Genomic DNA, 60,948 nt, shown 5'->3' on the forward strand with positions numbered 1-60,948 from the left:
CTCACGACATAATCATAGACGATCTCGAGAGCGATCTGTAGCTATCGAGGGACTCACAGTTGCAGGTATAGAGCGGAGAAGACGAATGAAATGGTCAAATGGTTATAGTAATCATAATGTGATATTATTATGAAAGATATTTAAGAATTAAATTGTGATAATGTACTTGATATTCAAGTATATATATTTGATCATGATGCGGACCCATAACACGCATAATTTTATTTTCAATCACATGTCATATGATAATTAGATAACAATTAGGATTTTTTTTCGTATTTTTTGATAACAATTAAGACTCTTGATTTAAGTAACAATTATAACTTTAAACATTAACACTCAAACCTAATATATAAAAAATGAGCAAACTATGTACCTTTTTGATTGAGAAATAAAATGAATTTTGAATGTAGTTCATATTGATTTGAATTTAGTATTCAAGTAACTCTATGTTGTAAATTGTGCTTGTTATGTGATTGTCCCATGTTTTGTGATTCATATTGTGTTTATGATAAGGATATTGTGTATCTTCATCTGTTATTATGTTTGGAATATATATTTAGAGTTCAAATTGTGTTTATATTAAATATTAAACTAAATATTACGACTAATACTTATAATTTATAAAAATCTAATCTAATATTTGTTAATAAGTTATTATGTTTTGAAATAAATTTTTTGTAGACAATATTTCATATGTTGAAATTTTTTTGGTTAACTAAATGACTGTAAATTAAAAAAAATTTATCTCAAGTTGATGACTAAAAATAAATATAAGTTAAGTATTCAAGGTTAAATAGTGTAAATCTTTGATGGAATAAAAAAAAATGTAAATTGTTGAGACTTTTTCTACAAATTAATATAAATACTAATATAATAATATTTTGGATAATGACTATTAGGATTTTTAATTTATAGTTAATCTAAATGATGACATAAGTGAGAGTCAATTTGATGCAATTGAGCGATTTGATTAGTTAATAAGATATTAGTTTAACTGTCTTATAATATATACTATGATATGATTATGATTAAGATCGGTTTAATATCCCATTTGCATGCTCAAATACATTTATCTTATTTTTGTTCTTATAAATATCTTTCAATTTAAAGTTATGTATATTGATTGGTATTCTAAATTTCGTTGACTCCTAACGTCAATTAAAAAATTAATGTATTTCGAAAAAATTAAGACTGCATCGGTTGAGCGGGCCTGTAGCCCCGACTACTCTTACCCTTAAGGTAGTTCCCCCCCATGTCGAAAACCTGTTTAACCGGTATGTGTAGGTTGGCTTGTTTTTTCTTGCAGAAAGTTGAATTGGTGGATTTTTTTTTATTTCTAATGGGAAAAAATTAGATTAAGTTTAGTTGTTTTTTTTTTTTTGAAAGGTAGATTAAGTTTAGTTTATAAAACAAAAATCCTATCCTTGAATGGATGATGAAGGATTGTGATATGTCAAAAACTCCGGTGGATAAGACACGGGCGGCTAGTCTAGTGGGAGAGATGCCATTTGGGAGACTTCACTTTTGTTGTGAGGGTGAATTTAAGCAAGGCACATCAATCATATATAGATATGAAAATACACACTAACTGAGGGTACAAAATTTTGAATAAAAACAAACAACAATTTGTAGGAATATAAATCATCGGTTGCGTTAAAACACCTATGATAACAAATGTGTCGTTTTCACTCCATGACGACTACCCAAGTTTGTATCAAAACAAAACATGATGATTAGAGGGTAACACCACCAGACAAAACTCAACCCGACCAAGGTATTAGCAGTGACGTCGCTGCTAATACTCTGACACTGACAGGGGGAGCGCTAATTTTTCGTTCAGATTTACCATTACAGACATGGGGGCCTGCAGTATAAACGGCGACTTCGCTGCTAATACCCTCTGTGGTGGGGTTACACATTTCCCCTGGTGGGGTTACACATCCCATTATGTTTTTGTAGCAAAATATTTAGGCTTGGCTCAATTGCAGGGCAAAAGGATCCAAAGTCTAAGATTAGGGGTTGTTTGATATATGTGAATGATAAATAATAGAATTAAAACAAAGAATGGAAAGAGAATTGAACAAAGAAAAGTGGAATGATTCCTTTATTTGGTATAACAAAAGAATCAATATTTTTATTTATTTATTTTTCTATAATTAGCTTATTTTCAAAAGGTTTGTAGACCCGTCGACGTATAGGAATGAAAACATATATGCGTTATTATAATCATGATTGTTGGCAACATATATGCGTTATTAATAGTTAACTAGATTTTAGACCCATGTTCAACACTGGACACGGGATTTACGATATTAACAATATTAGATCTCCATACATTTAAGTCATAAAAGCTTACAATTTTAAAAAAACACGGTTTTAAGTGTTATATTATTTGCAAGTTGTAGTACGATAATCATAGGTTCCTCACTGTCATTATTAGCCTAGACATATTGATGGAATTGTTTGCCGTAGTCATTCCACAAGGCACATGCTTTATATAATAATTTCTTCATTATAGAATATTTTGAAACAGATGTACTCATAATGTGATATTATTAGGAAAAATAATTAAGAACTAAAATATAAACATATTTGTGATACTGTACTTGACACTCAAGTATATGTATTTAATCATGATGCGCGTTCATAACACGCATATGTTTATTTTCAATCACTTGTTCTATGATAATGTGATAACAATTAGGATTGTTTTTATATTATTTGATAACAATTAGAACTCTTCTAAATTTTTTTTGTTTAATTAAATGATTGTAAATTCTACAAAATTCTCTCAAGTTTAATGGCTAAAAATAAATATAAATGAAGTATTCAGGGCTAAAAAGTGTAAATTATTGATGGAAAACAAAAATGTGTAAATTAATGAGACTTTTTCAACAAATTAATATAAATATTAATATAATAATATATTTGGATAATGATTATTATGATTTTTAATTTGTAGTTTATCTAAATGATGACATCATCAAAAGTCAATTTGATGAAATCGAACGATGTGATTGGTTAATTAGTCATTAGTTCAACTGTCTTATAGTATATATTAAGATTAAGATATAAAAAGACGAAACCAACTAGCAAATTACATGTTTCATTGAAATCAATAAGAAATGAATATATGGATTACATCAAACAACAACATTGTCGTTACATTAAACAAGTGGAGATGACTGATTAGAAAACACCAGACGAAGAGGAAGATAAATCATAGGAGCAGATTGATGATGAGAGCAGAATAAAAAGAAATCTTTAAAATCGCCAGAGAAGAATTAGGGATTAGGGTTCAAACTTTTTCATATTTAAATAACATATGCAGTGCACATTACCCCTTTCTATCTAGCCGCAATCTGATCTTACAAATATACGGGCCCTCTTTTGCCTTTCCTTTCTCTTCATTCTTTTGTATACGGGCCCTCTTTTGCCTATCCTTTCTCTTCATTCTTTGTGTTTTTGAGTGGAATCGAAAAGGTGGAAAGAAAATGACTTTTTAATTCCCCCATCTCATTCAATAGTTAAACCAAACTAGGGATGGGGAATGGATTCCCTTTCTTACCATTCCATCCACATGCATCAAACACCCCAGCCCAAAACTTTCTAATGACTTCTTAATTATACATTTATACGAGTAATGATAAATCTTACTAATAGATCAACCTAATTATCCTCTTAATCATGAGATGAAGCCACATGGGAAAATCAAGGGGGTAATGAATGAAAGATAATGAGTGTATTACACATGTCAACATGTTGTGCTATTAAAAGGGTTATTAGGCTAAAGTTTTAGAAAAATCAATCATTTTCCTATACGGATTAACGCAATGCAAGACAGATGCTTTTCTCAAAACATCCATGATATATGGGGCCATAATTAATTATTTCCTAAAGGCTAAAACTACAAGACTTTGAATACTAGAAAGCGTATAATTTTCATTGACAAACTTATCGATTATTATTTGAGGGCTTATTTCTTTTTCTCTTGTCTTAGGCCTGATTTTTTTGGTCATTTTCAGAGACAGAATCACATGTACAAGTTTAAGTAGCTATAGCTTATTATTTTTTACGATATGTCTTTGGACATTACTATCTGTAATAGATCTACAAGTTTAAGTGAGAGGGGAAATTTTCTTTTTTGCCCAAGTGTAGTTCAATTTTGCAATTTGCAAAACGAAAGGAAAATAATAAAAAAAAAACAGCAAAACTAGCTATATCTAAAGTATCAACGATAAAAAAAAAAAAAAAATAGGCAACACAAAATCTGTTAAAACAACTACAGGAAACATTGATATTTGTATGATTAGAAATTTGGGTGTTGTGTACTTGTGTATTCAGACATCTCATCGCATATTCGCATGTGGGAAAAAAAGGGATTGTTGGGCTAATTTACTTGGGGGGCATGGTGTAACAGGCCGGGCTCATTTATGTTAGGTGGACTTACCTTATTAAAAAAAGGTTTGTTACATATTTTGGCCTGAGCATGGTTTGGTGATCAGTTAACAGTTGGTCTGGGCTGATTCCTCTTAGGTAGGCTTAACGTAATAAAAAAAATCTCTTCAATGTTGGGTTGAGGGTAGTCTAGTGGGTTGGGCTAGGCTCATTTTACCTTCATATATAATTTAAAATATAAAATTGTTGTTGTATGTGGAGACCGAAGAGCAATTTAATTATCTTAAAATTTGATGTAAACATGTAACGATATTCAAATCTTTAATTGTGTCTTTTTAAATTTGAAGATTATTTATGCAATAATTTAGCTAGTCGAGTGTCGTAACTTATCTGTACATCTCCCTTTTGTTCTAAAGGGTGGATTTGTGTTTGTTGCTCATTGTATCGTACTATATATATATATCGTCAAAGTTAAACACCTTACTATGATGGAGTTTATCACTAAATGGGATAGAATAAGAAGGTTGACAGCAAATCTAACTTTATTGATGTCTTACGTCATTGGGTATGTTTGGTGAAAGTAGTTGGAGCTAAAGGCTGGGACTGAAACTGAAGAACTGGAGCTAGAGGCTGGGGTTGTAAAACTAAAGCTTTTAACTATATACTATTTGGCAAATAAGTTGAGAGATGTAACTAAAAAATGTAAATTACATTAAGGGACATGAAATTCAATGTTATAGGAAAAACAGACACATTTGACAAAGAAAGCTTTTATTTAAAGGCCTTAAGCCTCCAGCCCCCCAAAAGCCGTTACCAAACAGACACATTGTGTTTTATTAGTCTTGTATAGGATTGCTTAACATAAGATCATTTTCTACACTAAAAAGATAGATATCTAGTAGCATTGAATAGGTTTAGGGACCGGGAAATATATAAATCGGTGATCGATCAGCCCACAATCTGAAAGAACATTTGACAAAGAACCCCGTGGCATCTGCTAGGTTTCTGCTTCATAGTCGATGATGAGCTCTGAGATGTAATTGTGTTTAACAATAAGAAATGATAATGAATATTCATGCACTGATATACATTTTATTAAGAGAAAATTACCTAGATAGTCATATTTAATTTGGATGTATATGTCTAATTATGGACCCCTACAAAAGAAATTACTCATTTGGTCATAAGTTGATTACCAACTAATATTGATAGAAAAATTATTAACCAATCAAAACATGACAAGACTTTTTTCATGAGATTCACATGTAAAAATTAATATACCCCATTGGTGTTTATATAATTGTGTAACATTGTAACCTACCTCCATAAGGATAATATTGGCTTAACATTTTTGATAAAAATTTCTCGAGATGATGAGCTTTGTTGCAAGTATGGTTGGCTTGTATGCATGATGAGAACTTTAATCAAGCAAAGAAAGTTTATAAGTTAGGAGGTGCGAAGGGGTTAGGGACAAGGGTTCCGTGGTTTCTTGAGAGATGATAGTGTGAAGGAGCATTCTTCTTCTTCTTCTTCACTTTTCTATTACCTTTTGAATACTCATGGTCATTAATTGTTGTCCTTGTAATAGTCTATGAACTCTAGTTCGGCATACGGGTTAAGCAGGTAAATGGGTCAAATAGCTTGAACATCGTCAAAAATGTATTCAAATGCCTAGATATTAAAACCTTCTAAAGATGGATACACGTGCATATCTCAAAATTCCTTTTCAAGATGTAAACATAAATGTTTTATGAGACATAGTTTGCAATGGTATTGCATACCAACGTTAGAAAACCTTGTTGTGTCACTACCTAAACATTCATGTTTCAATTGGTTAATATTATTTCTTACTATTATTGTTGGGTGGTAAAAAAGTTTATGACCAAATATGTAATTTTTTGTTTAGGTGTCTAAAATTAAACATATATACTCAAATATGACATATACCCAGCATCATCACAAAATGTCTCAATCCCCCTCATGAGAGCATCTTCAATGTATGATAGTTTTATAAAATGTTTTACAAATTAAAATATAAATACTAATAAATACTAATATATTAGTAAATAACTTTTAAGTAACTTTATTTTATTTATAGGAAAAATATTATGTTTAGGGTTCATGGTTGAAATATTTAAATTTTTTGTATTGAGGTAAAATCTCAGTGGTATCTTAGTCCTCCCATGAGGGTCTAAGGCCTGGGAGATATAAGTTCGAATTATGAGGGGACATGGTTTACTCTCTGGAAATTCGAATGACCATTCGAACGTTAAAAGAAAATCAATTGTGAACTTCAATTAGTAAATGTAGCTGAGGTGATAAAAGCTAGCGATAGACAACTTTGGATTATATATACAATTAATAATAGGAATTTGTTAAGGCACTGGTTATCAAGCATTTAATTAAGTTTATTTTTTATAATAAAATAAATACAGTTAATATTATTATTAATCTAATAATAAAAATTATTGTTATTATACGAATCATAAATGCATATTTTCATAGTATTTTGTATAGTCTAACTCTATTAAATGCACGATAACTAAATGCCTGAGCATTAGTTAGCAAATCCAATAATAAGTTAATCTTATTTTTTCAACATAAAAATTACCATAACTCACTTGGAAAACACTTATCGATAATGGAAAACTATCCATATATAAGAATGATGTTATCAAATTTTATTTTGTTTTTTTAAAAGTAAAACACATGTTTCATCAATTATAAAGTAGTTTAGATTAACTTTTAAATAAAAATTTATTATTGGTGTTGATTATTTACTTTGGTTAAATATACATATATAAAAATATTTAAATAAAACCAAACCAATAGAATGAAAGATTTGCAAAAGATCTTAATAGAAAGAACCATGATTAATTAACAAATATAATATTAGCTAGTGGATCAACTTAATTATAATATTCACCTTCACTATCTCAACAATATAATATTACAAATCTTTTTCTTAAGTCAATAAATATAAATAGTGAAATCATCATGTAATTTATTAAAGATGATATAAATATCATCATTTTCCTATAAATATACTATAATATATAAATTTTTTTAAAGTATAAGTCAGTAACACATAATTATGATATTTCCTTTAAAGTTAATATTTACTAAGATTAGATCTCATTATTTATATATTCAAATCATTAATTCAACCTTGAAAAGGAAAATGATAATTATCTTTATTAATATACTTTTTTTTAAACGACATAATTATATTAAAAACTTATACATTACAAAGTAATATACTAAATATAATTGGTCACAAAACATCTGATATTGTCACTATGTACCACATGAGTTCATAGATAAATACTACAAATCATAAGTTCAAATCTTGTCAATAATCAAGTGGAAAAGTTATATCTTGTTATTTATATAAGATAACGATGAGTTACTGAGTATTAATTTTATGTCAGGCTCCCAAAACGACATAGTGGTAGAAAGGGCCCAATGATCATATCCATATACTCTTTATAATGAGGTTGATCTTAGTGTTTAAATTTTCCTTTAAAACCAAAGATTTTATCTATATCTATGAAGTTCATTTTAAAAATTTAAGATCAAATTTACTAGCATAGTCGATAAAGTTGTTTGCTGATCCGGCTAATTAACCTTTGCCCTATATTATAATTTATTTTTATAAATATTCTTTTTAATTAACTTCAACCGACACCACGTTTAAAAACAGGAAAACGATCCCTACACAACAATTTTTAGTCATATACAACACTGTGTGTATTATACAGTTGTACAGTATAACCATGTAATGCATATATTTGTTGTGTATGGCAAAAATAAGTTGTGTAGAGATTAAGAACGAGCGGTTTCTTGCAAGGAGCTGTTGACCAAAATTTTAGCTGGTCCTTTTAATGACAAAAGAGGTTGGCAGTGTTTTTGTGGCCTAACGTGACTATTCATATATGCCTCTAGGATTAAAGTATTTGAATTTTAATATTTGATTTTAATCTATAGGTTAATATTCTCAGCTTTATTAGTAAAGTTTCGTTTTAATTTTAAAAGATTTCAATCATCCACATATCAATCATCCTATAGTTACAAATGATTTTTAGAGTAATTTTTAAAATAATAAATAATTCCGTTGCTACAAACGAGAGTAAAATAGAATATATCCACCATGTACATAGTACACAAGATAACAAGGTATAGGCTAGCTTTCATCACTATCCACTTCCTGATATTCCCACTTTTGCAACAAGTCTTTCGTATACTCTGTACCAAAAAGACAAAAACCATCACATTTTAACATTTGTTATATATAAAAGTTAACCACATTTTGTAAATAACAAAATTTTCTATTTGATAATAGATAAATGTGTTTTAAACATTTCCGGGGTTAATACACTGAACATGAACGTGAACATGAACGTGAACATGAAATGCTATTCATGATGGGACTCATCACCATCCATAGATTACTAGATTATTATAATTTTTAATTAATTTTGAGTATGACCTTTTCAATTAATATTTTCTTTAAAAGCTCTCTTTATAATATTTAAGAGATATATACTAAAACATGTTACACATGAGTTTTCTAATCTACTAAGGGAGAAAGAAAAAAAGATAAGCTTGTTGTTATCGATCACATACATTTATAAAATTTACTTCTAAATTGCTTGCCTATCGTAGCATCTTTCTTACAAAATTAAACTTGTACGTACCTTCAAACCTTGTATACATTGGAATTACTTGGATTCTATGTTTATAGCCGATAAATGGATCGATAATCTAAAGCAATTGTTAAATAATTGCATTTGCAATCTCTTCGCACACAATGATGTTATTAACTTATTATTATGATGATATATATATGAGGTTAAGTCTCATATTTATAAGAAGGTGTCTAAAAATACTCCCAATATACTATTTAGACACCTATATAATCATTAATAATGTCATTAAATACCTCTTTATTATTCTTAATCATTAAATATCTCTTTAAAAAACTCTCATTTATTAACTTTTTCTCTTTCTAATCATTACATAAAACATTTTTTATAATTTTTTTCATTAACACAATATATCTCATAATAAATTTATTTTTTTAATACTTTATAGATATGTTAATCTTTATATATAGTTGTGTTAGTGATATTATTAATAAAAAACTTATGTTTTTTTTATAAAAGTTCAAAAAGAAAATAAATAAAAATGAAAATTTTCAAAAACAACAACATATAATAACATAAATAAAAAAGAAATATTTCAAAAACAATAACAAATATAATGACATTAAAATATCTAATCACTCATATCGACAAAAACTCTTTCATGCTCACAAAGTTGATCATATAAATCTAAACATTGCTTAAATATGGATTTTCATTGAGCTGCTGACGAACTAATAAAGAGAAATATATTGTGTTAATATAATGTTTTATAATAAAATGTAATGTTTTCATGAGATATATTGTGTTAATGTAGTGTTTTACAATAAAATGTTTTATGTAATCATTAAAAAGAGAAAAAGTTAATAAATGAAGGGTTTTTAAAGAGATATTTAATGATAAAGAAGAATATAGAGGTATTTGATGACATTATTAATGATTATATAAGTGTTTAAATAGTATATTGGGGTACATATAGCACGTAAATAAATGTGTCATAACTAAAATAATCATATTTTTTTTCTAGAAAACCGCATAAATTTTACTAAAAAACAACTAACAAAGGCTAGTTACTAGAATGTACATATATAATAACAAATCTAGAATTAAAATAAAGTTAATACTCTAGACTCATCACGGGGCATTAATCGCGAAGATTACAAAGGAGGTGGAAAAAAATTCGTGTCAATCACAGTGACTCAATACACAAGAAAATTAAAAATTCCCAACAAATTAACAAAAGCCAAGCCACCGGTTTTTATTTCGTGGTGTTTTTAAAGAGTTTATTTTTTTAAATTTGTTTTGTTATTTTTCACCTGCTTTGTTATCTATTATTTTAATATTTACCATTGATATATATATATATATATATATATGAAAGTTAATTTGAGTACATTTGAAAAAAAAGTACAAAAGTACACTCTACAGTCGTTGGATCAAAGCTTTGGACGGATCAGATCAAGCCTTCTTCATCCTTCTCCAGACAGCAGCTTGTTTTTTCTCCGACGAGACTGCCTCCGCCAGCCACCACCTCCTTCTCCAGCGAGACAACCACCACCAGCCACCATCATCTCCGATTACCCCAACCACGGCGCCGACAGCAAGGGCTTCGCCCATACATTAGCAAACCGTCACTATCTCTTGGATCGTCGCCCATCAAATCCATACGATTCCCATATGCGTCCCTTGACAACCAGTTTAGAACGGATGAGGGCCACTAGCCCGTACCATTGCCCGAAAATGAATTTGACTCTCCACGAAAAGTCGCCGGAGGTGGTGGCGGTGGTTGTTCGCCAGAGAAGAAGGAAGAAGGAGGAGGTGTGGCGGTCGCTGGATAAGAAAAAAGAAGGTTGTACTTTTTGTATTTTTTTCCCCTTGTACTCAAAATAATACACCCCTATATATATATACATATATATATATAGTAAAAAGATAAAATGAGAACCAATAAAATGTCGAGAAATGCGAGAACTGATATTTAATTAAAAGGTGGAGGGATAATATGGTAATATAGCAATTACAATTAGATTAATTATATTATATAATAAATAATTAAAAAAACCATCAATCCTTATCATTTACGGGAAATATATCTCATTCTCTCACTTTGTTTCTATGAATTCGCTAATACATCATCAGGATTTCGTATTTTATGGACACAAGGACACCAGTGAAACGAATGACATACAATGTGTTCTAAAGTGACAAACATACATGGACATTAATGGAAACATGTGTTCTAACTATTATAACATATATCATTGATTGAAACAAACACACGTGTATAACCGATCATAATTTACTATCTGCTTTAAAAACACATATACAAGTGATCAAATCTTAGAGAAATCCCTAACATTCATAAAATAACAGATTATTGCAGTTTGATCGATCCACTTTCTTTCCCCTTAATTCCCCTGCCCCCAACGTGTTTGTCTTGTACTCCCTTCGCCTCTATTTGGATCACCTAACCGTCATTGTTTCTTTTTATATCCTCTCCGCGCATCTTGGCCCAATGATGATTCCCTTATACCTATTCACATTGTCACGACATCATTTTTCACACAGGTACATGATTTAACAAAGTTAACCCAAATGATAACAAAACACATATTCACATTAAGAAGAATACATGTTTCCATATCCCATTATCGCATACCCAAATTTTAATTCTATCGACTTAAGAATAAACATATGTTATCCGACTCACATATGTGTACAACATACAACAAATGTGTCCATATCCCATCATGACATATGAACTTGGAATCTTTGGTATGGATATCGATAGAACATGTATACAATGGCACGATCACAATACGTTGAAGCATGTATCCATCCTATTATCTCCAGTTTACTGTATCTAAACAAGTTATACAATAACTTTTTATAAAACAAAAAATAACTTGATGTACTATATCTAAACATATGTGTTCAGTCCATTATCACCAGTTTGATACATCAAACACATGTGTCCGTATCACAACCAAAGATTACAACAACCATTAAATATGCCATTATTACAAAAAAAAAACAATATACTTGCAACCAAATACATAGTTTTTCAGATGTACCTTCATCGGATTCACTCGATGAACCAGTTAAATGAATCGCTGTTTCTTTTTTATTGGTAAAGTTGCTAAACGATTACAACATTCTTGCCCTGTCACTCCTTCTAAATTCCTACTATTGAAAAAACAAGAAAAATACAAAACACAAGAATCGAAATTACTTATAAAAACACATGAATCGGAATTAGTTATAAAACCACATGAACCAACAGAATGAACAGATGAATCAAACAAAAGAAAAAAATTTAGGTTAAAAGAAACCTCTTTTACTCCTCATCATCTCACAATCTTGTATTTATATTTGAAATTTTCCCCTTTAATTGATCACGGATTCTTAATTGATAACACAAAACCATATATTTTTTTCTTCAGTTCCTAATTTTGTTTTGATTTTAGGATTAGATTGAATCTTCTAAAAAGGTTTTTGGAGTTTTACACGGAGTGTCTAGGGGGTTGAGGTTTGCGATTTTTTGTTTGTGTTTTTGTTTTAGTAATACTACTTTTTTATACCCATCCTGCCCTTTATGTACGTTTCAGTCTTTTATTTGAATGCTTATTTACACAAATGCCATCAAATATTATTAACCATTGATTTGGATAATCTAATGGATTAGATTAGTTCTCGCAGTTCTCGACCTTTTACTAGTTCTCACAATAACTATATTTTATATATATAGAGACTATTCGTCCATCGGATGAGCCTGAATACTATTAATACTTATGTACCTAAGACTCTTTTTAAAGGAGTAACAGAAATCGGGTATCTACTTCCAAAACCTTAATGTTTCTATGGAAAAAACATTTGATGATCGGTCAAACTTATTATCTTCTCAATTGGATATCAAGTAAATATTAATGTTGTAATTTTATAAGTTGGACAGACTAAATCTTAGTTTTTGGCTTTGTGCTGCCAAAAAAACACTATAATTCTTAGCACCTTGCTAAGTTTATTGTAGAATATATTCACTTGATGAAAAAGAGAATAAAGCTTGTTTAAAGGGTCACAAAATTTTCAAGATTGTGTGAAGTACATATTAATATATTACTCAACGAACTATCAACAATACGAACTTTAATTTGGATACATAAATAAACAACAATATATAATACACAATGAATCAGTCCTTTAAATCATGGTCGGGAAAAGTAATATATGAAGGAACAATTGACAAATATATAGATATGGTGCTAGATTTTCTGAGGTTCTTCCCATGGTGATTACATTTCCCCCCTTTCTTTGACTTTTGCTTATCGGATCGTATATTATACTAAGAAGAAAACCTGTCAACTTTAAGCATTATATATGTAGAACATGAATATCTGTTCAGTTTAATGGTAAAGGTGGTCCAATAATTACATGTTTTCAATATTTAAAGTATCCAGTGACTATTTAATTAATTGCTAGAGTCATGATGCTTAATTAATCGTTTTCGGTTGAAAGAAAAGTTCAGTTCATGCCTTCATGGTACCTCTCAACAGTAATGTGGAGGAGATCTACAACATATATTGCGCGCGTTACTACCTCTTTTTATTTGTTCTTCTTTTGAAAAACTTTTTAAACAAGAAACTCTCTCATTTTACTCCTAATATATACGAACATTTGGTTATTTCACAACTTTCAAAAAAATATTTTAATAATTAACCCCTACAAATGTAAAAAGTGAGGGACTATAGTTGGATGGAATAACACAAGATGGACCTTACCAACTAGTAACCAACTCATTTGCAAGATGGACATCCATCTAGTTTTTTAATATATATGCCTACGTGATATATGTGTACAAGAACAACTAAAACATATTAATTAAACTATATTAATTCAATCAATGAAGTACTGAATTAATTAATTATAATATTCTTGTTGTTTTTAAATATACACTTAGGAATCCAAGGTTTATGACTTTATGTAAAACATGCATACTACTGTATATATGATGCAAAATTTCATTAAGAATATGTGTATAGATTAATATACTTATTTTATTTTATGTCAAAAGCTAACTGCGTGCTATATAAGGGAGTGGCTGGTACTCCATTTGGCATATCATTTTTAAAAAACATATATTAATTAGTCAAATACAAATATGAGCAAAGTTGTCTCTAACTTTCTTTCATTAACATGGGAAGGGAATGATTTAGATTCTAATCAATACTCATCACCATGTAAAAAAATCAAACTATTCGGGATTGAGCTAGATCCTCTCAACGATGGTTTGACGACGTTCAACAAACAAGGGTTAGGCGATAGTGAAGAAAGTACACGTTCGCGTTCCACTACAGTATCCTCCTCCGATAAAGACAAGTCCCTAGATGCAGATTCTGAAGAGATGAAGAGCTTTAAATGCGATTACTGTGCCAAAGTGTTTGTTAACTCACAAGCCTTGGGTGGACACCAAAACGCGCATAAAAGAGAAAGAGTCAAGAAGAAAATGTTACTATTACAAGCTAGAAAAGCCACTATCGATTACTACCTTAAACCCTACGACCAGATTACCAACAATAATTATGGAGTTAACATAAGATTTCAAGGTTATAGTGATAGTGATTTGACTACATTTGGTTTGTACGACGAAGATCTGTTATCGTTTGAGGGCATGTACAACTCTGCTTATTATAAGCAAGCACCCAAGATGTCAAGAAAGACGCTAGACCATTCTAAGCAAACTTATCATAGTTTGGATCTTCAATTGTGTCTTTAATTAAGTTCGTTCTCCACATGTAACAATCCATCGTAATCACATTTCTTAAATTTTTTAATAAGTTCTTCAATTAAGGACCATATATAAGGAGAAGTTTTACTAATTGATATTTTCCTAAATTTAATCTATTGTCCGGTTTTATTTTAATTTATTTTTCGAACTAGTTTATTCATGCATATGCGAATAGCTATATAGCATGATCATATCATCAATTGAAAACATAAAGAACGTTGATATCGTTGATAACGTTGATATCATTGATTTTTAAAATTTTATTATAGATTTTTAACATTTTATTTATTTTATATTTATTTTTCACATATTTTTTAATTTTGTCCCTTGTTAAAAAAAATTTAGTATCGCCTTTGCGACTATCACACTTTTAGTGAAGTGTGAACAAATTAAAAATTTTGTCAATTTTTTGTGTGTAAAAATATATAGAAATAAAAGTGGGTGGAAATTTCTTCACACTAAAAAGTGTGTAGAATTAAAAGTTCACACTTTTTAGTGTGAACTTTCATAATTATTTTGTCACACCTCATTTGTCCACGCTATTTCTATATATTTTTACATAAAAAAAACGTGACAAATTTTTTAATTTGTTCATACTCCAATAAAAGCGTGAACAAATGAATTTTTTTTTTTTAATATGTATATTCATATGTTGAATTGAAGTTTTTGGAATCACATGGGATCATATCCAAAGATTTAACCAAAAATAATAAAATATGTATGTTCAGGTTTCTTTAGATATCACGAGTAATTAAATATCTCATATTACTGACAAAAGAATATAATTGGGTGTTAATCATTTTATCAAATTATTATAATAGTTATGGGACATAATATAACCGGCCTCAACTTTTATTTTATTTTTTTACATTTTCGAAGATGACTATGAAAATAGCATATCATGCATATTTTACTAGTAGACTATCACTGTACGTATTTTATATTGAAGTCTAGTTTGTTAAGTTTCTTTGTTGGGTTTTTAATTTATGTTTTTCTGTAAAAAAGATATGCCGAATGTAATTTATAAAAAACTATCATCGTATATAATCAAAACTTTATGTACAAAGATTATTACAGTGTGATCATTGATCAGTCGTACCGTCACCTCATTATACATGATGTATACTATTTTTATTACTACCATTTTATAGACTATGTTTTGCCTATTGCTATCGATTCGATATTGATCCGTTGTTAATTAATTATTCTAAAGGTATACACAAAAACAATTAAATTCAAGTTTTTTATAATGCCACTACCTTGTTAAATAATCATAATAAAACAATTGATCATGTCCGCATCTGGTCTCACGTCAAGTTAGCTCGTTTAGTTACCAATCGAATCAAACGTTATTAAGAAACATCTTAGATTTAATGAACACGTGTGAAAAATTATTAATTAATATAAGCAGTTGTTTATGCAAAAAAATCTTTGCTAGATTCTTAGAATTGTTTTTACTTGCATAATGTAATTATAAAATCTACAAACTTGTGACCGTTTGTACGTGTTAAAACTGTTTTATCTACCTTCCCCATTCCACAGTTTATTTATTTTTTTAGCAACAAAAAAATCTATTACGAGTATTTTAACGGGTTGAAAAAATATTCAATCGGAAAAAAAAAAAAAAATTACATGAAGTAGTTTAGTTTAGCTGGTTTTGGATATATTCATCCCAGGCTAATTTAAATTTCTTGTTCCTCTTACAAAAACCAAAAACACGAATATATATTTAACATTCTACTCAAACCGGCCCACTACTTCTCTTCTTGTTGGCTTGACAAAATGTAAGTTACATATGTCATTGATCTCAAATTATCTTCTTTTTTTTTTCTTTTTTTTTTTAAATTTTTAATCAAATACTCCGTATATGCACGATACTGAATGCAACAAAGTTCATAATTAATATACCAAGATTCAACCGATTGAGTACATAAATTAAGATCGATTGACATATACACAAACATATATATATATTCTTTGTTATTATTTAGGTAATAAAATTACAACACCACAAAACACAATATATTTAAGTACTTAATAACTAACACACAAGAATTTCATTCGCAAGAAACAAAATGATGTGACAATAATATATATATGATAATTAAGCCCTCTCATTGATCATGAGTAATGATAAAGCGAAAGCAACAAAACCTCCAACAATCGTGGATGGAGAAATGATTGATGAGGTCGAAGATGGTGCAGGTGCGGGTGGCATTGCCATTGGGGGCATTCCTGGCATCCCTGGCATGTCCATGGCCATGGAAACCACGGTCATAGTAGCAAAGCAGAAGAGAAACAAAGTGGCTTGAGACGCGGAAGTCATAATTATTATTTATATATATAGTTATAACTATAACTATATATATATCGATGAGTATGTAGCTAGGAAATTATGGAAAATGGTGATCGTTATATATAGAGAGAAGTTGATGGGGTTTATGATCTGGCAAGAAATTATATAAGTTTGTAATGATCGATGATGATGATGGCCGGCAGCCGTGGAAACCCAAGTTAAGGGTTCTTCAATTAGAGTTGACATCAACGTACGTACCTTGTTATCTATGACATCCAAACAAATTAGAGTTGACACGTCCTAATACTTTTAACTGGATAATACAAAAACAAAGAAATCTTCTAACCATATATAATATATATAGATATAGATTATTGTTTGAAACAAATTAATTAGATATTACCTATATATTATTTACAGTAATATTGTATCAATTTAATACTCTTATAATTTAGTTATAATCATATTTGGACAGATACACTTTCTTTTTAGGTTTTGATTATTGTTTTTAAAATAATGACAAAAGAAATAGTCTTTTTTTACCTGGTGATCTAATTAACGATTTTTTTATTGAATATTTGAAGTTTTCTTTTCTTTTTTCTTTTTTAAATTACTTCTAAGAATTGTAAACATATAAGTCAAAAATGTCATTAGACTTCTGCATTTTTAGTATTATTTTTATATGAATTCGTTTTTGACCTCAAAGGTAGCTGAAACAAGGTGTGTTCAACATGTTAAATTGATCATCACTGAGAGAAAAACTAATTAGTGATCTTTCGTAGCATTTTTTAGTAAAATATTACTCGTATTTAGTACTTTATTTTATTTTTTACAAGTTGACCAAACACACATTAACCGTTTCAGCCTTTTATATTGACTATTAATATTAATAGTTTCATTAATAAATTAGGAATTAACATAATTTTGACAGAATAGATATGCGACTAATTAAAAATCACTTTGTCAATGAATTCATTTCGTCAATCCTGAATAAGGTAATAATAATAATACCTATACAATAATATACAATATGTACAATATACAATATGTACGTGACTATGCATATTCAGTTAATCTGTCCTTGTTTCGATGCGTGAAACTAGCGAGATAATCTAAATATGTTAGCTTTACAGCAATATTATATCTATGCACTTTACTTATACTTTCGTCCCAGTCGATCGAGATTATTCGAACACTTAATTGTAAGACAACAAACTTCGTATGTCCTGTTTAAATATGTGAAGCTATATGTCAATTTATCATCCTTAAGTTAAACCTTAATATTTGACAAGTTAATTTAGTTTTTTCAAAAGTTAATTAACATGCTGTTTCTAATTCGTCGTATGCATAATTTGACTCACTGCTCAATATTTCATTGGGTAGGCTCCTTTTGTCCGAATATAACTTTTAACAAAGTACTATGTTTGACATTGATCAATATAAAGTTATATAGATTTTCTTTTTAAGTAAAGCATATCCGTATAAATTCACATGTTTTTCACGTCTACTTGTGCCATTAAATTCACATGCATTAGAAGATTGATTTGAACATATAAAAACCACTAGTCAACCTTCTAATTAACTTAGCTTACGGCTCTAGGCCTATTTTTTTTTTTTCTTTCTTCTTTTGCTCTAGTTATTACGAGTATTATTTTGGCATACCCATTGCATCACATTATGTATTAAGAAGATATTTCAGTTGGAAACCGAAATAAAACCTTTGGGTTAGTTATTTAAAGGTGATTCTTGCCTGAACCAATCTTTGTCTTATTGAAATTCATGGAATCGTTTTTGTATCAACAAAATGAGAATCAAATACGACTGATGCTCAAACTGTTATGCATATCATGCGCCAACGAAATAATCTTACATCATTAGTCCAAATTAAAAGTCAATTATTCGAGCACGTGTAACAATGAAAAAAAAAAAACACGAAAAAGATATCATATCGACACCACATTGAAATTTTACAATTAGAATATTCTTTACAAACTAGAAAAAACCTACCTTTTTTCTAACATCGTGCTTCCCTCGACACTAAGTCAACCACACTAGTCCCATTATCGATTTTACCGACGTGGATCTACAACGTTGCAATGTTTGGTGTGTATTTTATAAAATTTCCAATCTTTTGCCCCCTTTGAAAGTTTATTAACAGAAAGTATGCTAAAATTGGTTGTCCAACTTTTTGGAATAAGGCATCAAAGTACAAATAACTGGTTGTTCACATTTATAATCTATAACCCCTTATAAAGCATATTGACTTTTCCTATAGTCCTAATTTAAAAAAAAAATTTATACCAAATATATCATTATTTCTTAATCTTAATTCCCCTATACACTTAATCTATACTTTTATACTATTTAATAAATAAATCAATCTTCTATTTAAAGTTATGGAGAAACTATCAAAAATACCATTAATGATTAATTTACAACACCAGTTATTAATCCAAAATGTCTCTATTTATCTTTTACATCAATTATTTACACCACTCGACGCCGTCTTTATCACCAACAGTCTCCCCTCCCCACCACACACCAACACACAGTTTCCGCCACAACTACCGCGACATTGCGCGGATACCGTGCTAGTTGTGGAAAATGTACCAAGACATCAAGGATAAGTATGAACAATTAAACATCTTCCATATTTGTAAGTTTGGTTTTTGGGTGTCGAGATCGAAACTGGCCCAATGATACAATGATCAGAAAGCCCAACACTTATTAAAAAAAAACCAAAATTATTCAATTCTAGCATATTCCATTTCTTCTTCTTCATCAACATCAACATCATCATTTCATTTTCTTTTTTATCCAAATCCAATTAGCCCCCAAATTTTTTCATATTTTTTTTCACTCACACTGACTGAATGGATTTCACTTCAACTCTCTCAACTTACTCTCCTCATCCAAAACCTACCACAAATTTCACTTCCGGCGCCTGTGTCTTCCTTCGTCGCCGGCTCTTCTTTTCCACCTCGTTGTACTATCAGCAACGACGTCGTTTTCAATTTCGAACATTTTCGATTAAAAATGCTTCTTCATCTTCAGCAGGAAGAAGAAGAACAAGTAAGAAAGCCTATACGGAGTCACAATCGGAACCTCCAGCTGTTGCTTTTCCGGTGAAGGAAGTTGCTTCTGTCATATTGCCTGTTGGCTCGTTCGTTGTCGTCACTTTTGGTATTATTATTACATTTATATTCTGTATCTATATATTTGTATGTGTATCTTAGTATATGAATATTAGTATATGTCTGTGTAAATTAAACAGAATTTGTATTGAAATGTGGTGTATCGTTTGTAAATAAGTTAGATTTATGCTTGAATTAGTGACTTAAGTTAAGGATAACTAGAATAATGCCTGTACCATGCGACTACTTGTTGAGTTTAAAAAGAATATTCGGTGGCGGCTGACTAGTGAGTTGTCTGTCGGGGCGCAAGAGAGCGACGGACGAAGCGTTACTTTTTTATTTAGCTTGGGAAATTGGTGACGTTTTTAGTTGAGAAGATGTCTTGATTGGGTGAAAGAAACTCAATGGCCAATGCTGCTGTATGATGGCACGAACATGATCAGTGTTGAGTATATGAACAAAAGTATTTCCCTACCGATAATTTCACTTACAAATTATTAGTCCTGTTACCGTATTTTTCTTGATACGTTTATTTGAGGAACTCCATCTTTGAGAATAATAATGGGATTAGGTTTGTAAAATCATATAGTTTATGTTTACAGGTCAATTATGGTTAACCAGTGTTCTATGCTTGTTTTTAGGGATAAGTGCAGCGAAATGTATGTGACTAAGACCGAAAAGTTATATTGTGCACGAACTATGAGAACCTTTATTGTATGCATGAACTTAGTAAAAATGTTCAAATCATGTAACATGGTGTATGTGGCGCCTCATATGAGTTGCCACGTGCCATTTTTTGATTGGTAGGTCATAGTTAGTTACATGATTTGAACATCTTTACAAAGTTTGTGCATACAATAGAGGTTCTGATAGTTCGTGCACACTATAACTTTTCGATCCTAGTTATCTACATTTCGACGCACTTATCCCTTGTTTTTATGCTAGAAGACTTGTCATTTGTGGCTTTTCTGGCATCTTATTTTGTTTGTTATATTTGTTTTTCTTTGTCACTAAAACTAGTATTTGCCAAAAGATCTACTGTATAAGAGAAGCTATGTTGTAGATAGAAGCTATAAACTTTTCAATGGTTCACTCATTTATGTATTCAGCTGACAGTTATGTGGAAATTGGTGGAGAAACTGATGATGCCCAAGCAGTCAAAAGCTCCAACAGCATCAGATAAAAAACCGAGTGAAGGAGTGAAATGGTCCTTTGCTGCTGGCACAAACTTGTTACCTAATTTTGGTTCAAAGATCGAAAGGGAATCCAAACTTAAACTTAATGATTTTGCTAAAGAACTTAGGGCCTTTGATATTGTTGACATGTCAGGTACTTGCAAGTAACATTAATTGCGCCATGACTCTATGAGTGCAGAATGTTCATACATTCTACATTTCTTTTATACACTCTTCATAAAACCCCCTATATTTAAATCTTGGAGCAATTTGGCAGGTCGCAACTTTGGAGACGAAGGACTGTTTTACCTTGCAGAGAGCTTAGCTTATAACCAGGCTAGTTTCTTTCTCTAATAATCGTGTTCAAATTATTCTTATACTATGGTATGCTATAATAAACACAGTTTATTAGCAGAGTTGTTTTGGTTAACTCATTGTGGTGGTTGTGACTTGCATACGATGTTAGGGACTCTTTCTAGAAAGTTGAAACCACATTATATGTTCTATAAATGCTAAATAACAGTTGGTTAGAATATATAAAATAACAGTTGGTTAGATTATATACAGATCATAAACAATGCTAGGATGGATATCCAATATTTGACAGTGAATTTCTTGAAAATTTAGAAGTGTATCTGACTATAATGTGAACTGAGATAATGGTTTGACCATGTCATCAGACTTCAGACATTGGGCAGCTGACAAAGTTTGCTGTGATCAATTTTCTTGATTTCATATCTATTTTGCAGAACAAATGCATCCATAACTTGCTAGTATATATGGTTTTTCCATTCTCTTGTTGCTTAGCGAAGTAATCTTCCTCTTTACTCTTAAACTCGCAAATTTCAAGTGAAGGACTTCGAAATGTGAGGTTAAAATCATGATTTATCTATACTCCTTTATAATAGTTATCAACCCCCTATTTTAGGAAAGTGTTAGAAAATGGTTAGATGCAAAAGTACTAAATTACCCTTAATAAACACCCTCTATGGAAAGGGTTATTAGAGATTACCAAATTTGCCGTTAATGAATTAATTTACACTTTAGAACCTTATCTTGCTAATTTACACTCTAAGTCCTTATTTTTTAAAATATTTCCACTATCACCATTACATCAACTTACACGGTTACACCACTTGACACCAATTGTCGATTTCATCACCACCCGTCATCGACACCACTAAACCGCCGTCGCCGTCGCCGTCATCGCCGCCGCATTGCGCGGGTACCATGCTAGTAGGATATTTAGATGAACAATGAAAATAAGTAATCACCTAACACATATCATACTAGGGTTGTGCTGAATAATAATACTTAAATTTTTCATGCTGAAACTACTGATTGTCCTGACTGAAACAATCATTACAAATCCAAATATGAATTACCTTTGTTTTTTTTTCCAGGTTGCTGAAGATGTAAATTTTGCTGCAAATGGTATAACTGCAGAAGGCATTAAAGCTCTCGATGGTATTCTGCAATCGAACATTTTTCTAAAGACTCTTAACCTATCAGGAAACACTCTAGGGGATGAAGGCGCTAAGGTGAAATGTTTGATAGTATTAGTTTGTAATGGATTTAAAGGCAATCATGCAATCTAATCACTAAGTACTTAAGGACCGAAATTTCGGTGTTCTGTCCAAGAACTGAAATTTGAAATTTCGAAATTTCGGTGGGATTTCGGCGACTTTATTGTGTAAATTTGTCAGAAGTGTCGACTATAATATTTAATGCCTAATACTCAATAGAAATTTCAAAAGTCAAGCTTAAAAATGTCAATATCTGATAGATTAGTGATAATACTTGCAAAAATTAGTTTTTGTTATGTTATGTTTAAGTTTGGACCAAAAAAACCTAAAAAAATAAAGAAACTGGAAACCGGAATCCCACTGAATTTTGGACCGAATTCGATGGGATTTCGGAAAAAATCACCGGCGAAATTGTAGAGCGGGATCGAATCCCACTGAAATTGACTACACAGTCTAATTATGTCTATCTTCTATCTTGGAAGGTATTTTGGAAGGAGTTCCTAATCAGCTTTTGAGATTTTGCATAATATGAAACTTGTGCATTGATTTTGCACAATTTCTTAATTTTACGAATTTTGGACACTTTATAATTACTGAATAGCATTCTATGTTCTCTATGAAGGTTTTATGTGATATACTGGCTGAAAATAGTGGTATTCAGAAACTCCAGCTAAATAGTACCGGGCTAGGGGATGAGGTTACCTTTTGCAAATTTCATATTCTCTCTTCACAAAGTAATCTGGTTAGATATTAACAGCCACTGATGTATTTCATCCTTTACAGGGAGCACGGGCTATTGGTGAGATGCTAAAGAAGAACTCAACATTGCGTACACTTGAACTAAACAACAATTTGATTGACTATTCTGTACGCCTCCATTTTATTCTTCGTGTTTATGCAAGCATGCAGTTTTAAAGATGGTAGCATATTCTAAATTCTATTTGTATTGTGAGACAGGGATTTTCAGGTCTTGCTGAGGCACTTCTTGAAAATAAATCATTACAAAGCTTGTATCTAAAGTGAGTAGATGCTTTTGCGATATAATGTCATTCTCCCATATTTTTAATATATTTTTTAGTTTCTTTAAGAGTTCACAAGATCTATAACTGATAACATGCTACTCCAATATTTAGTGGAAATTATGGCGGTCCTTTAGGGGCATCTGCACTTGCCAAAGGGCTGGAGGGTAACAAAGCTTTGAGGGTACTTGTCTCATTTTCACTTTTTCTTCTGCAAATGTTGATGTGTTGTTGGTTCCAAGTTCTATTAATCGCATACTGCAACATCTTTTGAATTCTTAATTTGAATACAAATGTTGTGTGAAACATAATATGACCATGTAGGAACTTTTCTTACACGGGAATTCGATAGGAGATGAAGGAGTTCGTGCACTAATAGCTGGATTGTCGTTACATAAAGGTTTGATTACTTGATACACGGTTTTATGCTCTGTTTATGTACATCTTTTTGCTTCCTTGGGTTTATATATATTGTGTTAACTTGACATGTATAGTTTATAAGCAGGGAAACTCTCAGCTCTGGATGTTGGCAACAATATGATAACTTCAAAAGGCGCTTTTCATGTTGCGGAATATATCAGAAGAAGTAAATCTTTGTTGTGGCTTAACGTTTATATGAATGACATCAAAGATGAGGTATTTGTCGCTTCTAAGTTTAGTACATTAACTATGTAACCAGAAGGTTCTTATTTAGCATTGATTCCTTAATTTAAATGTACCAGGGAGCTGAGAAAATAGCTGAGGCTCTGAAGGAAAACCGTTCAATAACAAATATAGATTTGGTGAGGAAATGCTATATCTACCTTATTAGAAGTTATATCAGTTTAAATAGTATTTATCATCTTGTATTCTTTTAGGGTGGAAATGACATCCATGCCAAAGGGATCACTGCAATAGCAGAAGTTCTAAAAGATAATACTGTGATAACAGCTGTGAGTTTCTTACTTGTTTTACTCAATTCCCTTCATCTACTTATATCTTTAATTCCTCTGTTGTCAGGAAACTTAGTTTGCATATTGCTTTCATTGCAAATACAATGATATTGATATGGGCAAGGCTTTTTTATATTTCAATAACTCAGGATTTTATCCCATAGGGCATAGAGATGATAAAGTATTCACCTGCCAATCAAATGACTGCAAACTTGAATTGGATCGATCTCATGTATAACTATTAAATTAATCTGTCTGCGAAAATTGAATAAGGAAATTCTCTATTAAGAACAAATACAAAAAATATTGTTTGGAATCCTTGTCCTTTTTTTTTTTTTACCTGTATTGTCTCGTTGTTTAGGAGTGTTTTAGATATTTGACAACATACATACAGTCTCTCTTAATGCGTCTATCTATCTCTCATGCAAACAGCTTGAACTTGGTTATAACCCCATGGGACCAGAAGGCGCAAAAGCTTTGTCAGAGGTTCTCAAGTTTCATGGAAATATAAAAACTCTCATGCTTGGTTGGTGTAAGGTAACTCACTACGCGTTAAGCTCTTTATTGAGTTTAGAGTCCGCAAGAAATCTCATATGACCATTTTCACTTGACTTCATTGCAGATAGGAGCAAAAGGTGCAGAGTTTATAGCTGATACATTAAAATACAACAATACAATCTCCACTTTAGACTTACGAGCCAATGGGCTCAGTGATGAGGTTCATATTGTTTATGACATTTTTGGTTCATGTGTTATGTTCAACAAGTTAATAATGGCCAGTTGCTCGTGTAGGGTGCTAAGTCCCTGGCTCGCAGCCTGAAGGTGGTCAATGAAGCTCTCGTGTCACTTGATTTAGGATTTAATGAAATTAGAGTATAGCCTACTTTCCCTAAAATAACTCCTCTTTTGGTTCATGGGATGATTTTTTGCATTAACTCTGTTTGCCTTGCCCGCAGGATGAAGGAGCTTTTTCAATTTCCCAAGCACTAAAGGCTAACGAAGATGTGAGACTAACGTCTTTAAATCTTGCTAGCAACTTTCTTACAAAGCTAGGACAGGTATTTCTTTACTATTCTCCTATTTCTCTTCTCTTATTGTTGTTCGAGTGTGGATCATTAGCGTGCAACATAGATGTAACATATCAGAAACATATTTTGCGACAAAGACGTACTCACTTTCAATTTGAGGTGGATACTTCGACCCTTCTGCAGAAAAATGGATTGATTCAGATCATGTTTTACAATTGATGGGTTAAGTGGGTAACAATAAATTTGCTTAGAAGACGACAGATTGAACGTGTCAGGCAAAACTTGTGCAGAGTTTATCTTAATGCATAAACCTTTTAAATCATTTTTGTTACAAGTTTGGATCATCATTGAAATTATACAACTTTTGAAATCATATATGACATGTTATAAATGTGCAGAAAGAACCTTGAAAATTTGGATAAATTGTGTTTCAGGTCGACACAACACTGTCCATTTTCTACCCTTGCCAATAGTCATTCATTTTTACCTGAACGAAATTTACATGTTACTCACCGCACCACACCCGACCGGTCCTTTTTACCACATCTACTTTTTTACTTTCATTGCCTTCGCCTAAAGCATATATAATATGGTGCAGAGTGCTCTGACTGATGCAAGAGACCATGTGTACGAGATGAATGAAAAAGAACTAAGTATTGGTTTCTAAATATCTAAGCTTAAAAGAAAGTGAACTCTGAGAAGTTCATTTAGTCAAGTCATCAGGTATTCGATTACTTTCTTATTTTGTGTTTATTAATATGGCTTGACAAGCTTCCCTCATCTGAAGGGATTTCGAAATTTTGTTAGAGATCGCAACTAGAATTGTTATCGAGTAACTTTTTTATTTTACACTTATTGATCTAAGATCATGAATCTTGGTATAGAATATTATTGCCATTCTATCCATGTGATGCCAAGAAGTGTTGTACTAATCTTTTGATCTTTTTAACGTTTGAAACTTGATGTGCACTGAAATCTGCTCAATTTGTTAAATATAATTCATGTTAACTAAAGTTCGTGTGAGAGTTTTGTAATTTAAATTTAATTTGGGTGTATGGAGGATGGGAAGACATTAATTCTAATTTAGGAGATGCTTGTCTGGTGTCTTTCACTTATTAGTTCACAAGGGTTTAGTATATGTCTCATGCCCTATTGTGATTAGCAATGCCATCTTGGTCCTTGGATGTTGGATGAAAGAGCAACGTGTTTAAGTGGTGGCATATTGTTTGATTTTAAACATGGCTAAAAATGACGTCTGCTATGGCAAAACATTATTTCTTTTTTGATGATTACGTATATGGATCGACATAGAACTGTATCTATTTGTCCTTTAGTAGTTACGTATGAAAATGAAATGAAAGTGAGTTGTATACATGGAGGTGTGTGCAAGTGATGAAATAAATGTATCGGGAGTTGAAGTCCCGGTTGGACCACCGTTGCAACAGAGCCAGAGGACAGCTAACAGGGTCCCGGTAGACACTACCGATTTCGCATTCCTAGTTGACTTTGTTTATAAATTTACCTTCAACTAACATAATAAACCATTAAACCAACAAAAAAAGGTGTGCATGCTTGCAGAATGACTAATCAGCCAGATGTCTCATCCGGCTTACAGTCTAGATCCTCCTCCCGGGCTAAGCCGCTAAGCCAGATGCGTCTTCCTATTAGAATGGGACATGCCAAAGAGATACTTAATGCTTATGTCAAAACCTCGGATGATCTATTTTATGGAGTATCCTTCTAGGGAAAAAAAAATCTTTGCGGAAAATAACAATAGTAATAAAATTTGCATAAGAGAAGAATGTTCTACCAAACGCACTACTTAAAAGATTAACATGCATTTGTTTTTAAGCCTCTGATTGATTGCTTAAACACAAGCAAGCATGTTTTTTTGGATGATAAAATTCCGAAAGGGTTGGAAGACGATAAATATACTAAATACTGCGGAGTAAATAATTAGTAAAGTACCTTGTAGATTTTGGAGATACAATACTACTTAAATTTAACATATAATTATGCTGTGTTGATCTATTGACTCATATTCAACAACTCGGATAGAGCCAAACATTCGTGCGCCAGTGCAACAGCTGTCAATAAAATACCAAATATAACTAGTAAAATGCATGGAACTATGGAAGAATCAAGAATGTACTCAGATTATAGAAAAAACAATATGAGCCAGGAAATAGCTGGCAATTAAGAGTGCTAAGACAAAAGAAAGAAGTGGGCTAGGCTGATCCATTGTCCAGGCCCATAACCCAGTTTTATCACTTTTTATGGTATTCATTGTATATAAGAACAACTACATATCTCCAATCCAGTCTCAACTTGCATGCCAAATATGTCTTCCACTTCAAATTTTCTCTTCCTGTTTCTCGTTACCATCTTTCTACTTTCTCAGGTTTTTTTTGTTATTTAAAATATTGATTAATGGAGTAAATAATAAACTACTTTGTTCATATATATCTTGACCATTTGGGATAGCAAGTTCATCTTTTACTAATCAACAATTTATGATAATGTTGCTTTTACAATGTGTAGTTCATCATCAACTTATTTCTTATTATTGATTATGTAGATAACTAATTAACTTATTTATATGTATCTCGTGCGTAATGATTTTACTAATATAACAACTTAATTACTTCAATGTGAATATTACCATCGATCAGAAACATACACATTCAGACGACTAAATATATATTGAACATCCATCCCTTGTTTATCTTGTATTTGTATTGTTGTGTACTGTTTTTCCTTGGTCAGTGAATCAGTGATCGATCGTATAATTTTGTTTTGGGCTTTACAGGTGTCATCATTCGAGGATGCGATCGAGGCCCAAGCCCATCAACCTCAGGTCTCTTACTTACTAATTTTCATTTTACAAATATAAAAACCAGCGCTAGTATGCTATCAAAGAAGTTAAGTTTATCCAAACTGATGATGATGTTCGGGGAACTATATATATATGGAAAAAATGATTCTATGAAATTTTAAAATAAACAACCCGTATCATTATCGGGTTTTATTTGAACAACCCGTATCATTATCGGGTTTTACCTAATTCTATGAAATTAGCTAGCTAGATAAAAGCGTTGCATAGATAAATGTATGAAATTTGGTGCGATTTACAATCTAATGGTTCAAATAATTGTTGTTTTTCTACGAAGGTTGTGAAAGGACCGAACCGAAGGCTGTCGTCTGTAGGTAAATAAATTGTGCATATCTTCTAACGTATATATTACGTACTCCATGTATTAGTGAATAACTTCATATATACGAGTGTGTAAAATCATATAATTATTAATTAATGTATACAGACTGTGGGGGATTGTGTGCGGTAAGATGTGGGAAACATTCAAGGCCAAACGTATGCACAAGGGCATGTGGCACATGTTGTCAAAGGTGTAACTGTGTGCCCCCTGGTACACATGGCAACAGGGAAATGTGTGGGACTTGCTACACTGATATGCTGACTCATGGTAATCGGTTCAAGTGTCCCTAGCTAGATGGAATATAAAACATATACCAGCTAATATATGTGTATGTCTTTGTTTTGGAGTTTTCTTTTTGACTATGTACTGTATGTAATAATTAAATCATGTTATGTTGTGTGTAAAATGTTAAAATAATGAAATTGATGCATATATGGTAATAAATAAATACAAGGCTAAGTTTGGGCAGTTTTAACTATACTCGATCCTAAATTGATGGTTGTTCATTATCCTTGTTAGTATTATCTAGTTCTTGTAGCTGAAAAACTTATAATGTAGTTACGTTGTTGAGTTTATTGTTAATTTTTCAATAAATTTATCAACTTAGCAAACGTACGTAAAGATACTAGGACTAGGGTCTAAATAGCCATAACATGACACATGTTACACTAACTACAACAAAATAAATATAAAAGAAATAGTAATACAAACTAATTTTCACTTTTACTTATTCGGTTCAATGATATTATATCGAAACAATAAAAATATAAAGTGCATGATTTCCGTTGTTACATCTTGTAAGTTGTATAGGTGTTTGTTTACATGTATAGTTTGACCCATGTTTTTTTAGGTCGTATTCAGAATTTGCCTTTAACGCCTAAGCCAAAAAGAGAAACAAATTCTCAAATTCTAACATGGTACATAATTAGAGTCACGGCATTTTTTACTTTCAAAATTTATTCAAAATTTCATCTTACCACTAATGCTAACATGGTAGTTTTTGATTTTTGCTACCCTCTTAAAAGAAAAAGAAATAGGTATATAAAGAAGTGAAGAAGGTAGCAAAAATCAAAAACTACCATGTCTGAAGAAGACGGTAGATCAATAATCAATCAAAGGTTGTCATGTCTGAAGACGGTAGCACAAATCAAGGTTGTCATTTCTGAAGGTGGTAGCTCAAAATCAAAGGCTACCAAGTCTGAAGGCGGTAGTTCAAGTCAAACTCAAACCAAAAATAAAAACAAACACAAGTTGAATATTGGAAATCCCACTATTCAACTTGAGGGGGGGGGGGGTGTTAGAATGAAAAGATTGCGGTTTCCAAAATAAGAAGATTTCGACTTTGGCTACAAGCTAGAGATCAAAGCTCCGATTCTGTTTGATTTTATTTCTTTATTTATCTATCAAAATTATAGTATAAATAGGGGCTCAAAGATGTATTCACTATATATCAAAATTAATAATAATAATTCACAATATAATCTTTTATTTCCCTCCTTTATCAAACGCTGTATAAGCCTTACAGTCTTACTTTTATTTTTATATATCAATTGTTAACACACATCAACACTATTTATTAAACACAAACATAAATAAAATCCAATGAAATCAAAAACGTGAAATAGGGTGGTAAAAGTAAGGGTGGAGAACGTCGACCCACTTTTCAACCATTCTCGATGTCCCCTTCAAGACATGAAGCCACGGTTTGGCCCAAAATGCCGTGGTGAAAGTAAGGTTCTCAATAACGGTCACGACATGACGCCCACGATTGCATGCTTAAATATATAGACAGGAAGGAAATTTTTGGCCAAAAACAGCTCCCGTAAGCATCGGCCTAAGCATATATCATAATTTATGCATATTGTACTTTCTAATATAGGTAATGTACTTTTACAATAGATTTTGATAATTTTTACCCACATTCTGCATTGAACTGTTGTACAATATGCATAAATTATGATATTTTTGTGGGTACAAATATCACTACTCTATTAATATGGTACTATATATAGAAAGTACAATCTAATTTTATTTTTACTTGGTCGGGTACGTAAATCATAACTAATTGGGTTAGATCAATGGTTGGAGCTCATATCTATGGGCTATAAAGACAGAGGTCAAATGTTTGATCCTTATGTCCAGCAAGGCTGAGAGTCTTTTTCAAATTACCTTTGGTAGAATCTCTCTTTATCTACCTTTGCTAGGAGTAAGATTGTCTACATCTCCACCTATCCATACACCGTAAAAAACGATATTGGACCTAAAATTTGTAAAAGATGAAATTAGGAGTTACTCATTTTTTTTCTTTGTCGGGTCAATCCTATCGTTATCACTAACAAAATCTGAAAGTTCAGTGTATGACTGGACATTGATACTTTTTTTAAAAAAAGTTTAGACTCCACATACTAAAAATATTTACTATTCTATAAATTGAGTACGTGATGTGTTTTTCAATTTGACTAAAAATATTTACTAAAAATCTTTACCTATATTATATTATATCTACTAGTGTTCAGGCCCGTTCAATGAATGGGTAATTTCAAAATACATTAATCAAAGCTAAAAGATTAGAATTCAAATATATTTTATACCGAAATCAACTTGGAAATTTGCTAGCTGAATAGCCACTCTATCGGTCAAAATACTCTAAAAATTTTCCGTCCATTCACCATTGACTGAGCCATGTATGATAGTGCCCTGCAAATAATAAAAAAAAAATGAAAAAAACTGATAAGTTCTGTTAGTATGTTTCTATGTATTTAATTCAATTTTAAAAAATAAACCCCAAACAAATTAATCATAAAAATCGAATAAATATATTTGCATACAGATACAGGAAAATTATTCAGGATAAAAAAAATGAACCCAACCAAGGACATTCCAAACGTCGATCACATGATTTTATCAGCTAATGCAAGAAAGATAGGGAAACAAATTGTTAATAAATAAAAAAGCGAACCAAAAACCTTGCAAAATCATCTCTTGTTGTGTTAAATCCTAAACATAACGTGGATCAAAGGGTTTTATCTAAAGGTATTATTTAAAATTGATATCATGCTTTTCATTAGATCTGAAGTATATCTGTCATACACAAACTAAAATGATGAATTGTTCCACCATGCTAAATAATCATACTAAAACATTCAACACCGTCTCAATATGCAGCATTATTCCCTGATATAGTAACAACGACTAAAAAATTACACCGTTAATGAGCTAGTTTCAAAAAAAAAAAGTAAAGTAACTCCCAATGTCGTCTTCCACGGGTTTTGGGTCCCAATACCGTCTTCGACGGTGTATGGGGGAGGTTGATATGTAGACAGTCTTACCCCTACCAAAGGTAGAGAGGCTTCTTCCAGGTTCTACCATAGGTAGAAAAGGACCTCCAGCCTTGCTGGGCATGAGGATCGAACCCATGACCTCTGTTTCCAGAGGCATGGGCTCCAACCACTGATCTAACCCAGTTGGTTGAGCTAGTTTCAAAACAGATTCAAAATAATCATAATCTTACTCATTGCAAAATTTGACTTTTTATCTAAAAGCTTATAGAAACACATAATCATAAATCTTAAGTATACACCATTGATGAGCTACTTTCAAAACGATATCAAAATAATCAAAGTCAGTATATATTAATATAATCAGAAACCTACTCATAGCAAATTTAGACTTTATATCTAAAAGGTTATAGAAAGATATAATCGTAAATTCCTAAGAGTTAATATAAGTTACAAATTTAAAATTTAATATATAATATTTAGATTAGTTAAGTCATATATCACAACTTAATCAATAAGAAAACTAAAAAATAAACATACGAAAATTAACTCCATATAAATATTGATTCCAGTTTACCTATTTTTTTTTCCAACTTTAGTTAAATAAAAATTTACAGTTTCTTATATTCTAAAAGTGTAAATTATATAATTTGAAAAATACATATCAATTCATCAACAAAGACCATCTCGAACGTTTTGATTTTCTTCGGGTTGTTCTACTCTGAAACAGTCCATACATGCACAACACGGAGTCGTAAATGATGGTTAACATGTGTTGGCTTAAGATCTTCAAGATGAACTAATGTGGTCACATTTTTTGTTGTTGGAGAAAAAAAAATCATAACGAACCTCAAAATAAATTAAAATAAATATTAATAACAATAACATAAAAATTCAAAGTTAAAAAAATAATAATAATGATTAATTATATGCAAAATATATAAAAAGAAAAAACCTTTTATAGTTGATCGTAGCTTCTTCTTTTTTTGTCGTACGTGAGTTATATTATAGATTACCAATAAAATCAAAAGTGTAAATTAATTATTTTTAAATTGGGTGAAATTGTAAATTGGTGATGAAAAACCAGAAAGTGTAAATTAATTATTTTTAAGTGTAAATTGGGGATGAAAAACCAAAAAGTATAATTAATTATTTTTAAATTGGGTTAAAGTTTAAATTGGTGATGAAAAATAAAAAAATGTTTATTTTTAAATTGAGTTAAAGTGTAAATTGGTGATGGGAAACCAAAAAATGTAGATTAATTGTTTTAGATTGGAGTTAAAGCGTAATTGGTGATGGAAAACCAAAAAGTGTAAATTAATTTAGATTAATATTAAAAAATTAGAGGATTAATAATGATGGAGGATTAGGCTAAAGGAGAGGGGATTAGGGGTGTCAAGTGTACCCCAATCTCTCTTTTAGTTATATTATAGATATCATATTATATAACAAATTACCCTAATCTCTTTTCAACTCTCTATTTTTAAAATGCCTAAAATACCATTAACTTTCAACACATTTTTAACTCCTACACTAAATCTACTAAATATATTCCTAAAATTATTTCCTACCATATTTATCTAAACAATCGATCTCTTTTATTCATTAATTTAAATATTCCTTTCTAATAAATACTTTTAATAAAATTATTTACAAAAGATACATCTCTTAATTTTAAAATAACTACACTACCATTACATCAATTACTTTTAGATTAACAACTATGCCGTTGCCGCCACCGCCACTATCACCACTCGTTGCCGCCGTTGCCGCCGCATTGCGCGGGTATCCATTTCGTTATATTATAAAAAGAATAACATTTTTTTATTTTTTTGTAATATTAAAAATATGTAATATTTTCACTTAGCACCACTTAAAATACTTTCACATACACTACCCCCTTCACATTAATTATTAAATTACACTATCAATCCTTTATCTTTTAAAATATGTCCATTAACCATTTACATCAATTATATACATAACTCAAAGCCGCTCCACCACCAACAGTCGCTCAACCATCACACCGTCACCGCCACGACCACCGGCGCATCGCGCGGGTACCGTGCTAGCTTTTTTTATAAAATAAATTATATCTTTCTATTTTAAACTTTTGATTTAATCTAATCTCTACATATTTACAATTGGTCTCTCATTATCATTATTTTATTATTAAATTTGCGTAACTATATTTGTTTATCTTAATTTGAAATTTATACGTCATTCACAGCTCTTCTATTTCGCAATTACGGAATAGGTAAATATACAAAACCGAAAAGAAGGTTAGGTTACAAAACTGCAATTACGGAATAGGTAATCTATATTTGTTTATCTATTTTCGGTAGTAGAGTTTTATCGATCTTAATAATGAATACAACTAAGGGGGCGGTTGGTGGCGATGCTTAGTGGCCGATTCTAACAATATGTATTTTGTGGATCGGTTAAGGTGGTGGTTAGTGGGACGGTGATGTACTAGTCCAACGGAAATGATGGTCAAAGGCCGGTTTAAATCGACGACGGAGGTAGGTGGTGGCGGCTGCTATGGCGGTGGTTGGTGGCGGTTGGAGGTGTTATAGCAATTGATGCGTTAAAAATTTAAAGTTGGATAAAGAAAAGTTTGTATATTTTTTCGGGCTTTTTTGTCAAATTGATTGAATTCCATTGAAATTGAAATTCCATGGGTTCAGTGATAGAATTGTGAGTTCTTTATTTTAAGGAATTTGAAGGAAAATTTTCAATTCCAATTCTATTGTTTTTCCAACCAAACAAGCTTATGAAGGAATTCAACTTTCCAATTCCAGTGAATTCTTTAAAATCCTATGAACCAAACAGCCCCTAAGTGATATTATCGAATAAAGTAAAATATTGGCATTGAAACTGATATTGAGTTGGTTATACATTTTTTTAACAAATAAAAAATTCATTGAGTTGGTTATACTGATATTGAGTTGGTTATAAAGTAAAATGTTGGGTACTGCAACTTTTTGAAGAAAAAAAAATTCATTTTACCCCCTGAATTTTAATAAATGTACACAACAAGTACCCGGGATGTAAGTGTCGTAGTACCTAACATACGTATTACGGGTAGTACGTATTCCCCTTTTTAATATATATTAATAAAATATCATTTAATATCATAAAAAATAAATTTTATTAGAAAAAGTTTAACATGTAAAAATAACTATTTACATCTTACATCCTCATATCTATATTGTTATTGTTATGCTTGTCATGATAGACTTAAACAAAAATCATATATATAATGGACATGCATCAATATACATTGTTATTCAAAAGTCGAAAACAATCATACATTTTGTGTCACAATATTTCCTTTATTATAAAAAATGTTTTAGAACAGTTATTATAAAAGTTTTATGGACTTCTTTTATATTCTTATCAAGATATTTGATAAAACATCATCATATCATTATCATTATGAATAATAAATATCGGGGGAACTAATTGCTTTTCACATTAGAGATATCAAATGACATCATAAATCATAATAATTTATGAGTAAGCTTATGACGTATACGATGACGATATACAATTTCCTCAAATGAAAACGCGAATATGGTGGGATTGGATTTGCCTTTCCGACTTTTCTAGTTTTTAAACTTAACAATGGGAATACAATAAGTGGTTCTCCGATTACAATGGCCCACAACCGTAAACAGACTATAAGGCCTGGCCCAATAAAAAAACGTATCCTATTGACCGGTATATCCTCCCGCTTAAGAAAGTTGATTGATGGTGATTCGATTCTAATCACAGAGTCACATATGAGTCTTCCCGATTTACGGGTTCTTAGAGAAGGAATAGGCATCAAACGCATTGGTCGTTAAAAGGTTTATACTTATATTCATATTATTTTTATTTATTATTTCTCATAAGTCATAACTATTGGATATGTTGGAAATACATACAAGGGTAGTTCGGGCTACGGGTCCACTAAATTTATGTGGTTAAATTTTTTCAAAAAATGATGTATTTTTTATTGGTGCTACGAGTCAAATAAATATGGGATACCGGTCTTGTAACCAACTTTAAATTTTTGAAACATTTTTTTATTAATAAAGCTTATAAAAATGTATCTGTACAACTAAATGATAAAGAAAACTACTAAAAATGTCAAAAATTCTTTCAAAATTCATTAAAAATAGCAAAAAATCTATTAAAAATCCTAAAAAAACGTAACACTCGTTATTGTTGTTATTGTTACTTTATGCCAATACAATGCTAGTGAAAAAAAAAAAATTGTGCTACCGATCACTTCCGATTCTGGTTCCGCCACTAGATATGTTTATATCTTTTATCTCTTTCATGTCAAAAAGAATGTTCGAAAACAAAATTATCACAAATTTAGATATATGGTCGTATGAAGATTTATTCATACTATATTTATTTTCTCGTAAACCGAGCCATAGAATTTCGCTTGTATCTACAAACAATAATACTACAAACTAAAAATCAAAGGCAGTACAAAAAGAACTATATCATAGATATGTTTTATTACGATGTTTGTCATATCGAATTTATATGTATTTAAGAACAATACCACTAGTATGCCGTAAAATATTCGATATGAAACATATAGGTTTGTTTGTACAATAAAATAAAAAATATATAGAGAGAAAAAAACTAAGGGTAAACAATCTCAAAATGAATGTAAGAGTAATGCTCAAAAGTTTGTGACGTGAAAATATATAAAAGTTTCTAATATATTAGCTGAGAACATAAAAGAAAAAAAAAACTTTGGAGATATCAAGAAATACAAATAGGAAAAAAATTCAAACAGTATCCAATATGCAAAATCCGAATAGTGATGCGAGGTGTAAGATGAACGAATGAAATAGTGTCAGCTCTCAATATATTAGTTTAGAACACAAAACAAAAGTTGTGGAAAAAAGAAGAAAAATCTGATTCAATATGCCTTGTGAAATGACTACGTCAAACAATTTCATCAACATGTCTCAACTAATAATGACAGTGACGAATATGTGATTATTGTATTACAACTTGCAAAGTATAACACTTAAAACTGTATATCTTCAAAATTATAAGCTTTTATGAATTAAATGTATGAAGATTTAATATTAATAATATCGTAAGCCCCATGTCGAGTGTTAGACACAAGTCTAAAGTCTAGTTTTAGATACTATATCATTTTTTTTAATAACAATTGAAAGTTAAATTTATAACATAATAAACAAAGAACGTAAAAAAAAAATATAAAAAAATTCGAAACAAAAACCGAAATCGATCCAAAACGAATCAAAAAACTGACAAACCGAACCAAACAAAAACCGAATCCAATGTTTTTAGTTTTCTAAAAACCAAATGGATCGGTTCGGCTGTCGGTTTTAGGCAAAAACTGATCCATACTAATATGGACACTTAAATAGTTAAATATACTGAGTATTTTTTTTTTCTTTCATAAGAAACGTGATTGAATGGCAGAAAGGCGGCCAAAAAGTGATTGACATCAAGATAAGATAATATTCAATCCGAACTTAAACTCCTAAAACTAGCTAGTCGAATTTATTTATTTATTTATTTATTTTTAACATTCAGATTTATATTTATTTAAACAAAAACTAGCGAGATGCTAAGGATTACAAACACGGGTAAAAGAATGGAAACATGAGAGCAACAGTTTCATACATGAGATAGAAGTTAAATATTAAAAGTACTCCAGTTGTTCCATTCAACTCGGCGTTTTGTTGATTTGTTTGTAAACCAGATAAAGCTCGTTGTCTTGATTTCCTTAGCAGCAAACCGTGTTGAAGGCGTCTTGTTGGAAAAAACACACTCGTTTTGACTTTTCCAAATTACCCAACAGTAGGCCAGTATTATGAGATTGATGGCCTTGCCATTTGCTGGGTTTAGCATTGGATGTTTATGTATCTCGAACAAATCCTTGAAGCATGTGGGTCTGGTGTAAGGGAGTTTACACCACATGGCAGTGAAGTTCCAGAGAGTTGAAGCAAAGGAGCATTGGAGGAATAAGTGGTCGACCGACTCATCAAACTGATCACATATGGGACATCTGTTGGATGGTAGCACAATATTCCTTTTTTGCAGTAGATCTTTCGTTGGTATCCTATTCATCTCTATACTCCATCCGAGAATGTTGGCCTTCAAGGGTGCCAATCAGTTCCAGGGAAACCTCCAGTGGTGCGGTCCATGTGTGGCAGATTGTAGAAGTGTCTTCATAGATTTCACGGTGAAGTGCCCGGAATCATCTTGTATCCAGCTCCACGAGTCTTCTGTGTTGTGAAGTGTAACTCCATAAATCTGACTTATCATACCATGAAGCTGTTGTAGCTCAGATGGATTCGATGGAGGTCTTAACCAGTTCCACTCCCATTGCGAAAAATCCCATTGCGAAAAACGACCATTTCCTGTGCATTTATCTTTTATTGAACAACCTTTATTCTTCTCCAGCTTGAATATTTCTGGGTAGGCCTCAAAGAACGGTTTTTCACCCTTCCACAAGTCAATCCAAAACCGAATGGTGTTGCCTTTTCCTACTTTTCCTGCAAATAATTTCTCCAAGCCCACGTCGTAATGGCATAGATGGGAATTTAAATTGGAAATATTCTTCCATACTCCCGTGATGACAGAACGAGATGGTATCGGTTGACAGTTCTTTTTTGAACAATGGATCGAATTGATGACACGTCCCCAAATGTAACAGCTGTGACTTTGACCGTTTGACTACTCGTACCATTTGAATAATTATAGTTCAAGTGCAATTTGGAGTTCATGAAAGTGCAATGTGTCCAAATAGATCAATTTATCGTTTAATTTAGGACTTATGTGCTAGTCGATATCATTGTTGGTGCTAATCGAACCTAAACCTTGAGATGACATTTATATCTAATTGGCTTTACGGTACTAGATGACATTAAATCTAGTTAGCAACATGAAATGGATCTTCCATGGGTCAAACCCATGACCCATCACCCAACTAACTTCCTTATTTTTTCCATCCATCCATTCATTCCTTCCCTTATCTTTTCTTCCTTCCTTTCTTCTTACAAGAACCAAACACACACACACAAATGTCTTTCTCTCTCTCTAAGATTCTTACACCAAGATTATGGTTTCAAATTGGATTAGTGCTAGAAACATCATCTATTACATCTCCTTTGCATCATATCAAGATTTGGGTCATCAAAAAGTGCAAGAATCCTCCATTCGGGTCAATTTTCGGATTTAAACAATTGTGGTGATTTTGGTAAGTCTAGTTACTCCCAAATCGATTATTTTATGATTGTAAACTTGTTTCTAGTTAAACTTAAGAACCCTTGAGTCACAAATCGGGTCAAAAGTCGTTTAATTCAAAATTAGGGTTTTGGATTGATTTTGATGGATTTGATGTTTTGAGACAAAATTATGAAGTGGGTTATGATGAAACATGGTTGGTTATGTTCAAAGTGTGTCTTGGAACTTCCTTAATCGATAAAAGGTCAAGAATTAAGTTTTGGGTTGAAAAATGGGGTTTATGCCCGTCTGGAGAGCACGGCCTCTGAGAGGCTGAGCACTGCCTTTGCTCTGCACAAGAGCCGTGCTCCACTGCCCTCTTCGGCTACTTTTTCGGTTCCCGTTTCGTGTTACATTCAATCAACTTGTAACTTTTAGGGAAGTCTTATATCATCAAATAAAGGTCATATAACTTGTTAAAACACGAATTTAAATATTTTGATTTCCATCTCGAACTTTGGTGCTAAGTGACCGTAATTAACCACAACTTTTCAATCATTGTTTAAACGTTCTTGAAATCACTTCTAAAGTACCTTTGAGGATTGTGACATAGTATAGAAAGTTCGACCGTATTGTTGGAATGCATTTGTGATGTTGTAAAGTAGGTTGTGATCGTTGATGAAGTTTCGGTTGTGGACATTTGACGACCGTTGGACATTCATAGCTGGATTTTAACTTGTTATTGCTCGTCACAGATGAGTTTGTAGCTCCCTACTCGTTTGAGATTCGGGCTGAAAAGTGTACAACCTTGGTGTGTTAATTTGTTGTTTGTGCAATTATGTGTTGCCTTGATTGATGACATAGTTCAATTAAGCATACGTTTGATTTCCTTGATGATGACATGACTTGATTGTGCATATGTTGAGTGTCTTGAGTGATGACATTGTTTGATTGATGGGATTGTTAACGTGTAAATACGTGGTTGTTATATGATTATTGTATGTACATGTTTGGTTGACTTTTAGGTTAGTGGTGTATATATGGAAGACGATAATACCTTCGAAAGGTTGGAGATGTGGTGGGAAGGTTGCGGGTGACCCTATATATGCATCAAAGGCCTTTCAAAAGTAGTATCGTACGAAGTATATACACATGCTGTTTGTTTCTAGGTAAACATTGGTGGTCATGGTGCAATTGAGTACGATGAAGTACATTACGTGCAATTGAGTACAATGAAGTACATTACGTACAATTGGGTACAATAAGGTACATTACGTGCAATTGGGTACAATAAGGTACATTACGTGCAGTTGAGTTAAATTGAGGGACATTGATAGTCATGTTTGGCATTATAGAACTTGTTAGATACTTATCGATATCATTATTACATGTTCTTGTTTACTATGCGTATTCTAAATACCTTGCATAGTTATGTAAATACATATGTGAGGGTCATTGATGGACATTGATTGATTATGGATTGTTTGAGTATGATTGATTTATTTATGATTAGGATAGTTGTACATACATCGAAGACGATGATACATTTAATGAGTTGCAGATGTGGTGGGAAGGCTGCGGGTGACCCTGTATACAGACATCTAAGATTCCTTAAATCTAAAGTCGTATGAAATGTATGTGCATTGTGCATGGTTTAGTTGATGGACATGATGGACATGATGACATTAAACGGGTACTTACGTACTTGATGACATTAAATGGGTACTTATGTACTTGATGACATTAAACGGGTACTTATGTACTTGATGACAATATCGATGACAATAGAGGGACAATGTGTGCATGTACAATAAACGGGTGCTATACGTGCTTGATGACAATTGGATGACAGGAGAACAATTGAGGGACATTGATGAACATGTTTGACATTTTAGAACTTGATGGATATTTGTTGATGTCGACATTCTGTGCTCTTGTGCATTATGTGTGTTATAGCTATGGTATAATTGTGCAATGGATACATGTGGGTCTAGGTTACGCTACGAGCCAACCTAAATTGAGTACTTGTGCCTTTTAAGGACTTACTGTAAGTGTGTTCCATGCTCATTATCCTTGTTCATATTGTGAATGGCCTTGGCATTAGATCCTTGTCATTTGCTCCTACGAACTCACCAACCTAGTGTTGACTTTGTTTAGTACACTTTTCAGGTATTCAGGGGTATCCAAGATGTGTCGGTTGATTGATGTTATGCTAGAGTTTGGGCTTGGACTTACATGGATCCAGGATTCATTTGCCCGTATTTTCTTTGCATTATGTATTTGTACTTGTTGTTGATGTTGGATTCACCGAATCCCCTTTATTTCATATAGTTCATGTTCTACGATAACCCCATGCTTATGCTATAACTTTTCGGTGCATTTTGAGCCTAGCTCGGGGTGTTACACCAAAGACTACATGAATTTTTACGGAAGCGCCACCACCATTTTGATAAAAGAGCTAAATTCTTTGTTTGTAAGCATCCCAGCCCAAGCCCTCCCGATTCAAGTGGAGCAATTACCCTATCCCAGGAGACCCATGGTATTTTCTTGCAACCATTTAAAGTACCCCCCCCCCCCCCCCCCCAAAAAAAAAAAAAATGCTCTACGAATTGTTTCAAGTTTAGAAAATAACACATACCGGGGCTTTAAACAACGAGAATTAATAGGTTGGGAGACTATCAAGGACAGAACGAATTAAAGTGATTCTGCCCCCAATTGAGAGGGATGCGGCCTTCCATTGTGAGAGGCGAGATTCAAATGTTTGAATGACGGGGAGCCAATTTTTTTATCAAGTTTATGTTTGATCCAACCGGTAGGCTGAGGTAAGTTATGAGAAAGTTTCCAATGCCACAGTTGAAAATATTGGTTGAGAGTTGAGATTTATCAAGAGATAAGTTCAGCCCATAAAAACCAATTTTTGTAGATTTATTTTTAGGCCCGAAACCATATAAAAAATCTCATAATCCTCCTAATGTTTTGGAGGTAGCTAGTCGAATTAAATCCATGTACTATCAATCAGAACGACTTTAATTAATGTGGAAGTGTCTAGTATTTTTGGGTAGTAGCTTTTTTTTTAATTAGTCACGTGTTCACATATATCTTAGCTAAGGCCTAAGGCGGTGTTAATTAGTCGTTATCGGATGCATGTTGTAGCACGTAGTTAGGCAATGATTTGGTGAAGCAAAAATCTTTCGAGGGGTTTTGGTAGGTGGCCGGTATGAAAAGTAGAGGAATTTTTTTTTAAAGCAGACAAAATTAAAAAATTTATAAAAAATAAATTTAAAAAAGAATGTTGAAAATCTATAACAGAAAATTATAATAATTAATGAAAAAAATAAAAATATATGACAAAATCTAAATTTCGAGAAGAGCATTCGCTTCTCTTACCTTATGTATACGAACAAACTTGTTTATTATCGTCTTGTTTAACATACATAATTGATCAACAATTTAATTAAAGACGAATGTATAGAATAAAAGCAGATGTATATTTGTTCATTAAGAAAATCGTTTCTTTCATATTCATTTGTTTACGGTGATTATTAACAAACATATAGTAATTAGTAAACGAATAAACATAGAACTAGAAGCACTAGGGTCACATTACATTACAATACCATTTAAAATGGTGTGCCTATGAAAAGTTGTCTTTTTATCTTTATTTATGATTTTGGTACAAATATAATATTTATCAATTTTAATTATGGACCTGGTAACGATGGAATGGTTTGATGATTGTTTATTATTGGGGAGGTTGTGGTTTCAAAACCTTTCACCTTCCATGTCTTTTTGTTTTTCGATATTGTTAGATTTCTATACTTATATTTTCTACCTTAAATAATTTACATATATAATCTTGATTTATACGAGTATATAGTTTTGGTTTTATATAAGTAGCCTCCTAGTTTGTTTTTTTTTCTTTATTGAGGAATTTGGATTTCTACATTTACATGTTTCCTTCTAAAAAATTTAAATATATATATATATATATATATATATATATATATATATATATATTAGGTTTTTTACCCGCACGATATGCGCCTATTTAAAACAATCATTTAATAAAAAGTTTTGACTGTCGTCTAAAATAAAAAATAATAAAAAAAAGTTTTGACTAATATTATTTATTTTGTAGCTTTAAGAATAAAGATAAACAAGTATTAAAATTTAGTCACATAAATAAAATTATCAATAATATATATGGATTTTTTCTTTTCAAACTTATTCATGAACATATCTTATAATTACATACACTCAACCTAAGTCCTTACAAAAATTCGTAATAAAAATCATCAAAACTCAACATATTAGTTTGATATTAATAATTAATAATAATAATATAATAAAAAACTGTAATAGCATTAATATAATATTTAATATTGAATTATAAAGTTGTAATTGTGATTATTATATACATAAGATTTGATCATTTTGATGGAAGATTTTTTCTTTTTTTAATCTAAAACTTTTTATAAATATAAGATAGGCTATAAAATATTGTTAAAAAAATATAAAGATGACACATAGGATAAATCCTACGTGGCAATTTTCTAGAATAGCTTTTAGTTTGAAGAGTGATTTAGAAGGCTTGTTTAACTACTCTTTTAATAGATATATATAGATATATGGGGGAAATGAGTATGTGGTTGTCCCCCATCTAAGCTTAGATGATGAACCCTTCACATTTGGTTTTGTAATCATGAAAATCATGGGGGGCCATGTATTTGTTTTAAATTCAAACAAATAATAAAATATTTGTATGTGAGGGGTTCCCATCTAAGCTTAGACGGAGAACAACCCCATACTCACTTTTTCATATATATATATATATATATATATGTTTTTTGTTTTCTAACATTTTTATAATAATTTGTTTTTGTTAAACCTTTTTTTTTAAACTGTATTTTCTGTAATGAAATTTGGTATTACATATAATTTTTTCTTGTTTTCGTAATAGTGTTTGCCATATTTTGTGCTTTCGTTTAATTTTTGAGATTTTACCTTTTGACTTTGCATCAATAGAAAACACAAAGACGTTAATATAATTTTTTTTTTTCAGCCTAGACATTTGAGAATCTAGTTAGTTACCACACGTCCACGCACGCTTCAAACACCCACGTAGCCCGTAATCCAATTAAATACCACAACACGCTTTAAACACCCATGCCGTCCAATGGACGGCGTCCGAACCTACTAGTTAGTTTAACATCAAAGGTTCATGAATATATATCCGAACGCGTAACAACCATGTGCATTCATTTTTTCTACAAGAACGACTTCCCATCAAACCGTTCATGCACAATTTATCGAACATTTAGCTCATATATAGTCTTGGATATCGGGGCAAAATACGTACTATCCTAGTGAATAGTGTACGGGAGAATGTTGTATTAGAGTGACAGAAAGAGAAGTGGTGGTCTATTTATAACTAGAACAATTTAGAACAATGAATTAACGAAAGTGTAAGTATCCCAATAAATTAACAAAAGTGAAAGTATGTTTAAAGTACTTGAAACATGTTCAAGTTCGTCTATAAAGATAGAGTGAATTAATAAAAGTGTAAATATCCAATGTTTATTAGAAAGACGTAACATGAAACGTCGCAAAACCAGATATAAGATTGGTAGAAAAACATTGAACGAAAAGTATAAGCCCTGTAGTATACAAAGATGAAGTTTAGTATAAATCGAGTATCGTAATAAGATAACCTTTTACCACTTATATATATATATATAAGTGTTATATATATATTTATTATAACACATTGAGGCTATCAATACTCGATCTAATCCAAAACTAACGCGAAAAAAACCGGGTTAGACTTGCATATTTTTGACTCTCTAACCCGCCAAGTTGATTATTTCGTGCCGGGTTGACCTTTCAAATTAAGAAGTCGACCCGTCAACCAAAAAATATTTTAAACTTATATAAACTTTTAATATGTCAACCCACCAACCCATAAGACCCAAGAATCCATTACCTGTTTGAACTGAAATCAATCTGTCAACCTACAAACCCACCAAGCCATATAACATGTTGAAACTAAAATTAATCCACCAACCGATTTAACCCGACGCTCGATTATCCTGTGTCGATGGGATGGTTTCGGAATAACCATTTGAGAAATTTGGGTTGAAATTTCTATCCTGATTGTGATATCAGGTGGAGTTCAAGTTAGGTATTTTTAACCCATCAATTCGAACCAGTTGACCCTGACACGACATCCTATGTATACTATATCCTTTATAAAAAAAGTTTCTAACTTATTTTAAGCTTAATACAAGTCTTATTGAAATAGAAAAGCTCATTATTACTTAAAAACATATTTATAAATAACTTAACTAAATATATAATTCTTTATATCTACAGAAATATGTAAATTATGCCATTTTAGATTTTATAAATATATAACTCAGGTAGTCTATAGACAATAATGGTTATGCAAACCCCCCCCCCCCCCAAATAACTCATCTTCTTACTTTCAATTATGAAAATTAAATAAAAGATGTTTTATAAAAGTAAATGGATTTTATATTATATTATAATAATAATAAAAAATTAAAAATAATAATAACAAAAATAGTAATAATAATAACAACCACAACCTTAACAAAACTAATGCATATTGATCTACTTCCAAAACTAAAACAAAATAATCGTAAAATATTGTACTGTAATCAAGAGCATTTAAAAAAAAACACAAGAAAAGTCGGTGATGCACTTTGATACATAACCAATATAAATTTTTTTAAAGAAGCAAAAATAAAATTTAACCATTAATTTATAATCTCAACTATTTTATGTGTTGATAGACAATCGACAATAATTATAATCTCGAGTATTATATATTTGTTGAGTGTGTAGTTAGCCAGTTATGCATCTATGTTCTCAATATTTAAGTTTTATATATTTTGTTAAAATACATCATGATGCATCTAGATTTAATTTATATATCAGCTCTAATGTTCTAATTATGGATTAACTGAAATACATATAAAAAATTGGATTGTGCATTAGACATGCAAGTCATATGAAAGTAATTACCATGTAGTATATAATTACCATGTTCTATCTATTTAATAGCTACTATAATTACGAAAGCATATATCAAATGAAATAAAAGAGTTACCATATTTAAAATAGTTAAACTTGACTTTTAGTTAAAAGGGCCTAAATTAATTTGCTTATGAATTTAGATGGTTAAGATTAAAAGTTTCATTTACTTTTTAGATCAATACCCGGTCGGTGACCGGGTTACCAAGTAAACTTAAGAGACTTATATCTAAAAATAAAGTTTATTATCACATCGAGCATAATATTAAAATAAAGTCTTAAACATTTTATATAACATATATAGAGTTGGTGTAATATATATTATGATTATAATACTCGACCTTACACAAAATTTAACTTGAAACCGATACAAAAGACTGGGTTAGGGTCGTAAGATCTGACTCGATAATCCACCAATTTGATTTTTTTTTGTCGGGTTCGGTTGATCTCTTGGGTTATTAGGTCAACCCGTTAACCCAAAAATACAAAAAATTATATAATATCTTTTGATAGGTTGACCCACGAATTTGTTTGATCCGATAAGACACACCCATTTGAATTGAAATCAACCAGTTAACCCATCAACCATATTATAGAGTTTTTCTTAAAATAAAATTTGGGATATTTTTTCCCGCTTCTTTCTCTCGGTCACTTTTTTCTTTATTTTTTAAATTTATAATTTATCTTTTACTCTTTATCTTTTCTTATTAGATATATATAACATGCATATAATAAAATTATGTATTGTTTTGATGGAACTTATGGATATATATCATAGATGCATCTTCTTTTATTATTATTTTTATTATTTAATATTAAAGTTAATGTCTATTTTCATATAATAAAAGTTTTAGCTATCAGTTATTTAATTATATTTTCTTTCTCTTAAAATAAAACCAATCATATAATAAATATAGTTCCTTCGTACATCGTACGGGGTTGATAGACATCAAAAGTTAATGTTTAGTTCGTACATAAAATCTGCTTAAATTGAAAGTAATTACCATGTAGTATATAATTATATATATATTGCCGGTAGAGCAGAGAGAAAAAAAGAATGAATTCTCTCGCTTTTGATTGGCTGAGAGTTTTATTTTCTTGTATTCTGATTGGTTGGATTATATTTAGAAACTATTAAATGTCATTTTTATATTTGGTAACAACTGAATTTAAAGATAAACTATAGAAAATAGATTCAAATTCTAAATGAGTTGGAAATCTTTTAATATAACTTAACATTAGATTAAAAAAAATCAAAAAGCAAATGATATTTTGTTTGTAGCTAAGAAATTTATCAATTTATATATACTGTTTATTTATCAACAATGATTATTTATTTTTCCCCACTAAAATACCATTCAATGAACTAATATTAGATACATTCTATTCTATTCTGTTCTAAGAAATCATGTTGGTAGGTTAACGGGTTGAAAATCTCTGATAGTTTCAAGTCGGGTTTCAAGTTGAGTCAAGTATTGACAGTCTGACTATTGCCTATAAACAACTTAACCATTCATTTACAACATTTTAATGGAGTAATGTATATATTCCCTATACATACACAATAGTTAACATTGATTAAAACTATTTATAATAAATATTTTTCAAACTATAATTATAATCTTTTTTTTCAATAATAATATTTTTAAACTATAAAAGGTCATAAAACCAGCTTTATGTGTATCAAACCCATTCTATATATATTATAGTTGAAATTGTAGAAATATTTAAAGATTATCTTAAATGTATGTTCGATTTCATTTTAAACATCATTTTGGTATATGATAAGACGTATATTCTTGCAATGTCTGTTATATGTACATGTTATTATGTAACTTTTAAGGACCGGGTATTAAACTAGGGCGGGTTGAAATTTAAGATCAGATACTTCAACCTGGATCCAACTCCGGTCGACCCGAGTCGACCAGACTAATACATGGGTTGGCGAGTTCACAGGTTAATCAACAGCTTATTTTAATTTTTAAATAAAAATATCAAATCAACTTTTTTGTGGTTTATAAAAGATATGTAGATATGTAAATAACCGCTATTGTTAGTAAGGTTGTCATTGTGTTCGGGTTGGCGTGTTGACGGGTAAAAAACCTGTGACCCTGACCCAACCCATTAAAAATTTCAGGTTATAAACTTTAACTCTTACCTACAACATGTCAACCCAAACCAACCTGTCAACTTGAAAAAAATTGGTCTGGGGGTTAATAGGTCGAGTTTTCAGTTGTCGGGTCAAATAGGCTGATGGGTTGACGGGTTGACGACTTAATATTAGGTCAAATAGGCCATATGGGTTATGGGTTGGTGGGTTAATTTCAAGTCAAATGGGTTGATGGGTCGACCTATTTAAAAAATTATATAAACTTAAAAATATTTTCACGTTGGAGGGTCGACCTGTTAACCCAATAGGTCAACCGTAACCTAACCCGAAAAATAAGGTTAGTGGGTTAGCGGTTCGAGATTTTACAACCCTAACTCGGTTATTTTCGTGCGGGTTCCAGTTTTGGTTCCGGGTTGAGTCGAGTATTGACAGTCCAAATTGTTATGGTTGTCAATCGGGTCGATCTGTATCGAGTTGGCTTTGGGTCAAATACTCAAGTGGGTTTGACGGGTCAAATATGTTGTTTTCGGGTAACCCGGTCACCGACCGGGTATTAATCTAGTTATCATGGTTATGGTAAAAATACACAAGTCATTTTAAACGTAATTACTATGTACTCAGTTACTATAATTACAAACGTATATATTAAATATAATAAAAAGAGTTACCATATATATAATAGTTAAAGTTGACTTTTAGTTTATTAATTAATAGTTACTATATATGCAATCCTAATTTCAAAAGCTCAGATTATTTTGTTTATTAATTTCAATGGTTCAGATCAAAAGTTAAGTTTATTTTTTTCTCTCTGCTCTACCAGCAATATATATATATATATATAATTAAAGACCGTTTTGAACAATAAGTTTAAAAAAATAATACATTCATAAGCAAACTTCTACAAATCAAGTTATCTAAGTTTACAAACCGATGTGCTTCAATAAAAGAATGAAAAAAGAGAAAATAGTTCGTATATCTCGTGGATGTTGATATTTTTAACCCTTTTTAAATTTGAACATATATTGTATAGTTTTCGATATATATTGTATAGTTTTCATATTATAAGTTAAAGGTGTAAGGCTCTTAGATTATCATTTTGGGACCTTTTTTCATACTCGAAGTAGCTTAGATATACATAATATTTTTTTTCACTTGATTAAAATTTTATTCCATTTTGTTTTGGTATCATTTTACAACTCGAGTTTAAATATTTTTGTAATATTAACTGATAGAACACTATTTGTTTCAACTCCCAGAGTAGGAGGCTGGTATCAATGGTATGGTTACTGCGTACACATGGGTAAGGTGTAAAAACAAAAGTACCTTAAATTATAATCGAAAACTTATAAGTCATGTGATTTTGATATGGGCATTTAAGGAGCTTCTAAAAGCTCAAAACTTCGAGTTTTTAAATATAGATTTAAAGGTGCATTAATCATCGCAATAAAGGCTTCACCATAAGCTACTTTTTCGTTCCAATTAATCAACCGTCTAACCACACAAATTTTACTCCGCTCAGTTTAAACTTATGCATTTTATATACTCCGTAGTATTTAACTACAAGGAAAAGGTCTCTATACCCTGTAATTAAGTTTGATTATTGAAACAAACATTTCAAATATTCATTGATTATATAGGCAATCATTTGTGACTCTTATTTTTATTTTAATACAGCTGATATATTAATAATGTCCATTGACAATTGAAACCACCTAAAAGAAAAGATTACTATTTACATGTTTTGTAAAATAACATAAGTGAAATGTGGATAATAATAATAATAATAAAAAAAAAGGTATCATCGACCAATGTTATGTGCAAAATTAATGTGTATGCAATATCATTTCACTGGCCACTCAAATATTTCTCCTATATATACATCAATCAAGCTACCAATGTTTTCTCAAAATCATATACATAATAATACCCATATTAACCAATTATAAAACATATGGAGATTGAGACATGTCATGTTTTGGTATTGCCATACCCAAGCCAAGGCCATATCAACCCTCTCCTCCAATTTGCCAAACGACTTGTTTCCAAAGGCCTTAAAGCCACCATTGCCACCACACACCACACTCTTTCTTCAATATCCGTCCCATCCGTAACGGTCGAGCCCATTTCGGATGGCCAAGATGATCATGGTGGTCTTGTTAAACCTCAATCCGAAGACCTCTTCCTAGAGTCATTCAAGTCCAATGGCTCACGTACACTCGCCCAACTAATCAACAAATACAAAACCACAAAATATCCCTTCACTTTTATTGTGTATGACTCTTTTTTGACTTGGGCTTTAGAAGTGGCCCAACAAAATGGGATTCTTGGTGGGCCATTTTTCACAAACTCGGCTGCTGTTATTAGCATTTATACTAGAATACATTGTGGGAAGTTGAGGTTGCCATTGAGATTGGAAGATGGCCCATTGGTGGTGGTGGACGGTGTTCCGCCGTTAGATATGGAAGATTTGTCAAGCTTTTTAAAAGCACCAGAAAGTTGTCCTGCATACTTGAAGATGAACTTGAACCAGTGTTCCAATTTGGACAAGGCTAATTGGATTTTTGGTAACACATTCCAGTCATTGGAAGCTGAGGTACCTCAAATTTTCATTTTTCTTTTCATGTGTAAGTTTTGGAACATACGAGTACTATAAATCTATAATAATTATATATGGGGATATTATATATATATATATATATATATATATATATATATATATATATATATATATATATATATATATATATATATATATATATGCTGTTGAAAGATATATATGCTCTCACAATCAATCTTATTCAATTTTAAAACGTGATGAATATAAAATCAACTACCTGACTGTGAGAACAATAGAAGCAGTTAAAGACTGTTAGAATAATAGAAGCGGTTAAATGAAGTTGAAAACATGTAAGCTAACCCCATCACTTATACATGTATTCTCTAGAATCAACAATTTTTTTCCTTTCATGATATGATGTTTTAACATTCGCGTACACATAAATTAGCACGTGACTAAGGGACCCAACATGTTCAGATGTTGCATCATTTATTTGTCAAGTACGTGACGTATGTGATATAGTATGTAATCGTATTTAAAAATCATACGAGTACTATTATCCATTCGTGTTAAGAGCATGATAAAACCGGTCATAGTCACCATCAGTCGAGATCAGCTACACATCAACATGGCACTAGAAAAATCACACGACATTTTGAACCCACCATTAATGAACCACTAGTTTGGAACATATCATTTTTTTTCTACAATATATCCATTAGATTCTAAAATAAAAAAGAGGACAAAAAATGACTTAGTTACTATAACCACAACCCATTCACCACCGATTGGGCAACGAGTCTCATACAATGGTGTGGGGTTGTGGTCATGAGTATTGCTAGTCCTTGTGGCGACCATTGCAAACACTATAACTTAATCATTTTTCCTTTTCGTTTGATATATGTCTATCGTTATATTGTGGTAGGTGGTGAAAGGCATAAGAGAGAAATGGCCAGCGAAACTAATAGGTCCAATGGTGCCATCGACGTACTTAGATGGAAGAATTAAAGGCGACAAAGGATATGGTGCAAGTCTATGGAAACCACTAGACCATGAGTGCACTAAATGGCTTGAAACCAAGCCCAAAAACTCGGTTGTTTACACTTCTTTTGGGAGCATGGTGTCATTATCCCAACTAGAAATGGAAGAAATAGCATGGGGACTAAAAGAAAGTAATTTTAACTTTATTTGGGTGGTTAGAGATTCAGAGAGACACAAATTGCCTAAAGAGTTTCTAGACTTAATCACACAAAATCAAAAAGCGGGTATGATCGTGAATTGGTGCAACCAACTTGAGATGTTGGCTCATGATTCGGTAGGTTGTTTTGTGACACACTGTGGATGGAACTCGACACTTGAAGGGTTAAGCCTTGGTGTGCCTATGATTGGGATTCCAAAGTGGGCCGACCAGTTCACTAATGCCAAGTTTATTAAGGATGTGTGGTGTGTAGGTGTTAGGGCTAAGATGGATGATGGAGAAAATGGGATTGTGAAAAGGGATGAACTTATATTATCTTTGAATGAAGTGATGAACAAAGAGGGAAAAGGTTTGAAAATCAGGAAAAATGCAACAAAATGGAGAGAGTTAGCTAAAGAGTCAATTAGTGAAGGTGGGAGCTCCGACAAAGCCATTGATGAGTTCGTTGCGGCATTGAAAAGCAAATTTAAGATAAAAGATTTGTATTCATACTAATTCTGATAAACCCAACACTCTTGATCATTTTATAAGAAGTTAAATTTAAGATTATGCGTACGTGTTGATAAATTAAGATTAAGGGCAAAATAGTCATAAAAAATTGTTTGCAGTAGTGTTTGACACTGCATACCCTAAAGAAAATCACCGACCGTTTATTACACAAAGTTATATAGAGAAACAAATATGGGGTGTGCTTGTTTCCTATTAACTGTTGGTTAATAGATTCGGTTAATAGTATCTTCCTTATATTTCATAAAAAAGTCAGTCAGTCAAAGCAGCTTAACTAATTTCTCACCACTACAAGCAGCTTAAAAATCACTTAGTTTGTTCCTAATGGACATCCCACAAGTGCGTTATTTAATCACCCTCACACCCCATATAAGCAATCATAAATATGAATATATGACATTAGAGAGAACCCGAGATCGCAGATTATTGCTCAAATGTTCCAATTTGGGGGGAAACGCTACCCCATAGTGGTTTATATGGAAATGGGTAAATTATCTTCATATTTTTGATTGCTTATATGGGGTTTGAGGGTGATCAAATAACGCACTTGTGAGATGTCCATTGGGAGCAAACTAAGTGATTTTTAAGCTGTTTGTAGTGGGACAAATTAATTAAGCTGCTTGTACCGACTCTATTAACCAAATTAACCAAGTTAATAGGAAACAAGGAGACCCGTATCTTTTTCTCTCTATAACTTTGTGTAATAAATGGCCGGTGATTTTTTTTTTTTTAGGGTATGCCCTCTCAAACACTAGTGCAAATAATCTTTTATGACGAGAGCTACAGGTTACACTCACTTAAATCCTTAAGTTATAAACCCTCAAACTCCTTTTACAAAGCCAATACAGGACCCGATTCGGCACACAAAACCCTCATGGTTTAACCCGCTAAAACCCTCACCCAAAACACCCTCCCTCCCACTTTCACCGCTAGCTGACGTCGCCGGCTCTCTTCCCCCGTCTTCAACCGTCGTTGGCATTGACTAACTGACACCCGAAAAACCAGGTAATGTTCATTTATCCAACATTTCTTATGTTTCGCATGTTACCCCAAAATAATATCAAGTTCAGTCATCCTCTATTGTAATCCAAAAGGTAATTAATCATGTTAACAAATATGTGATTAGTTGAAAAATAATTAGGTATTTCATTTCTCAAACCTGAAAAAGGTCTTAACTTTATATAACATAGAATCCGAGGAAGTTTTCCCTGTTCAGATTACCCGACTTAGGACATGAGGAGTCAGGACGTCTTATATAACATCACAGAACATTTTTGTTTACAAAAAAGAAGAGAGATAACAAGATGTATGCATATATTTAGTTGGTAATAAGGAGAATTTATTGTTACAGATTTTGGAAGAAAATTGTACTTAATGAACTCGTTATTTAATGCGGCTTTGTTTTCAAAGACGATGACTACTGGGGCACGATGTTTTTCACTGAAAAGAAGAATTGATCATCATCATCATCATAATGCTGCATTCATAACTGCAGGTTATGGAATTCTTCTTTTGACGAGGTTTCGTGCTGCGAGTTGTTATTCCACACTTAGTAAAGCTAGCAGTGGTGCTGGTGCTGGTAAATCTAAGAAAAAGAGTAAAGAGTCTAAAATGATGGGAGAAGAGAAGAATGCTTTCTTTGTTGTTCGGAAAGGGGATCTTGTTGGTGTTTACAAGAACTTAAGTGATTGTCAGGCTCAAGTTGGATCCTCGGTATTCTTTTCTCATCACATCATGTCCCGATTCTATTACCTTGTGACTTTCTTTATCTGTGTTATGTTTTCTTTTACTTCGCTGATCCTGTGAACGTTTATTTATAATGTCGCATGGACAGTAAGTTCGTTTAGTATGTACCTTTTAGGACTTAAGGTAAATGGGGTTTGTGGTTGTTTGGAAAATTTATAAGCGAAGATTTAAAAGATAATTCCGTATGAAGTATTTTTATTTGTGCTGTCGAATATAAATATACAATGCATAACTGCATAAACATAATCTGCAAAAAGTGTATGTGCTGATCATTTAATGTATTGCGTTATTCATGTGTTAATAATCAATTCTGGTAATCTGGAACGTTATTCTCATCTTATATGCTATGTAGATACGATGATGTTATGTTTCGTTAGTTTTTATAATATTTTGGTTGAAGGTGGGAACTTTTTATGTGTTTTGTGGTTTACATATAGGCTCAAATAATTGCTGCATTGATCTTGGTGGCCTACGACACACTTCATATTTATGACTAAGAGTTTTATTGGTAAATGTTTAAGAGGTTAATGTGAAACATTTAGAAAGCCTAACAGATCATATGCTTTTGCATGGTCCTGATAGGTATGTGATCCTCCTGTCAGTGTGTATAAAGGCTACACCATGCCCAAAGAAGCCGAAGACTATATGGCTTCTTGTGGGCTTAAGAATGCACTTTATTCCATCAGAGCCGCAGATCTAACAGAAGAGATATTCGGAAATCTTGTGGCTTGTCCTTTCCAGGTAAGATAAGCTACTGATGCAGATATGACTTTGGTAATTACTAGCAACTTATCTGTTTTGGCAGCGTAATACTAAATTAAGCCTTCCTTTTTCTTTTGAGCATGTATATACATTTTTATTGCCCCAATGATATGATATTTCTGAGCTTTTTGATGGTCTTCGAGATTTTGTTGTGAAAAAGCTTGTTGCATGTTGACTAGAAAAGATTAGTTCACATAGACATAACTGACGGAATTGTTAAGTTAACCTAGCCTTGGGGCACTGTCTATACTCCTTTACACAGCTCGTTCTAGCCTTAGATTAGGTTGGACTCGACTATGAGCGATTAGCTTGCAATATAAATTGTCTTACAAGTTATGAGCACCCTAATTTAGGCGAAGATGCAATGGCATTATAATGACTAAAACATCTCGCACATGTGTAAAATGGCATCAAAGCGACATGTATTGAAGTGATATGAATGCAACAATGTTCTTTTTTAAAAAGTATTTTCAAAGATGAAATGCACTTATCAACCAGCCACAAAGCACGCATTCATAGAATTCTTGTTTTATATATACTAATACCATGATAAAGTGTCTTGGTAAATAAAGCATATGAAAAATTACAAATCCATTGCTTAAAGTTATAAAATGACAGCAATCACCCTATTGTTAAGAGTATAATACATTTTTTACTGCAGTACATATCTTTGACATAAGTAAGGCCTTGAAGGGGAATATCAACTATATTGATTACAAAAAGTAAAATCATTGCTAATGTAATCTACTAACCAACCATTAGAGAAGGAACATCCTTATTCTTCTCAACCATAATTTGCACTATCTCAGTGACTCTTATTTAGCAAAATATTTATCATGAGTTATTTAACACTTGAAGTTGTAGGACATAAATTAAGGAATTGAAAAATTTCTTAACTGTCTCTTGAGCATTTCAGAATGTTCAATAAATGTTAGGATAGGCAATCAGTATGCCGACTCATGTTCAAGAAGTCTTGGCAAACTGTATCCTTCCTCTGTCTCAACATAAGTGTCTTCAATAAAAAAATACAAAGTTTAAGAAACTTTGTAATCATTGTGTTGTTTCATAGCAAGCTGGCAATATAAACCTTGTATTTTGCACTGACTCCTAGAAATCAGTTTCTAGGAAAGAGTGTATTAATGGTAAAATGGTAAAGTGTCTTACTTTTAAAAGTGGCACTTATTTTGGAACACACTAAAGTAGAAAGGTGTACACTTACTGAGGATGGAGGGAGTAATGTCTATTGCGACACTATTAATGTCTCCGACATGTATTCAAAAGCTTTTCTCGTACATAAAGAACCTAAACTTGTACAAATGAATTACGATCCCCCATACCTTTACAGCTATACCTAACAGTCTAACACAAGGGAAGTTAGTTAACATTGAACAACAGTGCACATCTTTCAGTATGCTGTAAAAAGCGTAAAAGAAATTGTATGATTTTACTTGCTGCTGTGTTAGATAAGACAGTGAATAAGCCTTACATATATAAAGTTGCAAATTATCTTTTTCTTATAATATATCTGTTTTGCAGCAACCACATTTTACTTTAGGAGAAGTGTCGAGCGATCATTTGTCCAAAAAAAGATTTCAGGATGTTTTGGGATCACAAACCGGGGTAAGTCAAGTCTATCAGGTTAAGAACCGTTTTGAACCTTTTACGATGTTATGAACAACTGTTTTCTTTACTAAACTTGTGTTTTTATAACTGTAAGTATTTTTTTAATGATAGGTTCTGAAGAAGCAAGTTTGTTCTAGTTTTTAATTGGCTAAACTTGGGAATGTTATAATCTAGCCATGTATTAAGGAATTATGAAGGCCATGCTTTAACAAAATATAAATTAGCAGAATCTTCTTATTTTATCTTCATTGACCTGGCACAATTTCTGTCATACTAAATGTATTGCCTTTGGCTCCGCGACATTGTTTTGTAAATTACTTGCAGGAAGCCTTTGGATTGACATCTATGTCAAGCGATCCTGCAAGGAAGCACGCTAAGTTGGAACGTGTTGCATCTCAAGGTGTAACTACAAATGTGAGTATCAACGGACCGATGGTGATATCTGGTTTATCAATGACCACTTTTAAAACTGAATATGGTAGTCTATCTGCAACATAGTTGTAGTTATGCACTAACCCATTCCCATTCCTATTCCTATTCTCATTTACAATGCTAATTCAAGTTCCCACCTACTTTTTGTTAAAGGTGGCTATTGTAACCCACTTATGTATGACTGGGCTGATTTGAGGTTTGTTTTATCTCAAATGGGTCAGATAAAGTATTAGCTTATTGGAATTGGTCAAATGGGCCGAATGGGTTGAGAATCCCCCATGTTAAATTTTACAAAGCATGCAAGTTAGTTTCATTCGTAGCTGTAGATCATTATTGTAATGGTATTGTGCATGCAATCCTAATTATCATGTGTATTACTCCTAATCAAATTATTTTAATAATTGCAAACAGTGTTTGTGGGTCAACCTAGTCTGACATGTATCTAAAACGACGTCTTTCAACTATAATTTGTTTTGACCCAACATGTTGATCTTGCCACCTGTATTTTTAAGCACAATTGCTGTTATGTATGGATGATTCCTTTCTGTAGAAGTCAAGATAATCAACTCCTCACATTATACGCTTTTGTATGCTTTTACCAGAAATTGACCTAATTGTCTAATTACTTCGCAGCGCACTTGTATACTTGAGTTTGATGGTGCATCTAAAGGAAATCCTGGACAAGCTGGGGCGGGAGCTGTTCTACGTACCGAAGATGGAAGTGTGGTATACAACCACATGATTTTTGGCTTTTATTTGGTTTTTTTTCTACGATACTCAATAGCTCTACTTATTGTAGATATGTAGATTGCGTGAAGGTTTGGGTGTAGCAACCAATAATGTTGCTGAATATCGAGCTTTTATCTTAGGGTTGAGATATGCTCTCAGCAAAGGGTTTACTAGTATACGAGTTCTAGGCGATTCCAAACTTGTTTGCATGCAGGTATCATCTATACTCACGTGCACTAGATTTTGATTTGCTAGACCTTTTAGGCCATAAAATTCCAACAATCTCTGGTTTGGGATGTCGTGTGAACCTAGCTAACATTTTCATTATTTGCAAAGCTCTCATTTGTTCATTTGTCATCATTACAAGATGTCTGTTTGAGCCCACAAGATTAGTTAGCTTTGTCATTAGTGAAGGGCACTTAATAAGTTCAAAAATAGTCAAAGACCTCAAAACTTTGTGCATATGCAATTTTTGTGGATGGCGAAAACTTTCTTTGTTGATTCGTGGTCTTGCAAAATATTAAAGTTTATTTTGGATCTAGCCCTTGCTATTATTTATGGGTATATTGTCCAATTCCATGATTCTTGTGGGATGCACTAAATAAGTCTGCCTCATCTTTTCTCCAGAACCGCATGTAAAATGCTTGGAACTGTCGGGTACTCGGGTTTATAATTAGTTATTTGCAATGTTGCATTTTATGGTACAGGTTCAAGGTCTATGGAAGGTAAAAAATGAGAACATTAGCAAGTGGTATGAAGAAGCAAAGAGACTAAAGGATAAATTCCTCTGCTTCCAGATCAATCATGTTTTAAGAGTATGATCCCACATCTTGTGTGCTATTATGATGTTGCATATTCTCTCTACTTGTTGTGACCTGTTCTTTTACATGCTTATTTGATATATATTCTCATTTGCAATTCGAATCCTTTCCAATCCTTTTCATTTTGGGAGTATCAACTAATTGATACTTAGGCAAAGTGTCCCTGTAACTGTGTTACAAGTCAAACACGTCAATTTTCATACGACTGAGATATGCATCTTTTTTATCTCTTGTAAACAAGTTCTTTCTCCATTCCCTAGGACTTGAACTCGGATGCAGATGCTCAAGCAAACTTAGCTGTGGATCTTGCAGGTGTCACTTTTTATCTCTCACGTATAAACTTTAAATTTTGTTTAGAGGTGAAAATTTGGATCCATTTACCTATGGAAGGGTGGATCTGGGCTGTGTTTTATCTCTAATTGGTAAAGCTAAAACATCTTATAAGGAAACAGTTTGTTCTAAATAGGCTGGACAGATTGGAAGTCCTGCTAAATTTACTTTCATGCTAACATCCCAAATAATATAATTCAAAACCCTTTGTTACTAAAATAGTATAATAATCTGCGTAATCATTTTTGACACACTGATTATTCCTAAATAAATATAGTGGATTTAAGGTGTTACAGGTCAATCCCACCAACCTGTTGCCCAACCTACCCATTTTGCCACCTTTGGTTTTGTTATTGAAATATAGTGGATTTAAGGTGTTACAGGTCAATCCCACCAACCTGTTGCCCAACCTACCCATTTTGCCACCTTTGGTTTTGTTATTGAAATATAGTGGATTTAAGTTGTTACAGGTCAATCCCACCAACCTGTTGCCCAACCTACCCATTTTGCCACCTTGGTTTTGTTATTGATACTTGTAGTAATGTCCATGTTGATGCAGATGGTCAGGTTCAAGAAGTCAACTCATAACTCTTAGGCGACTTAATGAAACAAAAGCAGGTCCATTGGGCCTACAGGCCTGTACATTTCTTTTACACATTTACTCTTCAACGGTTCAACCGAAGTGTCAAACAAAGGATCAAGAGGTTTACCTGGTTTAGTTCTCAAGAATACAACACTTGTTTATCTAAGTTAGCCTCCAGCTGAACTATATTCAGACAATCAAACCTATGGGATATATTCGTGTCACTCTTCCAAGGGGGTTCTAATGATGGCTTTGCACTTTCATGCGTGCATGGAAATTCATGGAGCTTTTTTAAACCCGTGGATACAGAACTGTACTTGTTAAAGCTGCTGCTTTTTATGCCTTTTGTTGAAGTTGCTGGTTTTTAAGCCTTTTGTTTAAGTTGCTGGTTTTTAAGCCTGGTATAAGTTAATGTTTATACCGGGAAACTGGTTTTGCAGGTTATATTTTAATGTAGATTTTAGTCTATTTTGTTGCATTATAATCTGGTTCGTACTGATACAATATGATCAAAGATAGTAATTATGATTTATATAATTAGCTGTAATCGCCGAATGGGTCCACGTGTCCGATAGAAAGATATATTACTCTAATTCACTACGCTCAATGTTCGGAAAAAAAAAAATTCACTACGCTCAGTCTAGCGATAATGTTAAGTCTAAAGGCAGTATCTTTTTCTACCCAAAAGGAATTGACCCAAGTTTTTGTTCATTTCCCAGTGTGATAATTGTGTGATATATACCGCTTTCTGCTTTCTCTAACAATATAAAGCATATTAAGGTTGTTGAGGTCGAGATTTTACTCAAAATCGTTCTTTTTTTTTTCTTTAGAAGATCTGGATGATTAGATCCTA

The 60,948-nt window shown here is 31.8% G+C and overlaps 5 protein-coding genes across 7 annotated transcripts; all 5 read left to right on the forward strand.

Annotated features, from left to right (window-relative positions):
* The first annotated feature begins 14,199 nt into the window (after positions 1-14,199).
* On the forward strand, positions 14,200-14,814 carry LOC122610842 (zinc finger protein 5-like). Its single transcript, XM_043783799.1, has one exon. It carries the CDS (start codon positions 14,200-14,202, stop codon positions 14,812-14,814), a length of 615 nt encoding a protein of 204 aa, XP_043639734.1.
* A 5,123-nt stretch (positions 14,815-19,937) lies between these two features.
* LOC122578242 (NLR family CARD domain-containing protein 3) lies at positions 19,938-26,868 on the forward strand. 2 transcript variants are annotated; one of them, XM_043750154.1, is made up of 17 exons: positions 19,938-20,305; positions 21,373-21,585; positions 21,709-21,767; positions 22,835-22,972; positions 23,580-23,654; positions 23,741-23,824; positions 23,915-23,976; positions 24,091-24,160; positions 24,301-24,376; positions 24,482-24,612; positions 24,699-24,758; positions 24,834-24,908; positions 25,341-25,445; positions 25,531-25,626; positions 25,701-25,781; positions 25,865-25,966; positions 26,535-26,868. In XM_043750154.1, the coding sequence occupies exons 1-17, from the start codon at positions 19,996-19,998 to the stop codon at positions 26,601-26,603; spliced, it is 1,806 nt and encodes a 601-aa protein (XP_043606089.1). In that variant the 5' UTR covers positions 19,938-19,995; the 3' UTR covers positions 26,604-26,868. The 2 variants fall into 2 exon arrangements, with proteins under 2 accessions (XP_043606089.1, XP_043606090.1); XM_043750155.1 differs by having other exon boundaries at positions 20,216-20,305; positions 21,366-21,585.
* A 1,408-nt stretch (positions 26,869-28,276) lies between these two features.
* Positions 28,277-29,612, forward strand: LOC122580515 (snakin-2-like). The gene is made up of 4 exons (XM_043752790.1): positions 28,277-28,337; positions 28,746-28,793; positions 29,107-29,143; positions 29,257-29,612. The coding sequence occupies exons 1-4, from the start codon at positions 28,278-28,280 to the stop codon at positions 29,439-29,441; spliced, it is 330 nt and encodes a 109-aa protein (XP_043608725.1). The 5' UTR covers position 28,277; the 3' UTR covers positions 29,442-29,612.
* Positions 29,613-50,728: 21,116 nt separating this feature from the next.
* Positions 50,729-53,111, forward strand: LOC122578331 (UDP-glycosyltransferase 74B1-like). Its single transcript, XM_043750272.1, has 2 exons — positions 50,729-51,400; positions 52,290-53,111. The coding sequence occupies exons 1-2, from the start codon at positions 50,759-50,761 to the stop codon at positions 53,055-53,057; spliced, it is 1,410 nt and encodes a 469-aa protein (XP_043606207.1). The 5' UTR covers positions 50,729-50,758; the 3' UTR covers positions 53,058-53,111.
* A 700-nt stretch (positions 53,112-53,811) lies between these two features.
* On the forward strand, positions 53,812-60,573 carry LOC122578332. 2 transcript variants are annotated; one of them, XM_043750273.1, is made up of 10 exons: positions 53,812-54,074; positions 54,421-54,782; positions 55,398-55,556; positions 57,114-57,197; positions 57,525-57,614; positions 58,266-58,358; positions 58,432-58,575; positions 59,069-59,176; positions 59,443-59,494; positions 60,072-60,573. In XM_043750273.1, the coding sequence occupies exons 2-10, from the start codon at positions 54,444-54,446 to the stop codon at positions 60,098-60,100; spliced, it is 1,098 nt and encodes a 365-aa protein (XP_043606208.1). In that variant the 5' UTR covers positions 53,812-54,074; positions 54,421-54,443; the 3' UTR covers positions 60,101-60,573. The 2 variants fall into 2 exon arrangements, with proteins under 2 accessions (XP_043606208.1, XP_043606209.1); XM_043750274.1 differs by having other exon boundaries at positions 53,819-54,074; positions 54,565-54,782.
* Positions 60,574-60,948: the final 375 nt, after the last annotated feature.

Source organism: Erigeron canadensis, chromosome 8, assembly GCF_010389155.1.
Source record: "Erigeron canadensis isolate Cc75 chromosome 8, C_canadensis_v1, whole genome shotgun sequence".
Classification (NCBI taxonomy): Eukaryota; Viridiplantae; Streptophyta; class Magnoliopsida; order Asterales; family Asteraceae; genus Erigeron; species Erigeron canadensis.

Excerpts from the sequence above, each read along its gene's own strand:
- LOC122610842 (XM_043783799.1), top strand. The coding sequence starts at position 14,200 with ATGAGCAAAGTTGTCTCTAACTTTCTTTCATTAACATGGGAAGGGAAT.
- LOC122578242 (XM_043750154.1), top strand. The coding sequence starts at position 19,996 with ATGGATTTCACTTCAACTCTCTCAACTTACTCTCCTCATCCAAAACCT. Across the intron at positions 21,768-22,834 it reads AGAGCTTAGCTTATAACCAG|GTTGCTGAAGATGTAAATTT; the intron begins GCTAGTTTCTTT and ends TTTTTTTTCCAG. Across the intron at positions 24,909-25,340 it reads ATAATACTGTGATAACAGCT|CTTGAACTTGGTTATAACCC; the intron begins GTGAGTTTCTTA and ends TCATGCAAACAG.
- LOC122580515 (XM_043752790.1), top strand. The coding sequence starts at position 28,278 with ATGTCTTCCACTTCAAATTTTCTCTTCCTGTTTCTCGTTACCATCTTT. Across the intron at positions 28,338-28,745 it reads CCATCTTTCTACTTTCTCAG|GTGTCATCATTCGAGGATGC; the intron begins GTTTTTTTTGTT and ends TGGGCTTTACAG. Across the intron at positions 29,144-29,256 it reads CCGAAGGCTGTCGTCTGTAG|ACTGTGGGGGATTGTGTGCG; the intron begins GTAAATAAATTG and ends TAATGTATACAG.
- LOC122578331 (XM_043750272.1), top strand. The coding sequence starts at position 50,759 with ATGGAGATTGAGACATGTCATGTTTTGGTATTGCCATACCCAAGCCAA. Across the intron at positions 51,401-52,289 it reads TCCAGTCATTGGAAGCTGAG|GTGGTGAAAGGCATAAGAGA; the intron begins GTACCTCAAATT and ends ATATTGTGGTAG.
- LOC122578332 (XM_043750273.1), top strand. The coding sequence starts at position 54,444 with ATGAACTCGTTATTTAATGCGGCTTTGTTTTCAAAGACGATGACTACT. Across the intron at positions 57,615-58,265 it reads CTCAAGGTGTAACTACAAAT|CGCACTTGTATACTTGAGTT; the intron begins GTGAGTATCAAC and ends ATTACTTCGCAG. Across the intron at positions 59,177-59,442 it reads AGATCAATCATGTTTTAAGA|GACTTGAACTCGGATGCAGA; the intron begins GTATGATCCCAC and ends TCCATTCCCTAG.